At 31.8% G+C, this 65,021-nt stretch overlaps 6 protein-coding genes across 9 annotated transcripts; 5 read left to right on the top strand and 1 right to left on the bottom strand.

The window, feature by feature from the left end:
- Positions 1–14,190: 14,190 nt before the first annotated feature.
- LOC118033260 (protein STRICTOSIDINE SYNTHASE-LIKE 10) lies at positions 14,191–17,319 on the top strand. The gene is made up of 3 exons (XM_035038181.2): positions 14,191–14,639; positions 15,558–15,821; positions 16,481–17,319. Exons 1-3 carry the CDS (start codon positions 14,344–14,346, stop codon positions 17,046–17,048), a joined length of 1,128 nt encoding a protein of 375 aa, XP_034894072.1. The 5' UTR covers positions 14,191–14,343; the 3' UTR covers positions 17,049–17,319.
- Positions 17,320–22,003: 4,684 nt separating this feature from the next.
- LOC118033309 (protein STRICTOSIDINE SYNTHASE-LIKE 2) lies at positions 22,004–25,835 on the top strand. Of its 2 annotated transcripts, none has more exons than XM_035038245.2 (3): positions 22,004–22,432; positions 24,222–24,488; positions 25,131–25,835. In XM_035038245.2, the coding sequence occupies exons 1-3, from the start codon at positions 22,152–22,154 to the stop codon at positions 25,696–25,698; spliced, it is 1,116 nt and encodes a 371-aa protein (XP_034894136.1). In that variant the 5' UTR covers positions 22,004–22,151; the 3' UTR covers positions 25,699–25,835. The 2 variants fall into 2 exon arrangements, with proteins under 2 accessions (XP_034894136.1, XP_034894135.1); XM_035038244.2 differs by lacking the exon at positions 22,004–22,432 and adding an exon at positions 23,143–23,694.
- A 4,640-nt stretch (positions 25,836–30,475) lies between these two features.
- LOC118033304 (uncharacterized) lies at positions 30,476–34,484 on the top strand. Its single transcript, XM_035038235.2, has 6 exons — positions 30,476–30,900; positions 31,461–31,567; positions 32,559–32,667; positions 32,762–32,923; positions 33,516–33,689; positions 34,173–34,484. The coding sequence occupies exons 1-6, from the start codon at positions 30,649–30,651 to the stop codon at positions 34,200–34,202; spliced, it is 834 nt and encodes a 277-aa protein (XP_034894126.1). The 5' UTR covers positions 30,476–30,648; the 3' UTR covers positions 34,203–34,484.
- A 1,014-nt stretch (positions 34,485–35,498) lies between these two features.
- Positions 35,499–37,996, bottom strand: LOC118033308 (uncharacterized). 2 transcript variants are annotated; one of them, XM_035038241.2, is made up of 8 exons: positions 37,840–37,996; positions 37,401–37,711; positions 37,083–37,175; positions 36,691–36,835; positions 36,470–36,580; positions 36,311–36,393; positions 36,163–36,220; positions 35,499–35,706 (listed from the first exon to the last, which is right to left on the bottom strand). In XM_035038241.2, the coding sequence occupies exons 2-8, from the start codon at positions 37,677–37,679 to the stop codon at positions 35,627–35,629; spliced, it is 849 nt and encodes a 282-aa protein (XP_034894132.1). In that variant the 5' UTR covers positions 37,680–37,711; positions 37,840–37,996; the 3' UTR covers positions 35,499–35,626. The 2 variants fall into 2 exon arrangements, with proteins under 2 accessions (XP_034894132.1, XP_034894133.1); XM_035038242.2 differs by lacking the exon at positions 37,840–37,996 and adding an exon at positions 37,786–37,829.
- Positions 37,997–39,929: 1,933 nt separating this feature from the next.
- LOC118033301 (uncharacterized) lies at positions 39,930–49,959 on the top strand. Its single transcript, XM_035038231.2, has 16 exons — positions 39,930–40,310; positions 40,656–40,754; positions 40,859–40,950; positions 41,144–41,244; positions 42,644–42,734; positions 43,504–43,562; positions 43,671–43,791; positions 44,336–44,404; positions 45,581–45,633; positions 45,736–45,844; positions 46,463–46,633; positions 46,714–46,872; positions 47,363–47,455; positions 48,264–48,443; positions 48,857–49,062; positions 49,275–49,959. Exons 1-16 carry the CDS (start codon positions 40,178–40,180, stop codon positions 49,612–49,614), a joined length of 2,076 nt encoding a protein of 691 aa, XP_034894122.1. The 5' UTR covers positions 39,930–40,177; the 3' UTR covers positions 49,615–49,959.
- Positions 49,960–51,835: 1,876 nt separating this feature from the next.
- On the top strand, positions 51,836–53,782 carry LOC118033303 (transcription factor ORG2). Of its 2 annotated transcripts, none has more exons than XM_035038234.2 (3): positions 51,836–52,246; positions 53,111–53,470; positions 53,568–53,782. In XM_035038234.2, the coding sequence occupies exons 1-3, from the start codon at positions 51,941–51,943 to the stop codon at positions 53,691–53,693; spliced, it is 792 nt and encodes a 263-aa protein (XP_034894125.1). In that variant the 5' UTR covers positions 51,836–51,940; the 3' UTR covers positions 53,694–53,782. The 2 variants fall into 2 exon arrangements, with proteins under 2 accessions (XP_034894125.1, XP_034894124.1); XM_035038233.2 differs by having other exon boundaries at positions 53,108–53,470.
- Positions 53,783–65,021: the final 11,239 nt, after the last annotated feature.

Here is a 65,021-nt window from a genome sequence, read left to right as displayed (position 1 = left end):
AACCTAACAATATCAGTCGATCAAATTCCATCACAATTCAATCATGCTAAAAATGAAAAAAGATAAATTTATTTTTTCAAATTCATCAATTTTAAAATTGTTTTAATAATCATAGTAAATTATTATATGTCCTCTTGGTTCAACCATCAAATCAACAATTTAATTATCTATATTGATGGACCATGCCTTGAACAATATCTATAATCATTGTTTTACAAAATAAAAGGGTTGAGACTTGATGATGCAGGTGGAAGCTAAGACAATAATTAAACTAAGAACATTGAACATTTTAATAGGCGAAAGAACTTGTAGATGTGAGTCTCAAATTCACAAGTTTTCTTTTTCTAAAATAATGATAATGAAGTCTCTCTTTTTAAGAGGTTTACAAAACTTTAAATAGGCCAAAAAGCTTACTTCAAATAGCAAACAAAAACAAAAATCCAAAATTATAAAGAAAAGAAGCTTAAAATCCAAAATGAGTAAGAAATCTGAAAAAGAAAAAGAAAAATCATAAAAGTTGCCAAAATTCTGGAAACTTCTATAAAAATTTAAACGCAATTCAATGATCGAATCAAAAGTTATGGTCTTTTTGAGCAGTTATTCTAGTCTAATAGATCCTTATCTAGTTGTGGCAGACCCACACCTAATTGCTCAGAACCATCTGTTATCATAAGTCCAACTACATCACTTGAGATTTGTTGTTTGTGGTTTGAATTTCATCTTCATTTCAAAAAACATTCTCAACCTAAATATTTAAGCTGATAAGTGAAGCCCAAAAATATAATTTATATTATTCTGTAACGCACAGTCTCAAATAAAAACTCTTTTAACTTGAAACTTGCACAGACTTACACTACTTTATGTTTAATTTTTATTATATAAAATCAGGTAGCAAGAATTGAACCCGTGACCAAGGTTGTCAAAATCGCGTTTTGACTCGTAAAATCGTACGATTTTACGAGTCAAAACATGTATTACGAGTTGAATCGGTTGATAAAATCGAAAATGGGTAAAATCGGGTTGAAATCAGGTAAAATCGTAAAAATCGGATGAAATCGCGCAAAATCGCGATATCAGAACCGATTGTACGATTTTAATATAATTGCTACAGTGAAAGTCGCCCCCCCCCAAATATAATTGTTGGCTTGCTGCACTGAAAGCGTCCCCCCAATGTCCACCTGTCTCCCAATTCACGTGACTTCACATTGTGAATCCCCCCACGGCCCCACCCACCAAAGAGGAATGTAATTAAATAAATGGAGTGGATTAATGATGGCGGTAAGGTCATTAATACTATTTAATAAGAATTACTTTTAAAAAAAATTAATTGAAAATATAATAAAATAATATTTTTTTATTTTTAATATTATTACATTAAAATATTTAAAAAAACCAAAAACTTTAATTTAAAACAAAATAAAAATTTAATTTTTAAAAAATATTTTTAAAACATGAAACAAACACTTTGACTAATATTGTGAAATTTGATTGGTTCAGCATTCTGATTAGAATTTAACCGACTCAAAATCTCAATTGATTTAAATTAAAAAATAATAGAAAAAAATATAATTAATTGAGTTAAAATGTAATTTTTAATCTATTAATTTTTTTTATAAATCATATTAACCAAATATTATTTTAATTTCGCTCGAGTTTTATGGTAGAAACTGGTGAAGAGTGTGTATCACACCTGACGGAATTTTAAGATGCTTGAACTATATATGAATTTTTATTTGAAGACTTAAAATATGTATGGAGTTTTATTTGAAACATGTTTTTTAATGTGCTTGAACTATGTATGAATTTTTATTTGAAATATGAATTTTTTTTAATGTATTTCAAAATTCCCTACGATTTTACGATTTTACGATCCGTTTTTACGATCCGATTTTGTGAAGGGCTTTCCGTTTCGTTCTAAAATCGTGATTTTAACAACCTTGCCCGTGACTACCTGTTCAACAAAGCTCTAATACCATGTCAAAGAACTATCTCAATCCAATAGTTTAAGATTTTAGATAATGTTTCAATAATAACTTTATATTACTCTCTAACACCTCTCTTAAGTGAAAATTTTTTGGGTTTGAAACTTATCTAAACCGATTTTACCTTGGGCAATTAATTAAATTTTTTTCTAATTCAAACTTTCTTTTTTTAAATCAAGGTCAAGATGTTTGTTAATTTTCCTCGATACACACCAATTACCAACTCAAACCCAGAAGTTACCAAATCAAACCCTAATTTTCCTCGCACTCTATAATTGCCGTGTTTGTTATGCAATCTACATTCTCCGGCATGCCATTAAAGTGGCCAAGATCCCTTTGTTCATGAATCGCTGTAGATGTTGTGGCCTTGATGGGTTGACATGTACAAGGCTAAAATGGAATGGTTGTACGCATCTAGGCCATCTATATCCCACCACTCTAGACAAGGTTTATACCTACATCATAACAGTGTGATTCTAGCTGAGCTTGTCTGCCTAAGAACCAACCTCACACGTTCACTCGTCAGATTTCATGATCGCCTTGGCCCTACCTTTGTATCAATGACATTTGGTATTTCCATGGACCAAATATACAAGTCTCAGGATCTTCTCTAATTATCATTATCTAATAATTTATTTTATTATTTTTTTAAAATGATTTTGATTTAACGCACACGCATGTTGTGTACACAAGGGAGGATTGACCTTGAACTATAAATTATTTAAATAATCGAAGAACATTTAGGGCTCGAACCCCAAAATTTTTATGTGGATGTCAGAATTTTCATGTGGATTATCAATCCATACTGTTGAAAGTCATTAAATCAAATAAAATGATGTGCATCTACAACTGCCAGATTATGTTATCCTAGAGTGTTATAAGATATGCTGAAGTTTTTTCTTTTTTAATTTATCTCCTTCAAGGCACAATTTTAAGTTGAGTTAGCTACAACTTAGTCTCTTTAGTTTAATGAAAAATTAATCCTTGTAGTTGAAAAAAATGTTCTGATTTTTTTTATAATATAGTTATTTTGTCAAATCTATGTTGTTTTTCAATTAATTTTTTAAAATGGAAAAAAGAAAACAAAAGTAGATAGATGGGATTTTTTTTATATAGAAAAAAGGCATTTAAAAAAACTATATATATATAAAAGGAATAAATAAGTTTGGCAAAATATAGGGATTACGTTATAATTTACTCTTTCGAATTTTATGTGATGCTGTCATTTTCTTTTTAATCACAAGATCTAGACTCTTACCGTACATTACCATTTGGAGCTTAAACAAAGATCAAAGCTTGAAAATATCTCTATCGATTTAATGTGCTTTTCCATTATGTTTGTGGTTTTTTATATTTTTGGGTAAAGAACTTGACAAAGTCATAGTTAATTTTGAATACATAACACGTATAATGGCCTCTGTATTTTATTTTATTTTTAGCAAGGAAGGAACCAAAAATAATTTTCAAAACCATAAACCTTAAAAACCAGATAAAATATGAGAATAATTCAATCAAAATTAAAAAAAATATATATATATACAAAAAGATCTTATTCAAAGAAAAATTCCCTTTCAGTTGGAGTATTAATAATACAAACACCGTAAATTCCAAAACCTAAAAAAAGCATAAATCTTCATTCAAACTCAAATCCTCCACTTCCTCTCAAGCCCCTCCTCCATCGTCTTTTCCGTTGTCCTCTCCTCCATCGTCTTTTCCGGTGTCCTCTCCTCCATCTTCTTCATCTAGTTCCATAAATCACTCCACTAGAGGCGTTGGAGAAGCTTAGCAGTGATTAAAAATCAACAACGAGATTGCTAGAGGTCTTAGTCGTGGCTTGGGTACATATATACTAGAGTTAGATTAGGTTGGTGATGCGCTGGTGGAAGAGGAGAGACTCTCGATGGTCCAAGATTTATGGTTGTCTTTTTAGTTGTTTGGAAGGAGGATTGAAAGGGATTGAGATATTAAGCTCGAAAATTAATGGAAATATCTCTCTCTCTGTTTTTTTTTTAATAAGTTGTCGTGATTTTTCTACTAGTTTTTCCCCTTTTTTTAGTTCATTATTTTTTAGCATTATTTGATTTCTATACTTTCCATTCTTATGATAGGTACCTTGATCTTGATGGGTTTTTTGGCGTGGCCACCTTACAGATCAGAAAGCAAGTTCAAAATCAAGAAAATCAATAAATCAAAACGTACATGGTGCGTTCGTAATCATGAGATGTAAATCATATTGTAGAGAGTATAAGGCTACAAGCTAGGGAGGCATATCTTGTCATCACATGGCTTGTTGTCACGCAAATAGAGAACTTTGATTAGAAATTAGGCTTTTCTGGGTGCCAAGCTTGTATGGTCCCCTTCCCTTTGCTTCTCTCCACATGGTTCCCTCCCTCTCCTTCATTTCTTCCATATCTGGAAGAGAAGAGATGACCTTAAAAGTTGATTTTGGGTACCACGTTATATTGGCATATAAGTGGGCACTCATCATGATCTTTTATAATCACCCTATCAAGAGAGAAAAAAAAAAAAAACATCATGTATTATAATCACTATTAATTTGGTAGCTTCCATGGTGGTTCAATTATGTTCCAATGAAATATTATTGCCTTCTCAAAAAAAAAAATTTATTTTTTTCCTTTTTTTTTTGGAGTCGTGAGGTGATTGATTAAATTTCAGGGTTAGTTTTATAATCTTTTCATTTTATTTATATGAGCTAATGCCCGGGAGTCATGAATTTAGTAAATTATGAACTTTTTTCTTCTTAGTTTTAATTTCTTATTGGATTCCACTACATGAGGAGAGATATAAGTAGTATTTTTGTACTGGTTTTTTTGCATTAAAACCATGTTCATCTCTTTTTTTAATCAGATCAAAACCATGTTATCCAAGAGAAAATCCATGTAAAGAAAAACTTGATAATCCATCCTCCTAAGAGAAAATCCATGTAAAAACTAAGCAATTCACAATAATTTTACTTCGACTAGCTCATTAGTAGGGACACTATAGAAATGTATTTTTATTATTTGACCTATACAACGAAAAATTGTTTAGGTCAATGTCAACGAAATGACAATGTTGGCATGCTGAGAAATTCTGAACAAGATATGGTGGACCTAAGCATGATACTGTTGAAGAATCATTTCATTAATGGCGAACTCCTAAGATGTGCCCCTTCAACTAAAACATCATCCATTTATGAATATTTCACCCTTCCCCCCCTTGATTATCGAACAAAGACAAACTAGGTGGATAATACAATATTAAAAACAAAATCAAACTTTTTTTTCTTAAAAAAAAGAGTCAATATTCGGCTAATGTCTCTATATTTGTCCTAATTAACCGAAAGACTTGGAGGGAGAAATTAAAAAAAGGTTTCTAATTAAAACTACATGAAACCATGATACAAATTAACAAAGAGAAAAGGGGGTGGGTGAAGGGATTAGAAGGAGGAGGCATGCAACCAAATAGGTTATTAATAGATCAGTTAAATTATAGCGTCTCAAAGCTTCGATACAATGAATCCTCCACAGAAGCTATTAGATTATAAGATATAGTTTTACTTTGCAGATATATCTTTTGGAGAACATACAAATTCAGACAAGAGATTAGTTAAAGCTCTATAATCAAGACATAAGATTAGGTCATGGGTGCATATCATGGCCAAGTCATGGGCATGCACCATGGCTTAAAAATAAAATAAGTTTCATATAAGGCCAACCCCATTTGCTCAAGTAGGAAGATTTAAGCAATATAAAATTAATACCACAGATGGATATTTGAAGCAGAAAAGCTTAATTAAACCATTGCAAGAACCAACAGGGACCTCGGGAATCATAGCTGAAGAACTACTTTTCTAATTAAAATTAAAAAATTCACTAGACAAACAAGACTGGATTAAGCCGATTGGTCTGTTGCTTTCATCAAAACTGAGCACCAAAATGTTAGTCTTTGTTTATAAATATGGATGCCAATAGTACAAGTAACTTCAATTATAAAAAAAAAAATATATAATTTTCTCTCAAAATTTAATTAGGTGGATCATTCAATCTTCTGCAAAACCCTTGGCTTGTTTGGATGAACCAAATGATGCCATATGTATTAATAATTCCTAACCAAACAAAATATAGTAATTACAAATCATTATCATCTTTATCTCCCAAACAAATCATTGGAAGGTCAGCCTTCAAATGGATGATAAAATAGATTTTCTTGGATCTTCTTGAGCACTTGAGTAGATATGGTGATGGGCGTTTTATCAAAGTCAATATTAATTATTTGATATCTATTTAGCGCAAGCATTACGTGTTATGCTTGCCTTTCTTCGAAGCAAGCCGTGCTGTACATGCATTTTGAGAAGAAATTAAGCCTAATATATTTTGATTGACTTCTTTAGTTCTTCACGCTTCGATTTCCATATCTGAGGGGAAAGAATCAACCGAATGTTGGAACAAGTAGCAGGGATATATAGGTTGAGAATTTGATTGCTTGATGTGTTGGAAAAAATTCAAAGTAAAAAATATATTTTATCTATGTAATATTCATTGGTTTTAAATATCTCAAGTTTTTACAATTGTTCTCAACTAATTATCCTTGACTTTTACTTCTTAATTTATTCATGGAAAATGTAGCGGATTTTGTTTCCTTAGATGAACATATAGGTATAGACTTCAGGTAAATATGCAATATATATGTATCAAAACTAAGTTATATGTAAAACATGTCGTGGATGTGATTATGAATTAGATAAATAAGGTAAAGTTCATGAAGAAATTCAAATGTGCAAGCTGGTAAATTCAATTGTAATTTTACATTTAATCATTGAATTGGATTTAAATTTAATCAAAAAGTTCTATAGACCCGGTTCTATAAAAGAATTAAGTTATAGAAGGCCTTCAAACTAGATCTAAAATATATTGTTTTAATTATTTTTTCTAATTGATATTAGATTTTAATTATTTTTTATTTAGCTATGGATTACTTTGGTTAAGCTAGTTTTACCTTCATTGTATTATTTTTCCATCAAATTATTAAATCACAAAATTTCCATAAAATATCACAAGTCTCTCTCTCTCTCTCTCTCTCTCTCTCTCACACACACACACACACACACACACAAACTTTCAATACTCTTGAGTCTTTACATGCTAAAATTAGGTTAATTACGCTAGATACAACACTACAGTGATTGGGACAAAGGAGGCAATCTCAAGAGATAATTGCATTCACAAAGATCCCTTTTGGGATTAATTTACATGCAAATCAAGTAGTAGTAAGAAAGGCTACAATTAATTTGTTCTTTATAGAGCAACCTAGCTCTAGTTGTTTGCCTATAAACAGACAAACCCAGCAAGCCATCGGGACACTAAATTAAACGGATTAAGTTAAACAAGGCCCTAATTCCACTTTACCATTGTTGCAAACGTGCAGAGAGTCACAGACAACACATACTATTATGAGAAAAAAGTTCACAAATTATCCTTTGTATGTTACCCTAATTAGTAATTACATTTATACATGTTCATCCAATTCTTATATAATGGATTATAAAACAGCTTACCTATCAAATTTTTTTTTACAATTTAATTTATTATTCTAGCAACTGGGCAATTTGCATCTGATAAAGCTTAGGATTCCACATGAATGATATCTTCTCTAATAGTTCAGAGCCTTGTAATATGAAAAGTGGTTAATGGTATTGATGTATCCAGTCCTCTTTCTTTCACTTATTTTTTTGTCTGGTCCTCTGCTTCTTTGTTCCTTTTTATCTTATTGTAATCCTCCCTTCTTCTTCTTAAGTTACATGTATTGTTATTGATATCAACATAAAAAAAAATCCTGACAATTAAGTGCCACATGCTCTTTAAATCTTAATCTTTATATAGTTTTAAAATCTAATATGAAATTTACCTGAAGCAAAACTCAGGTCACGAATAGTAATTTCAACTAGGATAAAAAAAATCATGCTTTTTGAAAGAATCAAAACAATATAGTTTTGATAATATATATATATATATATATATATATATATATATATATATATATGTCACTTGATATCATCTATTACAATAGTTAAAGGCTGGGTTTAACATTTATAAAACAGAGAGGAAGAAGATGGGGTTAAGAAGGGAAAAAAAAAGGAGCAAACTAAAACAAAATTGAGAACAGAGGGATCAAATGCAGCGCTAACCCTCGTGAAAAGTGAACAACTTGCAGAGGCAGATGGACATGGCGGATCCATAGACAGTGTCGGAAGCACAAGTCAAGCAAACATCTTCAACAAATTGTAGTTATAAACTGTTTCTAAAGGTGGATGGTCCCAGTCTCGCATCCCAATAAAGGTTTTGCCATTCCAAACAAAAGATCCTTTATGAACTGGGAGCTTTCAGGAATCATGATTCTTGCCGGGCATTGTGGGTCGAGTTTTCTTTTCTAAAGAACATGCAAAAGCCTATCCGTGGGGCTATGGCGTCCATGCCTTGTAGTCTTCTTTTCTCAGAAGAAGAAAATAGGTTAGCAGCGAAGAAAAGAAAAAAAAAAAGTTGAGCAAATTTCTGGGAAAGAATAAGACCGATATATACATTTAAAAAACATGTGCTTTGACCTCATGATTGTGTGTTTTCTTTTATAATAATAATAATAATAATAATAATAATAAGAAAGAGCTTTATATTTGAATTTGTATATAGTTTGACAGAACACATTAATGCAGCTGATAATTTAAGGTTTTATTGACATAAAATAATAGAGGGGAAACGAAAGAAACATATTTGGGTGCAAAATATGTATTTCCCATAAAATAAACTTGAGGGGTACAATTAAGAAAATCAAAATTCTAAGAGTAAAAAACATAAATTTCTAACAGTATAGGGTGTCATGGTCCCCTTATCATTAAACTAGGCTTAATTCTTACCACAAGAAACATTGTGCGTGTCTTTTTCATCCACGAACATTTTTAAAATTCCATTATACCCATGTCGGGCTAAAGTTAACACCTATTTTATTTAATGGTTTTAGTTTCTTGAAAGCAAACTAGTGAATTTTCTGATTTTTAACTTGTTTTTTTAGTTTTTTCTCTTTATCTGGTATTTTTGGTTATTTTTCTGGATTTCTTGGCTAATCGGTGTTTAAAAAAAAACTCATAGTTTTACTAATTAAAGAGCACATTTTATTTAATTATTATTTTTCAACAATTAAGATATGCTTAGGTCGAAGTTTATTATCAAGATTATTCTTTATGTTCGATTATTAAGCGGCATTTTCATTCAATTATATAAGAAAAATTTTCTTTCATTTTATAAAAAATTAAAATATAAAAAATGATATTATTTAATATATGAATTACATTCAGCTCATATAAAATTTATATAGTCATGCAACAAGACATGTAAAATATATATATACACACACACACACATACATACAAAATGTTTGATCGTTTTCTTTAATTAGATGATTAAAATAATTTTATGGTTGTCTTGAGTTATTGAATTCATGTATTTATTTTTATTAATTATAAAATAATTAAAAAATATTTACTTTAATTATTTTCTTAACACATGTTATTATTTTTAAATTTAGAAAAAAAATACTAACACAAAAAAATAAACTTACCTTCTCCCACCTTAAAAGTTTTCCTCAAATTAAAAGGTATAAAAATATAATAAGAGATAAATAAACCACTTATATTTTTCATAGTTTTCCGGCCCGATCCGATCCAAGACCTGAGTTTCGAGTTTCAACAGAGTCACCGGGTCATCCGGGTTAAATTTTTTTAAAATCAAAACAACGTCGTTTTAATATATATAAAAAAAAAAAATCAAAAGTCAATAGATTGCAACTGAGTTTTTAACCGGTTTTTGATAGGTCAACTTGGTCGCCGAATCAACCGGGTTATACCGGGTTTTTTTTTAATTTTTCCTTCAACTTGGCCTTAGTTTTAATTTTAAATTATCTAAGTCTCAAATTAACTTATCAAGTTAAACCGGATGTCAAAACTATAAAATCATTAGTTGAACTTTTTGATGATTGGTTTTCAGCGTGTTTGCCATTAAATCACAAAGAAATGATCCACAGTCAGACGTCCAAGACTGAGCATGTTCGTTTATAATAATATTTTTTAGTGTGGATGTGAAGATATATTTAATTGTTTTTATATCCATCTTTGCTTTAAAAAATAATAACATGCACGGTTGAATGAACATGGTGATGATCCACCCTATCTAGCCGGCCAATTATACTTGCGATTCTTTTATTTTTTTTTTCAGTAAGAAAAAAAAAAAAAAACAGATAGATTTCTATAAAACTGGATACGAAGATCTTTTTGCCAGCCTGAATTTTGCGGGATTTTATTTTTATACCGTGATAAGGCTTCACTTTAGGATTTGCAGGTCAATCATGGGAGTTGTAAAGGCATCTTTTATAGTGTTTGATATTATTGTATATGGTATATTTTTTAAAATATTTTTTATATAAAAATATATTAAAATAATTAATTTTTTTTATTTTTAATATTAATACATTAACAACATATTACAATATATAAAAAAAAACTATTTTTAAATCAAATACATTTTTAAAACGCACTTAAATGCAATTTTTACACAAAAACTATTAATAAAATTATTTTTTAGGGATAGGATTTTGTTTGTGTTTCAAAAGCTTTTTTGTAAAAATTTAAAAATTTTTTTATTTTTTTCTTTGCTTCAAAATAATAATTTTTGTATTTTTAAATCATTTTGATGCGCTGATGTTAAAAATAATTTAAAAAAATAAAAAAATATATACATATATTATTTTGATATATTTCTGAATAAAAAATAACAATCGCAATCATACTTTTAAATACACTTTATAATATAAAAATATATCATGATTAAACTTATTATAATAAACAATACATCAAATCACAGACGTTTTTTATACACAAAAGCTTCGTTGCGTGTGATTTTGAGGGTAGAATTATGCATTGCTTAACCCATTCCAATGCAAAACGGTGCCCCTAAGACGCAATATTGGGACATTTGTAAATGTCCTAAGGATATCTTGCTGGGGGCATCCAAAATCTTTCTCAAAATCATTTCTTGCTTTGGATGCCACATGAATGGATTATTAGAAAGTGCCTTGAAAGAATATTAAGTACAAAAGCTTCTTTACAAGCAATATTCAACACTGGATGATGAAAAGATATAAAGCAAATAATGTAACTTCAGAAAGTGGAAAGTATCTAAGCAGATTACTTAATTAGAGCCTAATTACGCTTAACAAAGCCATGGCAATTAAAAATGAAGAACCAATCGGATTTCAAGCTCGATTATTTTCTACATGGACAGGAATTTTTTTTTTTTTTTTTTTTTTTTGGGAAAAGGGTCATGGAATTTTAGGGCAATAATTTGTGTTTGAGTGGAGCGTGGACAAACCCTAAAAAGCATGATGTGTCCTTTACTTTGAACTTGTTCTTGGGCTTGGGTTTGGACTTGGTACTCAATATTCATCCTGGATTTTTCTGATAATATGAGCTGAATCAATCAAACTTAAGAAGCTAAGAACATCAACCTTGCAATCCAGATGATAAAAATATTAATTTAAACGTTTGAAAACCATAATTCTTCAACATCAAGTCATAAAAAAAATGATTATTTTTTTTCTTTCACGAGAAAGTTTAACTCAACAAGAGCAGCCAATTAAGACGTTTATATGTGAACTTTTGGACTCAATAGTGAGAAGCTCGAAGGAGTTTTCAAGCTTAAGTTCTCCAAGAAAATGACTACTTTGACATTGATGGAGCTAAAGTGATCAAATTATACTTGATAATGCTCGGAGAAAAAATTCGATTTGCTTGCTTTAGGTTCTCTTAATATCACTCTCTTCTTTATGGTCAAGCAATGGGTGGACCATCTCATAAAACAACCATGCATTTAGCACTTGGTTTTAGATCAGACATTTAGACTATGCATAACAATAAGTTTTTCATTTAAAAAAAAATCAATTTTTTTCAATTTATCCCTTCAACTAAAATAACTGCTGTTATGATTATTATTAAAGTAATACTCTATATCTGCTTAAGATTATAATAACTTTTATTTTTAAAATTATAATTATTAAACTTAATATGAGAATTAACCTAGCTAAAAAATCAAGTTGCAATTCACCTTAACCTGAGAAAATAAAAAAGAAAAAGAAAAACTTCCACTACAAATCATTCTAATATTCTCTTATGTCTAGGTCAGAAAGAATAAATAATACAAATTTCTTCCACAAATCCACTTTATTAAAAAGTTTAACAAAAAAAAGAAGAACAGCATATTAATAAAAGCAACTAATTGATGAGCATTTTGGCATATTTTGACAAAAGCAACAAGCTACAAGTCAAGAGAGGCAAAGCAATTAATTGATTACAATTCCAAATTTTATAATTCACAAAATTCAATTTTATAAACATCACACATTATATTAGCATTATTCTTTCACATAGCTACGATTTTTGCATAAATTCTAACCATGGCTTGCATCATTAAGTGTACCATTATACGGCAACTTGCAAATAAAAGTCTATCCAACTTGCCAAGGATGATAAGTTCTTACTTTTTTTCCTCATCACATGGTATCCAAGGGGGTTTTGTTAGTTTATGAATAATTGGAAAGTTACAAAACATGTTGGAGACATGTTTTTGCAATAAATTAAAGAGAATAACAAGACACCCGGAAATAGTTTCAATAACAAAATATGGTATTTCAGGATTATTAAAGATTTATATAATTATTAATCTTAAGATATGTGAAATTAATCAAAATATATGTAAGTTGACCGAACACTCACATTAATAAATAAATAAATAACATAATTTGGCTAGCATACCACAATTTATAAATTTTAAACATGATAACCAAACCTCAGCTGCAATTGTTTATTGTTAGACTTTTCCTTGAGGGTATGGGAAATTGAGCTTGTGAGCTTGTTCCCAACACTCCAATATTTGGAAAAACTTTTTATGATAAATACTGTAGCATGTTAATTTCAATTATAATAAGATTTGGCAACAGTGAAAAAGAATACATTACCTGTAGACGATGAACTTTTGAAGCAGTAATGTCGAAATGAAATGAAGAACAAAGGGAGCAAGAGTGTAGGTCTTGACTGAATTTTTCAAAAATCAATTATAGATGTAAACAACTCAAAAACAAACATGGGGAAGAAGAATAGGGGAGGTCGAGGTTTCTAAACAAAACAGCATCGTTCGGTTAATGAAAAATAATTATAGATGTCGGGTTTCACCGGAGTTATGCTAGGTCACCCAGACCAATTCCAACTTTGGTTTTAATCAATGTAAAACCTGGTTAAGATCTCCGGCGATCAGATTTTATATAAACTTAACAGGTCGGGTGGGTTTTGCAGCCATGTTTAAAATGCCTTTTAAAGTTCTGCAGTGTCTAAGATAAAAGGGTTGATTCATTTACCATCGATACATTTTTATTTCAGAATTGGATTAAATCTCTCGATAATCTAGAGAAGTTAAATTGAAGGTGCAGCTTGATTAGGGTAAGAGTGATTTGGGTTCGACTCAGCAGAAAAATATAGAAAAGAAGATGTAAACCTAAAGCAAGAAAATGCTTGGGCTGGCATGGTTTGCCCCAAGCTCCAACCGTGACCTAGTGATTGGCCTTCTACGACAGGTGCCTTGACATTTTTCTAAGCTTCAAAACCCTAAAACTGGACCCAGTCAGTCTTTTTGCTTAGAGCTTCCAGCCCAATTCCGAGACTGTTTCTATATCTATGGTTAAAAGGAATTTATTATGGTAGAATTTGATTAAAAGCAAGAATGGTTATTATCTTTTTTTTTTTATTGGGTACATGGGATGGAAAAAATCAGAAAATAATAATTCAATGTTTTTTCTAATATTTAGAGATACTGGATCATAATCTTGGATTTTATTTGACATGATTTATGGAAAATAAGTTTTTATTTTATCATAATTTTTTTTTTGGTAATTGAGCTTCAGATTTCTTTTATTTTTTTTGAAAAGTTATTTTATTCTCAATAAATTTTTACTTTGTGACATTTTAATAATATCTCAAGAATATCATTTTATAATATAAAAAATATTTATTTTTTATATATAATAGCCATTTTTTAGATTTTTTTATCATTATTTTTTGTAAATTATATTATTAAATTAATCAACATCATCATATAAGCGCAGAACACCTTATCACTGAACGAGAGATTAGAAAGCCTCTCTCTCTTCGTATCGCAATAACCATCTCAAATTCCAATGGTACTGTGTTAACAAAAAGGGTAACCTAACAAAAAGCTTTTTTGTTTTTTGTTTTTTTTATAAGGAACCTACGAAAATCCAAAAAGCCATGAACAAGAATCTGTTGTTAGTTGTAACAACAACAACGTTAGTGGCCATCGTCTCAATTCTCCTAACAAGTCCAACTAATCTCCTTGGACCACCTACCATCCCAACATCTCATGACCATCTTCACTCTGCAAAGATCCTTCATGTCAGTGGAGCTGTAGGGCCAGAAAGCTTGGTTTTTGATCCCAATGGGGAAGGACCCTATACTGGTGTTGCTGACGGTAGAGTTCTCAAGTGGATTGCAGGAGATGATGGCAGTGGAAGCTGGACTGATTTTGCCACCACCAGCTCTAATCGGTACAACCCATGAAGCAAAGTTTGTGTCTTTTATTGTTTATTGGATTATTTTTACTTGGGTTATCAAAACTAGTGTTTGTTTTGATTGTTTGGTGTTAAATTGTGCTCCTTAATCATTGTTGGCCAGCAAAGGTCTTCCTCTTTGAACAGCGGAGGAATGGAAAAGAGAGTATTTTTAGTGAAAAAAATTGACTCTGTGCATGATTGCTTTTGCAAATTTATATTTTCATGAAGGGTTGAAGTCGTTTTAGATCAAATCTGGAATTTTTCTTGTTCTAGAGTTGTTGCGTAGATTGTGCTGATAGGGATTGCAGTAAGCACCTTTTTTCTTGTTATTACATCGCATCTTGTCAAATACTGTTAATTGGATATCTGAGCATCCGTTGCAATTGACTCTGATTGTATTTCTTTTCACGTAGCTTTTATCAAAAAATAAAAGATTCAGCTTTTCACAAGTAGAGAGCGAATTTGAATTCATAAGCAAAAAGAAATCACATGAATGTGTAGTTTTTGAATGGAACGAAATTGTTCCATGGGTAGGATTGCTAGGGGGCTGTATTTGATTCTAGACAACAGTAGTTGATGCCGATAATTGTTGGTTTAGATTACAGTTTGTTCAACCATCCAAGTGCATAGAGCTCGTTAGTTCCCTCTGCCTTTCCCCTGTCAAGGAAGTGAATTGGTGGTAGCTTTGTCTAGTTAACTGGCTGCTTGAAATGTAGTTGCTGGATTTGTTGACTACTTTAAATGATTTGATACAGTGGTGGTATTCAATTGTGTGGAAAGTGTAAACTCCCTGTTTTATAGACCGAGAGGACTCACCATCAGGAATACACATGGATTTTTTATTTATTTTTTTCTATCGTACATTATAAAGTTTCACATTCTTTTGACTGACCGCAACTCTCAATTTGCAAGGAACGAGTGTGTTCGCCCATTTGCTCCTGAAATGGAACATGTCTGTGGAAGGCCATTAGGACTAAGATTTGATAAGAAAACGGGAAATCTCTACATCGCTGATGCTTACTTGGGTCTTCAAGTTGTTGGTCCAACTGGAGGTTTAGCCACGCCAGTTGTCACAGAATTAGAAGGCCAGCCCATGCGCTTCACCAATGATTTGGACATTGATGAGCAGGAAGATGTGATTTACTTCACAGATACGAGCATGGTCTTCCAAAGAAGGTAATTTAAGCATAGAAGAACATGCATTTGCTTTTATTCTCAAGGCATGAATATTGTGATATTTAATAGTTTTCTCCTGTGTGCAGGGTGGGGGTGAATTTATCAGGATATTTGGCTTAAACCTTGAATTCTGTTTGTAGACTTGAGAAACCTGTGCCATGAAGAACCAATTAAAAGAAAATTCAGTGAGAATAATACATTTTGAAATGCAAATATTTTAAAATTGAAGCGTTAAATGGCTTATGAGTTTGAGCATTTTAGATGTCAAACTTATTGCATAGCTGTGGAAGTTTAAGACTATTGTAGAGAACCTAAGCGGATTTTCATAGTTAACAGTGTCTAAGTTTCCTTTAAAGATATCTTAAAGGAGGAGATACCACTTGCTATTTCAAAAGGTCAGAAGAATGCCAGATTGAAGGGTAACAGGAGACCAGGCCATTTATTTCCTTTATGCCTTTATTTGCAGAGAGGTGTGGTTGCATTCAGATTAACCTTTTGATTTTAATTACCCCTACTTATTGCATTTAGAAGTTTCTTGGCGGGATAGAAGCATAACAAATTTCATTCTTCTAATTGTATCCTGAGTTTTTTTTTCTCCAAAAACACACGCGGTCTGTTCATTAATTCTTTTTATTTGTTTATATATTTTTTATTGGCAGAGAATTTATGTTATCACTCTTGACCAAAGACAAGACGGGTAGGCTACTGAAATATGATAAATCAAGCAAAGAAGTAACAGTCTTAGCACGAGGCCTCGCTTTTGCCAATGGTGTTGCATTGAGCAAGGACTCTACCTTTCTGCTAGTAGCTGAAACCACAACTTGTCGGATTTTAAGGTTTTGGCTTCATGGCCCTAATGCTGGAAAGTCTGATGTTTTCACGGAGCTTCCGGGATTCCCAGACAATATCAGAAGAAATACAAATGGGGAGTTCTGGGTGGCTTTGCATTCCAAAAAGGGACTTTTTGCGAAGGTGGTGCTTTCAAATTCATGGATTGGGAAAACATTGTTAAAATTTCCACTCAGCTTCAAGCAACTGCACTCACTGTTAGTAGGAGGAAAGGCACATGCAACTGCCATAAAACTGAGCGAGGAAGGGAAAATTCTGGATGTCTTAGAAGACTGCAATGGAAAAACATTAAGGTTTATTAGTGAAGTAGAGGAGAAGGATGGCAAGCTCTGGATTGGTTCAGTACTAATGCCTTTTCTTGGCACTTACAACTTGTAATCGAAATGTTTCGCAGAAAGCTCCTGGGTAAGAATTTTACCCCTACTTTCCTTTTCATTTCCTTGTGGTTAGAAAACAACTAGAGTAATAAAGAAAGAGAAGGGTGAGCAAGCAGCCTGTATGTCATTTTTCTTGTGTAGCCCCCAACTTCAATGGTGTTGATATGAAGGATATTGAGGAGATGGGGATTTTCTGATTCTCCGAGTTATATTTTTCTAATTATATTTTAAGAAAATAAAAAATTCCGAGTTTTCTGGAATAATTTTGAGTATCTTCTTGGTTCATCGTAATTTATTTCTTTTCCAACCAAGTAACAAATTACTTGTATATTTATGAAAAAAAAATTTATTTAGAATAATTTGGATTTTCCAAATTCTTGAACCCTTGCCAATTTTCTCCAAAATAATTTCGGAGAATTACCTGAATTTTCCATTTTCAAAAACTTTCAACCAAATTAGTTCAGAAAATTTAAGTAATTTCATTTTTTTTTTTACTAGTGTTCACCCTTAAATTCAGGTTGCTGCGATTCCTATATACCAGCTTGAATAGGATGTATAAGTTTATTTGTGTTTAAAAGATGTGATTGAAATTGAAATTTATTTATTTATTTTAAAATAAATTTTTGGCTATTTTTAATTGTTTTGATGTGCTCTATCAAAAATTAATTTTAAAAATTAAATAAAAATATTATTTTTTATATATTTTTAAATAAAAATACGAGCTATGTTTCGGGTTCAATTCTAAAATCTAATGCATTAATGGCCATTCAAATTTTCTAATGTAGAGATGTAATTATTAACCGGTCATAAGAGTATATTTGTTTTTATGTTTAAAAAGTTCTTTAAAAAAATTAAAATTTATTTATTTATTTTTACTTCAAATTAAATTTTTTAAAACAAATCTGTTATAATAAAAATATAAAAAAAATCATTCAAGACTATGAAATGAACGACGATTAGTCTAATCAAATCACGCAAAAAAATATAATTTTTATAATCTCTAATCTTTTGAAAATATATTAAAAACATGGCAAAAAAACGAGTTACGGTGTGAATATTAGAGAAATGTTGTGTAGGCCTAATTTAACTCATGCCTTATGATTGGGCCCAAATATGGAGCATGAATTTATTGAATGGGGTACTTTAGCCATTAATTTGACTTAAAGGCCCATAGAGGGTTCGATCTCTTTGCAAGAAAGTATTTACTATTGATATCATTTAGAGTCATCATTATACAATTTTAGGTTTTTTATTCTTGGCCGATAATATGTCTTTCCAAACTAATATTCTTACAAAATATACGAAAATACAAGCCCAAGATTAGGGCACGATCAAAGGAATTACAATCTCATAATATCTGCAACTAACACCAATTAATATACAACCAGAAAGTGATTAAAATAAAACTAAAAAGTTAGAGTATGTGCGAGACTATAGCTATTTGTCTTTTACATTTTAAAGTATTTTTTTTAAAAAAATTATATTTATTTATTTTTTTATTTATTATAAATTAATATTTTTTTAGTGTTTTCAAATTATATTGATATATTGATATTAAAAATAATTTTTATAAATTAAAAAAATATTATTTTAATATATTTTTAAATAAAAAATATTTTAAAAAATAATTAGATTTTTAAACATTCACATTGATATGTTAACTTGAGGCTGGAACATACAAGGATATCGAAGCACGCCTTCTTTAAAACTAAACTTTACATTAAAAAAAAAAAAAGAAGAAGAAAGTCTACATTGACTTCGCAAGCATCATCCCCAGACTGCAGGGATCAAAATCAATTTTTTGAATTTAGCCTACCAAACTCTTATTTTGAGATAAAAAAAAACTATCAACGTTTAACTTTATGAGTTTTCTTGAATTGCTTACGTGTATCTTTTTCGTCCTTGTTTTTATTAGATTTTGAATTTTTTTATTTCAAATTAACTTTTTTTTATCATTTCAATATGCTAATATTAAAAATTAATTTTAAAAAATTAAAAAAAAATAATATATTTCAAATAAAATCTATATCTTTTTAACATTCACGTTGTGGTCGATGTTGAACGGGACTCAAAGTTGACACTGAATTACATTAATTAAAGACCATTTTGACGAATGTATTATAAATATGGAGCCACCTCGTCTATCTACTATACGGGAGTAACATGAGCTGCAACATGGGCTGAAGGGCTGAGCAGCCGAATCAAGGGTGTTCATGTTAATGACATTTATTTTTGAACATTAAATTTAATTTCCTCCACATTTAGATATTAACTAAATCATTCACACACACAAAATAATTTTTTTTCTAACAATCGGGCCTTGGATTTGAATCATAAAAGATAACATCATAGATTCATTCATATACGAGCTAAAGGTTCAAGAATTTTATAGATAATTTTTAATTTGATGCTACAATATAATTTTATATCACATGATTCTCTTATATATTAACATCTTATTAAAAAATATTTTAAAAAATAATATCTATAAGAATCTCCAACAAATCTTATTAAATAGACAAGACATACCTATCATTGATCCATTAATAGGTAATAGATTGTAACTAGATCATTGGCTCGTTTTGTATTGTGAATTGGATCATTTTTTCTATGTAAAAAAAATATATCCAAGCATTCCTAACATGTTTTCTAATAAAAAAAATCTTTAACTCAAAAGTTGAAATATATTGGATGAAATCTTTTTTAAATAGTAATACAATGAACATATTATATTATATTTTTTTAATATTAAAATAATAAGATATTGGATTAACTCAAGTTAATCTATCAAATTTATGATCCAAGTTATGAGATCATGATAACCTTATATATCTTCATATAAAGAAAAATGAAAAAAAATTCTAAAGATCAATATTTGAAGGATGGTGAAAAAAACCTAAATAAAAAAAAGATTGAATTACTAAGGGTGAAATTAAAAAATATATATATTTAATTAAAAAATAATAATCCAAGTTGACCTTAGTCTTTTGCAACTTGAGTTAAGAGATGAGCATAACCTTATATAAAATAAATCAAAAAAAAATACGAAGCTAGATTAAAGAAATATTTCATTAAAAAAGAAGTAAAAAAAAAAAAAAGAATCAACTTGAATCGATGTATTAAACCCGTGATAAAGGTCTCATATATCAGCTCCAACCTGGTTGGATGATTCCTCTACCCACATATTTGACAAGGACCCTGTTGAACTTATGACCTTGCTCATTGCTACTGTCAGTATGATTCTTGTTGTTGTTGGCAGTGGATTAAGCAGTAGGAGCAGGTAAATTAATAGAACTTTTTAGAAAAGTCTCATAAGCAATTAATTAACCTGATAATTCATGAAATGTTGAATGATCCTTTCAGACATAAATGGCTACAATAATAATATGGTAAGAGTTTGAAAATATTGACATTGAATTCTGTATTGGACATTGGTAAGCCTGCAGATGTAAGAGTTTCAACAATTAACTTTTCTTCCTTTAATAATCATGTCATAGTTTTGTCAGCTAAGGTCAACTCCTTCAAGGATAAATGAAGTTGAAGCTGTTTGTTGCTTGAGATAGGATCAAAAGCTTGTTATAGTGCTTGCCAAGCATCATGAGTTGTTGTCATTCCAATGACATATCAAAAAACTTCTTCTGTCAAAGAAGAAGAAATCCAACTTAACAACATCTGATCCATTTGAAACCAGGTTTGAGGCTCTAGATCAGTTTCTACTTTATTGGTTTCAGCATTAAAAACACATGGAGAAGGAGCTGGCTCAAAATTGATCTGAATTGAATACTTAGCTTGTTTATTTTTGCGTTTTAAAAATATTTTTAAAAAAATTTAATTTTTTTTTATTTTTTTTATTAATTTCAAATTAATATGTTTTTAGTGTTTTTAAATCATTTTGATGTGCTGATATCAAAAATAATTTTTAAAAAATAAAAAAAATATCATTGGCATGTATTTTAACATGAAAAGTTATTTGAAAAACAATCACAACCACACTACAAAACAAACTATAAATTGAGATAGGTGAATGGAGTTAGTTTGATAGAGAAAAATTGATTAGAGTTGGGCACAAAAAGCATAGTTTTGAAATTTGGTTCAGTCCAGTGGGTTAACTTAGGACCCAATTGATCCAAGGCTGAAACTGGGCTGGATTGAAAAAAAAATAAAGAAAGAAAAAACTCAGTGTGACCTGGCTGACCTGTCGGGTTGACACGGCAAGACCCGGTTAAAAACCTGATTACAACTCGCCGACTTTTTTTTATTATTAAAATGACATTTTAATTTTTTTTTAAAAAAATATTAGTCAAATCACTCAATTACCTAATGAAAACCTGAAATTTGAATTTTAAATCAAGTCAGTTCTCAAATCGAGTCTAAAAATTATGATTACAAGGGATAACAAGGTAGAATGAGAAAGAATAGAAGGTTGAGAAGTCGTTGAAATGAAAAGAGATGAGACTGCCACGTGTATCTGCTCTAATAGCATGTTTAAATAGAAAAAAAAGCTGCTATATTCATTGAATGCGTTGTGTATAAATACAAATTACAAAGTAAGCTTCTGAATTATTAGGTAAGATAATGCTAATGTGTCATAATCTGAATCTACCTAACCCAATCCTTTTGAATTTAAACAATGCTATCTGTATATCTAAATATCTCTAACATCCAAAAACATCAGTTACTATTTAGATCGAAGAAACGTGGCTTGCTAGTGCTCCTAATTGCCTATGTGGCGTATATTTAATGAGTTTTTGGGGGAAAATTAATTTTTTTTATTTTAAATTGTTTTAATGTGTTGATTTCAAAAATAATTTTTAAAAAATAAAACAAGAACTTGTACTTGAACAATTCGTCAACATAAAAAAGTAAACCTATCACATGGATTTTGAGATTTAGCTTGCACAATTAATGGGGGATATTCAAGGTATCCCACGTTAATTATTTTAAAATATGAATAACGAATAAAAGTTTAATGTAGTTATTTCACATACGGACGAAGCCTTGTCTAATTGGTGTTTCCAACACAAAAACTTGTCTCATCGTGTAAATTTGGTTCTTGGCCTCTTGATTATCTAAATCTCCTTCCCGGATCCTCTTCGCCGTAGCCATGGCTGCAAAGCTATTCTTAACAGCAACAACTGCAGTTCTAATATCAGCCTTGATTGCAATTAATCATGAGTTTGTGTATCAACCATCTGTTATAGAAAAAGGCCACGGCCAGCTTTGGGAATGGGAAACTCTTTCACTCGATGGTGCAACCGGACCTGAAAGTTTTGCTCTCGACCCCCTTCGCCAGGGACCCTACGCCGGAATATCCGACGGCCGAATCATCAAATGGGAAGAACACGAAAGGCGTTGGATCAATTTTGCAATTACTTCTCAGAAGAGGTACTTAATTTACATACAATGCACCTGCACTTTTTTCCAATTTATATACAAGGCACCTGCACTTCTCGAAAGAAGGAAATGTACATGAAAAAGGAAATTAGTAAAGGAGATGATAGATACCATTGCATGCCTGGCTTGGATCGATACTAGCTATATATGTTTAATTTTTGACAAAAAAATTAAATAGATATCACATCGATGATGGAATATTAAGAGCACAATATCTTAAATAAAATAAAATAAAAATTACGGGGTCGCCTATAAAAATGCAATCCATGTGAGTTCTAACCATTAATTTCCTCAACGGATTAAATTCTAGTGATAAGAACGCCAGCTTCACTTGCATAATTAAGGGAGAACACATGTATGGTTTGTAAACGCCTATGGTGTGTTCTTGTTTGCTCAAAATCAATGAAGAAAATTAGGAAATACCATGTTCTTTTCAAAAACACAAAAGAAATGTTCAGATCCAAATGCGTGTTTAATTTCATCTAATCTAATTATTAAATTCAAAATTAATATTGATAAAGTTTGGAATCCCATTACTTGTGTTCTTTGAGGACAAAAACAAATAATTAAAATCCATTAACTACATTTCAAGTGAGAATATAATACCTTTAAATAAATTAAGAAATAGTGATAGTAGTTTGAATGTCTGCTAGAGAAGCTAGTAAAATACATAAATATTCCATATTTTTTAAGTAATTAGCAAAGAAATTCGAGTATAAGACCTAGAGTGAAAATTTAATTTGGTCCGAATATATTGAGATTCTTCTTAATTTCCCAACCAATCATAAATGAGAGGGAGAAATTGTTATTATATATATATATATATATATATATATATATATATCTAACCCTATATATACCAATAAATAATAAAGCAAAAACGCACCCTTTTACTCTTGCGTACAACAAGAACAACTCCAAATGCACATAAACTCTTCTTTCTTGAACCACCAAAAACACTTTTCTTTTTCCATAACTATGGCCACGAAATTCTTGTTCGTGGCCATACCTCTTCTTCTCTCCACCTTAGTCATTGTTATGTTTTCCTCTGAAACATCCAATTTGGAACCTCTCTCCGACGCCAAAGTTCGTCAACTTGATGAGATTCCGATTGGGGGTGCCATCGGGCCTGAAAGTTTTGCATTTGATTCTCTTGGAGAGGGTCCCTATACCAGTTTGTCGGACGGCAGGATAATCAAATGGCAAGGAGATAAAAAAAGATGGATAGATTTTGCTATAACTTCTCCGAACAGGTATGTATCTGAACAACAACCTTAAAACAGGACTATTTTAACGTTAGTATAAGATTAAAAAGTTGGTGGCTAGTAGACAAGAGGCGGAGCCATGATGCTAGGTTTGGAGGGCCAAATTAAAAAAGATCTTTAAGAAGGGTTAAAAGTTAAAATTTATAATTATTCAAGGGAGAGACAGGGGGGATTTTGCAGGCCAGCCACTCCCTGCCTCCGCTCCTGCACCATTTAAAAAAAATAAAATTGCCAATGAAGCATTGATTTAGTTGTTAATCATTGAAAACTAAATTAAGTCATGGGATAGTTGAAGTAATTAACAAGTATCAAATCTAATATTATTGAAATATAAAATACTTAATTCACCAAACAAAATTATTGCACTTGTGACAATTCCTATATCGAATCAAACAATTGCTTCATCTTTTTTTTGTGGGATTTTTTTATAGAATTGAATAGTTTAATTCCTTAATTTTAAAAGGATTTTTGTATTGAATAGCTATAACAAGTTGAGAGTCACGATTTTAAACCAGGGACGGCTGTGGAGGGCCACATGATCACCATCAGATGGAGCACGTTTGCGGGCGTCCATTAGGTTCATGCTTCGACGAAACACACGGTGATCTATATATTGCCGATGCTTACATGGGATTACTTAGAGTGGGGCCTGAAGGTGGCTTGGCCACTACGATCGCGACACATGCGCAAGGAATCCCCTTCAGATTCACTAACAGTTTGGACATAGACCAATCAAGTGGTGCCATTTATTTTACTGATAGTAGCACACAATACCATAGAAGGTATGTGAAGTGAAAGACTCTATTCTTCTTTCCTTTTTAATTAATTAATTTATTAAATGATCATATTAGGAGAACTTTCTGTTTATACTCATAAAGTCCCCATCTATACACAAATTCTCTATTGGGACTATAAACTATTTTGTTCCCCAATTAAACCCCTAATCTAATTATAGATCCCTAAATTTTTTTTTTATCAAAGTGCATCAATTATGAAATGGAAATACATAATTTCGAATATAACTTGGCCTTTAATACTACTCTTTTTTTTATATGATGATTTGTAGACGAGAAAACCCAGCTAAAAAACATTGTGATTTTTTGAGACGTCATTGAAAAAAAAAATAGATTTGTGATCCTATCGAAAATTGGTTGACGAGCTGGGGACAAATTCGAAGCTATCCCAATTTTATAGTTTATACCGCGAGGATGTGAACTTTCTTTCGCATGATAATCACTTTAGATAATTGTTCACAAATTTCTTATAAACGTTAAAGAAAAATATGTAAAAATTTATGAAGTACGTATGAATACATAACATAGGGTTTCTCAAGAAAAATACAATGTCCAGCCTTAGCATACATGCACACATGTTTTTATATATCTTAATTTATCATAACCTGGATGATAAATGCAATATTACAGGGATTATCTCTCTGTGGTATTGAGCGGGGATAAATCAGGAAGACTGATGAAATATGATACAGCAAGCAAACAAGTGACAGTTCTTCTCGAGAACCTCACGTTTCCAAACGGCGTAGCATTAAGCGAGGATGGCAGTTTCGTTCTATTAGCAGAGACCACCAGCTGTAGGATCTTAAGGTATTGGATAAAAACATCAAAAGCTGGAGCTCTTGAAGTCTTTGCTCAGCTACAAGGTTTCCCAGATAACATAAAAAGGAGCCCTAGAGGAGGATACTGGGTTGGTATAAACTCGAAAAGAGAGAAGCTTTCTGAGTTGCTATTTTCATATCCATGGATCGGGAAAGTTCTGCTTAAACTTCCACTGGACATGACGAAAGTTCAAGCAGCTTTGGCCAAGTACAGGGGCGGCGGCCTGGCAGTGAGGTTGAGTGAGAATGGTGACATAGTGGAGGTGCTTGAAGACAGAGATGGAAATAGATTGAGATCAGTAAGTGAAGTGATGGAGAAAGATGGGAAATTATGGATAGGGTCGATAGATTTACCCTTTGCTGGCAGGTTTAAGATATGAACTTGCAATTATATATTGGTGTGAATAATTTTTTGAGAAAAATTAAGAATTGCATGCAAACGAATATTTTGTATTAGTCTATTTAAAATTCTTTTGATATAATATGTTTATGAATAATAATAAACTTAAATTTTGTATTTTCTAATTATAACATTAATAAATTATACTATTTTATCAATTTTTTAATAAAAAACTTTCTAATTTAAAAAAAAATAATCAAAAGGATACATTCTTTGTAACTAATAAAACTATCGTACAATGACGTATAGTTTTCAGATCTTACCTAAAAATTAATAAATAAAAAAAAGAAGATAAATCAGTAGGTCAGTTGTAAACATTTAATTCTCTTTTTTAAGTGTTAATTTAATTAATTTTATACCGTGTCAATTAAATTATTAAAAACATGATTGCTTAAGTAAGATTTAATAAAAATTAATATTTGAATCTTGATTTCTTAGATCTAACTCTTTAGCAAGATTATGCTGGATTTAAGAAGTTTAATGAGATAATTTGTTATAAAACAAAATATAATTATTTTTATGTATGATTTTCTTTTTGCACAAACAGAAAGTACAATTCGGTTTTTTTATTTTGTTTACAACAACAAAAAATGAAATTCATGATTAATCATTTGTCTTCATGCGGGCCAAGAAAGGGCTATATGTCATTATGTTGTGCTAGTTTACAAAACCTGAGAGATAAATAGATAACGTACGCGGCACCAATGGACTTGCAGGACTTCCATTTGGAAATATACCTTTTTTCTTTTACACAATTATTTTATGATCGCAAGTTAAACAATTTTTTATGACTAACCTTACTATGAATAATTTATTAAAGTCTCGATAGAAAAGATAATTGATCTCAAGTTCAAAATATATTTTTTCTCAAAACCAGAAAGAAAAATAACTACATGAAAAAACTGCGTTACAATAATTTCTAGCCCAATTCTTCTCCGCTGTACATGCATGTAAGATAGAAAGTAAATCAACCATTTAGTAGTTGGCTTGGTGACAAAAATTTGGAATTAAAGGATTTGTTTTCTTCTATGATTTCAGGTTCAAGTTCTATAATTGTTAATATTAATGGTTATTGAAGACTTACTCAATCATTAATTTTAGAACACGTGGAGATTAGTCGAGATATGTGTAAACTAGTATAGACACTCCTTGTGAATAATAAAATAAAAAAAGGTAAATCATGTAGAACATTACCAGGATAAATAAACAAGAGTGGGAATTAATACAGAAATTTTATGGTATTCAAATTACAACTACTTAATATTCAAGGTTTATTTGTTAATACAGTGAACCTTATGATTGATTGTGTTAACACACAAACTTTTACTATAAAAAAATAAATATAAAAGGATAATTTTTTTAATAAAAAATAATTCTAACCATTTTTTTACGTGATATTATTTCTCCTTTTCTTTTTATATTTATCTCTTTTCCGTCCGTGAGTAATATAAATGTTTTTTGGCTTGATGCTGCCATCACCCTTATTTACCCTATCAAATTTTGAGTACTAATACTTTTTTTTTTTTTTAAATCAACTTACATAAAGAAATTATTATATTTGAAAGTGTGATTGTGATTGCTTTTCATGCTTAAATACATTAAATTGATGCTTTTTTAATTTTTAAAAATTATTTTTAAATTTAACACATCAAAACGATCCAAAATATATCTAAAAAATTAATTTTTAGTAAAAAAATTAAATTTTCATGGAACATATTACGTTCCCAAACGGTGCCCAGCACATTTTGATCCGGTTTTAGGTGATTGTAGGTAATCGAATTGATATGTTTCTGTAAGATTATCTTTTTTAGATTTTGTTTTTGTAAATACTCAAATCCAAATTAGCAATTGAGGCCAGCTCAAGGCTTCAACAAGTCAACAACCACCATTTCTGTTCTGCATTGCTGGATGTGTTGTACTATCGTCTATGGGGCAATGGATTCAAGAACCTTTTTATGGAGTTTTCAATATATTAGTTGCTATACATGTTGGTCTAGAATCCAATATATGTCTTTGGGAGTTTATGTGTGAGTTTCAATTTTATTTTATTTTTGTTAAAATTTGATTTTTTTATTTTAAATTAAAATGTTTTAATCCTTTTAAATTATTTTGATATATTAATATAGAATTTCAAAAAATAAAAAAAATATTTTTTAAAACATCATTTTAAAAATAAATTACTATTACACTTGCACGCAATTTAAAAGTCAAGTTAGGGCCACTTATCACTGAATTGAAGGAAGCATCAGTGTCAAAGTTGAGGACGTGTGGGCTCTTGGCTTTTGGTATTGTCATGTCAAAGTGTTCATTTTTATGTCAAAAACTAATTTAGAATGTGACTTTCTATAAGATTCTGGCTTTTCCTTCGACAATTCTAACCACAGACATAGATCCAGTGGTCTGTGCTTGGAGTTGCTTCGTGTGGCCAACAATGTTTTGCTTGAACGGTCGCTTGGAAGGATATCGGCCGGTTAGCATCAAATAAATGGTGAAATGACATCTAAACAAGAAATTTCAGTGAAATCGTAAATTTTGGGATGTCGCTGTCGGAACCGTGACAAAATTTCAATTAATTTCATGTTTCACAACTATATATTTGTTTAATTTTAGAATTAATTGTTGGATGATTCGTAAGAAAATTCATAAAATTATCAGAATTAGAGCTTCAAATAAAGATTTTTAAAATTTAAAGTGGTGATTTCATGTAATTTTTAAAAAATAACTTTTAAAAACTCCCATAAAACATTGAAGTGAAATTCATCAGTTATATTAAAAGTTATATTAATAATTTTGACAGAATAATAAATTTTTCTAAAGATTAGGTAAAATAATATATTTTTATATTATTAGCTTTTAGAAATACAGTAAAATAATTATTATGTTTTAAAATAGTAATTTTTAATAAATGTTATATTTTTGAAGTGTGACAAATTGAAATTTTAATTATTTGGCCTAACTAGTTAATGATTAGATCTAATATATGGACTGATTGCTTGTTTTACACAAAAATCATAACTTAATAAACCTTTTCTTTTTAAATATGTTTTAGGAGTCAAGATATACTTCTTTATCTAGCTTGTATACTAAAAAATATGCTCCAATTAAAATTTTAAAAAATTATTATTTACATGGTAGTTATTCTCTGTTTTTCAATGTCAATAATGTAGTCGAGCTTGTAATAATAGATGATTCTGAGCAATTGGGTATGGGACAACCACAACTAAATAAGGATTTGTCAAAAACAGATCATATGGATAGCCTAACAGAAGCATTCATGGACTAGTGAGACAAGTCTAGACTTAAGAGAAGGTCTAGTTGCACCAAACTAAAATAATAGCTCAAAATAACCATAACTTTTTAATTCGACTAGTGGATCACGTTCAAATTTTTATACTCAAAATATCTCGCTATGAGAAACCATCAGATTTTTAGATATAAAAAATCTTGCTGAGGTCCCTATTTTTTGTAAAAAAAAACCATCTCAACCTAAAAGTTTAAGCTGTTAGATGAGGTTCAGGATATAATTTATATTATTTTATAACACACCCCCTTAAATGAAAGTCTTTTGAGCTTAAAACTTGTAAAAGACCCACATTACCTTGTGCTCAATTTTTATCAAATAAATGGGGATGGTAAAATTCAAATTCATGACCGCTTGGTCATTAAGGCTATGATATTATGTTAAAAAGCCAATTCAATCTAAAAACTTAAGCTGTTAGGTGAGGTTTAAGGCATGATTTATATTATTTTCTAACAATTTTAACAATTTTAAAATTTTTATTATTATTTTCAGAACTGATTAATTGATTTCACTACCATTTTAAACCAATTAACTGGTTCAATCAAAGAATTGAAATTTTATTTTATTGCCCTTAAAAAGCATAATATTTACTAAATATTACTATTTTACAAAAACAATAACTATTTTATAATGTTTAAAAATAAAAATATTTAATAAATATTATGCTTATAAAGAATGATAAAATAAAAATAGATGCTACATTAATTAGCCAGTTGTATTCATTTTGTGTACTAATTTCTCAATTTGTCAAATAAGATAGACCATGGATTGGGGCCTCCTTTGATATAAGGGCAATGCTGGGAATTGATGACATGGTATTTAACTACCTTCATTGGATGCCACCTCATCTCTTATGCAGGGTTGCTTCACGCTTCAATACACGTAAAACTGGCAAATAATATGGGGAAGTTATCTGTTTAATTACCAAATTGCCCTCATCTTTTCCGGGTTCCTTGTCTATTCATCTAACCGCTGACAAAAGAGATACATGTAGAAAAAAATATAAAAACTAATTTGGTTGAATAATATAAAATAAATACATGTCTTAACAATTTTGAATTGAGTTCTTGTGTTTTTAAAAATAACAAGTATAAAAAAATATATCTTATTTATTTTTATTATCCAATTACTTTTCTTTTAAAATAGTAAGTAATTAATTCGGTACAATGTTTTTAGGTGGCCAATTTATATAAAAAATAATTAATCAAATAAAGAATTCCCAAATGAAGCATCACATAATCCTACAAGTATACTGTACTTTATTATACAAACTTGATAATAATCATCATTAAAAATACTTTCCAAATAACTCTAAAAATAATAATTGGAATCTTCCTTTTATCTTATCTTGTGTGCTGATTAATAGTCATTGTTCAAAAGCCAAAAAAGATAAGCCCGACACACAAAATCAAATGACAACGTTATCATCAGATGAATGGTAAGAACGTAATAAACCATTCCTCCAAGACCATTATTATAAGCTCCCACGTTAGCAGATTCTGTCCTCCTTCAAGTTCTTTAACAGTTCCTGCTTTCAAGCCCTGCTTGCCACTTGAACAAATACCAGAACTCAAGGACACACATAAAAGGAACCCCAAGCCAACATTGAATGTAGCTAAAAAGGTAGTGATGGAAGCAGCAAGAACAAAATTAACAAGGGTTCTTTCAAGAACCTTCATTAATAATGTTAAAGGCAAAGCTCAGAGGGTAATGGGATCTGGGTCTTCTTTGAAGGGGCTGGCTAAGTATTCAACATCTGCAGCTGCAGCAATGAAGGATTATGAGGATTATAGGAAGTCTTTGTATGGTGATATTACACATAAAGCTTTGCTTGTTGATGCTGTTGGTACTCTTGTGGTTCCCTCACAGCCTATGGCTCAGGTGCTAATGTGCAGAGCTGTCTTCTTTTTTCTTCTTTTTGTGATTTTTATCTCTGGTTTTGGAGTTTTTGTGTTGCGTGGATTGTGTTTTGCTGTGGGTTTTTCAAGTGGTGGTGCTTGTGTTAAAGTTTTGTTTTTTTATTAGTGGTTTGGTTGATATGTTGGGTTTTGAATTTTGTAGTTGATTAGTTAATTTATTCTCTTGACTTTCTCAGAAAGATTCTGGGTGGTGTTTTGAGAGCTTGTTGATAATCAGTGAAATCAGCTTCTAGCTTAATTTCAATGCTGCCATCTTTCTCTATCTCTAATAGAGTAGAAAGATTAGCTGTTAGATAAGGGGAAAGCCTGAATTTTTATGTCATTAATGGATTCTGTATGTAACTTTGCTCTATATAGTATATATGGCGAATAACTCGTGCCTTTCCCTTTGTGTAGTTTGTCAATATTTTTGGATGAATTATTCTGGGTGGTATTAACAGTTTCTCTTTTATGGTTCTCTTGTATACATGTGAACGGATTTTCGTATGAATACAGTGATAAATTGTTGTTTTGTTATTGTAGATATATAGACAGATGGGGGAGAAGTACGGAGTGGAGTACTCCGAGGATGAGATACTAAGAAGATACAGATGGGCTTATGGGCAGCCTTGGGGCAGATCTCGTCTCAGGTCTGTTCCCTTTTCTATTTTCCCATTTACAAGGAATTTGTTATGATATACTGCTGAATTGCTGTAGCAAAATAATGATAGCGAAGAGATTCATGAGTCTTTTTTATTACGTTGTGTTTGTTATACTGATTCATTCAGTGTCTTCATTACATTTCCGTATAATAAGCCAAATAATGCAGTTAACAAGTTAGGTTCTTTGGTAACCTTCTTTCCATTTGGCAGATATATTATACAGATTCAACATGCGTAATAAAATCTAGAATTATTATATGCAAGTGGCTCGTAAATTCAACTGCATATCATGTCCTTGCAAATGATTCGAATAGACAAATAATAGTAATTGTGCTAAGATCTCATGCAAATTTGCTTTGATGTATTGTTGGCAATGTTATTGTACTAGGTAAGGGCTTGGCCTGTTTTCATTTTTTAAAAAACTTTTTTAGGCATGATCCCTGGAGATTATTATGGAAATAATGTCAGTTTGGCTTAAAGCATTTCATTTTTTTAGTGTGCAGGGCCTGGTTCATAAGAGTATTTGATGTTATATGGACAGACTGGACTGTTAAACAATTATAAATATCCTTAAATTGATTATGGAATAAATTCCAAGAATGTGTTCCAGAATGTGATCCATGGAATCTCACTTTTTTTTTCTTTTCTTTTAAAGGTCTAATAAAGCCAACTGTTTTCCAGTCAGTATCTTCCTAGGATGTCCCTACCTAGGTGCCATGTTCAAAGTCATATTGTCTACATGAGAATAGACAATGGTTGCACATGGATGTGTATGTCTGTCAAATATTATCTTGGACTCCAAAATGAATACATATAGGACCACTGGCCATATCACAGAGTTGTTTTTTTTATTTCAGGGGTCCTCTGCTGCCAATTAATTCATCTGTAAAAACTCCCAACAACTTGCGTGCTATGTTTGGAAACAATTTGTTTTTCTTGCGGACTACAGCTTGATATTTTTTTTTACATTCTATTGCAGATATGTAAATGATGGGAGGCCCTTCTGGCAGTATATAGTCAGTTCTTCCACCGGCTGCTCAGATACTCAGTACTTTGAAGAGCTTTATAACTACTATACCACTGAAAAGGTATGGCAGGTTGTTTGAGAATAGAAATTTTTTTGCCTTTGTAAAGCATTTGTTATATTTGTGTTGTAACTTTTCATGTGCTGTTTATCTCAAGGCCTGGCACCTCTGTGATCCTGATGCTGAGAAAGTGTTTGAGGCCATTAAAAAGGCAGGTGTAAAATTGGCTGTTGTGTCAAACTTTGACACCCGACTTAGACCTCTCCTGCGGGCTTTAAACTGTGATCACTGGTTTGATGCTGTGGCAGTTTCAGCTGAAGTAAGAAAATCATGCCCCCCCCCCCCCCCAACCAAACATGCACCCTTTCATGACACGCATAGAGACATGCATTAAGATCTTTTCTCTTACTTTCTGACAGAAGTATATCTAAAACGAGAAAAAAATGCATAGAACGATATACAATCTTTTTTCTTACAAGACCATGTTTGTAGATTTTTTCTGCACAGGCTGCTCACCAATAGTCTGTTACTCATGGTTTTAAGAAACTCGGAAACAGAGAAACTAAGTTGGTCCATGTTTGTAGATTTGGTTTCTTATCTCATAGTTCATTTATGAATAATTTCAAAGGGGTCAAAGGTCTGTTGTCGGCATAAGACTCTTTCCATATTATTATGTAAACTAAACTAGAATGAAACTGATTTGTTGGAAGATAAACTTAACATCCGATCTTCAAATAATTGAATTTTGTTTCGTTTTTGTCGCATTTATAATTGATCATATGCATGAAGTGTTTTGCATTTGGTGATATTCCAACGATTATATTTAGAATCTTTTGACGTAGCTAAGCAAATTAGATGAAGAATAAATCTCCTTGATATTGGCAATCATTCTGCTCTCTTTTACCAAACAGGTTGCAGCGGAGAAGCCAAATCCAACAATATTTCTAAAAGCTTGTGAGTTGTTGGAAGTAAAACCAGAAGATGCTGTGCATGTAGGGGATGATCGTAGGAATGATATATGGGGTGCAAGAGATGCAGGATGTGATGCTTGGCTTTGGGGAAGTGATGTCCATTCCTTCAAGGAGGTAAGCTTCAGTAATAAACAAAGAACTAGGAGAAAATCGACAATAAGGAAGAGAGTATTATTTTTCTTGGAATTTAGTGTTTCAAATCTCATGACAGGATTCGATTACTAGAACCTCTCATAATGAGATGGAGACAGGAATGCAGTATTTGCATGGGAATTGGAAATCAACCCCATTTATCCTCATAGTAATATAGCTAATATTTGGCATAATGACTGAAATTTTTTACGAGGATAGTGATCTGACATGCAACGTATATGTTTGTTTCTAGAGTATCTATTTTGTGGCTCTAGATAGTGTTTGGGCTCAGTTTACTGCAAACATGACTCAGGTTGCAATTTGCCGTCGTTTATGCATAATACAGTCGGTATCCATTTTGAACATCAACGTTGTCATTGTTTGTGATTATTATTAATTCATCATCATCAACATTAGCTGTTTTACAGAAAGTCTGAATTCTCTCTTTGGATTTTGCTGATGCAGGTCGCACAGAGGATAGGCGTGCACGTTTGAGTTTTTCTTACATGACAATCCTTAAGAGGCTTCCCTTCTGTACAGGTTTTACCTAAACTTTTAGGAAGAGGTTGTGCATAGTGTTCTCAACTGTAGTCTGTATTTAAGAAAAAGCTGTGGCTATAATAACTAGTGTAAGATGAGAACAGATAAAAATGATGGTAGTGAGGGATAGAACAGCCTTTTCTTTGTCAAATACCTGATAATTTCTCTTGTAAATCTCGCCTGTCTATTCCAACGTTTCTTTCTCATGCATACAACCGCTTTCTTATTCTTTTTTAAGGCATGCAGCAATGCTTTAGTAGTTCCTTTGAATCAAGGAAAGGGTATCCCTGATTTGTGCTTCAATCCAGACAAAATCATTTTCTCAGACAGTTTTACCATGTTCTTAACAACAAAAAACATTAAAATTATTTTCTTTTATATTTGCATATCTGGTTAATGTCATAAATTTATTTATCTTTATTCTAATAAAATACTATTTTTTTATGGAGTTATTAGGCACAGCCTTTTTTATGATAAATTTTATTTTAAATAAAATAAAAATAATATTGTTATAGTTAAATTGTTATGTTAACATGACTATTATATTATAAATAATGGTTTTGATTCTTTTATAGTAGTTATTGATCTTGATGGTTTATTTTAGTGGAACAATTCTTCAAATTTTTTGAAAAATAAACACATTTTTCAATTTTTGATTAGAAAATAAAAATTGAAAACGGAGAAGAAAACTGAAAATAAATGGAATGGAATTCCTGACCAGAAAGTACGAGGAAGCTTCAAAGAAGCTAAAGAACCAGTTACCGTCCTGTGGAATTGAGATCCTCAACCTCAAGAAGCAAATCGTTTCGTTGACGGAAAAAGAAACTGATCATCAAACAACCAAACGAAACAATGGTTGTCTATGATTTTTGCATGTTAGCAAATTATTGACCTAGGTAGGATACAGCACAGCACAGCAGAATGTACATTGACATATGATTTGTCTGGTGTATAGCAGAAAATTTACGAAAAGTTACAAAATTTCATCAGGAAATCAACTGTTAACTTGAAGAATTGCTTCACAACGCCAACTGCTTTAGGCAGGCTTAAAAAATAGATTATTTTACATGCTTTTACAACGCAAGCAGTTGGAATGCTGGGTTTGTCCCGGGCTTGATCAACTGAGTTACGGGTTAATCCGCTAGGTTTAGCGGAAGCCAATCCTAGTTAAGCTCTGGGTCACAGGTGTTTTCCACGTCAAAGTAAGATAAATTTGAGGTGCTTTACTCGGTAAAGCACAAGAATAAGATGTAACATCTAAAGAAATGAAAATTACCAAACAAATTGTTTTTGGACTGCGGTTTGGTTTACATGTACTTCAAGACTGGTTTTACAGTACAAACAATGATATCGTTGACGAAATCCAGAAACATGAAAGTTTACAGTACACGCCACTTCTTTGACACAGCCTCACATATCCTTGCAATACACCAGGCAGCACTAAGCGGATATTCTGAAACTGAAAGGGACAAAAAAGAAAGAATAAACGATAAGGATTTCCGTTTCAAAAACCCTAGATGTCAAATATAGACAGGATATCCAGTAGGACAATGTCTCAGCTTCACAACAATTAAAATGCAAATACGTTTACAGGACATTCGGAGGTTCTAAAGTGATGCCAGAAAACATTATACATGTAATCGATTGCATTTATACCCTATCAATAGATTTAACCTATTTGCTACGACTTGCGCATTAATTTGCATGGAGTCTTGATCAAAGACTCTTCGCAGAATGCTTCAAGCTAAGAAATATGTTTAGGTCTGATGCCGTCAGCAACAATTTTGCTCCTCTTTGTTACATGAACTTTGGGTCCAAATTCTTTATCAGAAACTGACTCTAATCAGTATTGATTTTTACTGTGCATGATTTCTGCATAAGATGATGTAAAGAAATGAATCTAGAAAGAGCTTACCTGAGATAAAATCATCTATATAATCACATTCAATTTTACCGTGGGACATAGCACCAACCTGAAAATTATTTTGTTGAGAGAGATTAAAAAGGTTACAAATTTCTTAACAGAGAGAGTATATATTGTACTAAAGTTACTTTTCACATACCACGAAAACAAGGTCGGTGTCACCACCAACTCCGGCTACATACTTCTCCATTTCGACCAATTTGTCTGAGCTATGGGAGAAGCCTGATACAACAGCAAGCAACCTTTATCTCTCCTGTACCATACCATGACTTTGAAAACCATAAAAATCAAAGCTCACCTATTTTACGAGAGTTTAAAGGTAGGTGCTGGGTTACAGGATTCTTGATCACGCGCAAAAGCTTCTCACGCTTACCAACAGCAGCAATACTAAGCTTTTGAAGCAGCTGCACTGCAATATTGAACAGGGTGGTAAACAACAAATACAAAGCTATATACAAAAAGAAGAAGCGCTATATACCAACACTGCAGAGAAGCATCAGAGGGGATCGCTGAACTTACACATAATACCAGCAAAACGCTTATAAGTCCTTGGAATACGAACATATGGCTTAACTTCAAAAAGAACACCTTTATCTGTTTTCACATATACAGCTCGCAAACACCCAGCCTTGTTCAATGGGCTATCTAAGATGGATAGGAGAGCCTGGAATTAGCAACAATGATATTAATATAAGTGTGACATATGCCATGCAAAGTAACAATACTCTGACTGGTTTTGATACTGTTGGACCTGCTTATGAAAGATGGTCATGGGTTTGGTCTAACAGGCAACATGACTCAGGAATTTGACTTCTAGTTAGGATAGGAAAAAAAAAATGCACCTAGAGATTTCACCGGTATGGGAGAAAATCAACGAAGAATAAGTGCCTTCAATAATAAAAGACACTAACCTGATAAATGATGTCAGGCCTGTAATCAGCAGGATTTTTATTATTCCTCTTCAGGAAATTGGCATGCTCCTCAGAATTCAAAATTTGGTAATTCTGTACAAACAAAACCAGTCAGATGAAAACTTCCTTCAAAATGATAAAACCCCACTTCATGAAAATCCCAACAAAGACTTCAAAAATCACTCTCTGTAACCCTTAAACCAAATTCAAAACATTACACCAAGCCTGTATATAACTAATAAAAAATTCACACTAAGCCATACAATGAATCCAGTAAGTTAAAAACCAAGCATTGGAATGAAAAGTTACTCTTTAAACCTTTCCAACTTTTGCAACTTCCAAAGATGCCTTTTCCAGCACAAATATGACCCCAGGTTTTTTGGCAGTTTGAGTACTTGGGCCAACAGGAATGCCCTCCAACTCTGGTAGTTCTTCTCTTTCCTCTTCTGTTTTTTCTTCAGCATCATGTGCGCTTATTTCAGTCTCATCATCAGTGTTCTCTTCTTCAACTTGTTTATCTTCCACTTCATCTTCTTCTTTATCATACCTCTCCGCTTTCTTCTTTCTCTTGTGCCCTTTACCATAAGGCCTCACCATTTTCTTCACTCGCAATAAATCTAGCCTTCACACTGAAAAAATAAATAAGAAAAGAATTAAACTTTGTAAAATCAACTCACGTAACCAATAAAGAAAAAACACAAACCGGAAATTCAAGAAAACCCCCAAAGAATCCAAAAAAAGGATATTAGTTCCTTACCCAATTGAATAGGTAGCCACTGAGATAAAAGTTGAAGTGGCAGGGAGAAATACGAGGATTTGATTAGGGCTTTAGGCAGCTGAGAGGAACCAGATGGATAGATATTTTTAGGGTTTAGTTGTGGGCCTGGCTTACTGTTCAGGCTCACAAATTGTTATTTGAAAATGGGTTGAAGTGGGTTTGGGCTACATTATTAAACCTAGGGCAGCAATATGATTCGAACAATTTTCTGGACCTGTTCTGCTGAACAGAGCTGGTGGTAGACATCCGCCTGATAAGTCTCCCGGATTACCTTCGAAGGCGAGTCCATGGCCATCTAGTTGTGGTACTGGGGCACGATTGCAAAAACGAAAGTAGTTGAGAAGGAGAAGACACTACCGTCCGAGGAGTTTTTGAAGTGAAGGGGGGAGCTGTAGAAGGTGGATATGAGACCATTGGAATTCTTCTTTACGCTGGCTGGCATTCGATGCAAAATAATCATAGAAAATGAAATCACATAGGGAGCCATGCGATGGAGCCAGCTTCAAGAAGAAAACTAGGACAACAACCGAGCTCGAGTACTTGGCCAAAATACAGATGTTCTTGATCATTTTGGTTACGCACGAGAGATCAGCTCGGACCTCTGGCTTTATATAGCTAGCCAATGTATTCATTTTTTTTTCAAGTTAATGAAGCCTTTGCAGGTTATCTGTAAAAATTCTGACAACATGTTATTTATCATTGTTATTATTTATCCCCTTTTAAAAGGCTAATTTTAAAACCTTTCAACTCCATTTATTTTTTAATTAAGCTTAAAATTAAATTACAAGGGAGTTACCTTGATGTAATACAAATAATTTAATAGGTATAAAAAATATAATTTAATTTTTTTAAAAAAATTCAAGATAATTTTTTTTAAAATATTAAGACGTTGAACTATTGAATCAAAATGAGTTTCACAACTTAATTAACCAAACAAATTTGTAATTAGGTTCATGGACTCCACCGAGTTCAAAAATTTTAAATTTTTGTTAAAAAAACTAAGTTTTACTTAATTATACGATAGTAAAAAAAATAATAATTGTAAAACCAAGTATAAATACAAATACAATATTATAATATTTGTTTGAGATAATTATCATTTCATAGAAAACAATACAAAATGATTTATAAATATAAATTCAAAATCAAACAAATATTAAATAATAAAATTTAAAAAATGTGAAAATGAAAAAAAGAAGAAGATAATAATAAGAAAAAAAGAGGTAACCCTAATTCTTATTTAATTTGGATGTATTAAGTAATTGCTGTTTGGAGTGATAATAGTATCAATACTTAACAAAATATTGCCTTTTCTTTTACCTTCTCACCTATGAATCTGAAACCCTAATAAGTAATAACCAATCTATATAATCAATACTTATTTAGTTATAAAATGATCTATACACTCTTTTTTTGCACCAAAGATATATCATGCCAATAAGAGTATAGCTGTGTCAGTAGTTCTCAGCTAATTTAATTATTTAACGTAAGAAAAAAAATGAAAAAAAAATCCTGTCCAAAATCACATAAAGGAGCTCATCTCAAAAAGATAATAAGAAGAATATGTAATACTGGAAGAGAAGCCTAAAACACTAATAAGATAAAGACAGTATATATATATATTATCATTTTTATTTTTTAAAATTATAAGTTTATTTTAAAACTTTATGATAAATCGACTTATTTTTAGAATTTTTTTTTTTAAAATCTTTAACCAAACTCGACCTAGGGCTACTTTGTACTTTACAATTTACCCAGCCTAAAACTATAGTTTTAAAAATCGATTTAGCTTTAAAGGTTGATTTAGAGTTGAAACCAGAATCTTGATCCAGGATTGGAACATGCTGAGTTTTTTTTTTTTTAAAAGTAAAGAAAATAAAAAATCTAGGCAATTAAGTTAAAATAATGGGCTAGCCTGATATAATTTATTAATTTTTTTTAAATAATATTTTTTTAATAAAAACTAGAATCAATTAGATGATTTAGTAACTCGATCAAAATCTAAAATTTAGGTTCTGAACCGGGTCGACCACAGGCGAGTTTATAAACTATTGCCAAAACACCCACGTCAACAAAACCAAACATCCCTTATTTTAAAAACCGACTATCACCACGGCAAGAACCTAAAAAACCTGCAAGCCACCAGCAGCAGCAACCTCCATCTTCATTCAAGAAAGCAGTGCTTGCTAGCCGCCGTCACCGCCTCAAAAAGTTGCTTAAAACTAAAGCTAAAGTAGAAAAACACATAATTAAGCAAAAACTGTTTGATTGCGCAGTACTGGTTTAGCCCCAAAAGCAAAAGCTAAGAGGAGCAAAAATGGCAACGAAAGGTAGCGGATTGAAATCAACGTCGATAAATGGAGTCAAGATGTACATGGTTTCTTCACAGCAACGTAATCCTGCTTCTTGGGTTGGCTCCAAAAAGCAACGTCCTTCTCGCAAAGATAAAAGTACTCTCTTTTTTTTCTTTTTCTTTTTTGCTTTGAATTGTTGTTATTTATTAGCTTTCAAGTATATGTTTTGCATTGTATCTGTTAAACCCTAGCTTAAACCCTAAGTTTTATTATTGATTTACAATGAAGATTAAGGGTTTATGCAGCAGAGTGAATAATTTTTTTAAATTAGTTTACAATTTATGGAGTTTCAGATTCGAATACAAAAGAGGACATTGATTTTGTTCTGCTAACTGCTTGAAAAGTGAATAAACTGGGGCAGTGAGATTATTTTTAATTGATATTGGCACATTATTGATGACAAGTGTTTTTCGATGCTGAGTTTTTTGTTTTGTTTGTAAGATTATCAGCAAAAGATAGAGTTGGTTCAGGATTTAACATTTCCAACCGCTACGAGTAGAATTAAGGTGACCCCAGATGGAGAATTTCTTATTGCATCAGGTAAATGATCTTTTAGCCTTTTAGTTTTGTTTGTATGAGAATTTTTTTGAGGGGTAGTGGTTGTATCTGCAACATGGTTTGCTAATTATTCAACTAAAATGCAGGAATATACCCACCACAAATCAAAGTGTACGAGTTAAGAGAGTTCGCATTGAAGTTTGAAAGACACTTTGATTCTGAGATAATTGATTTTCAGGTTTTCTGAAGTTTTATTATACTGTTTTAATGAAAATATTTTTATGTATTTTACTCTTGATTGCATCGGCAACTGTCATGATCTTCACTTTGTGGCCATTTTGCAAGATTTAAGAGGAGGGGAGGGGGCATCAGAGTCTTACCATGATTTCTAGTGCACTAGTGAGGCAATAATTTTTTCATTTTTTGTGCAGATATTGGATGATGACTATTCAAAGCTTGCATTTTTATGTGCTGATCGTTCTGTTTGCCTGCATGCGAAATATGGGAAACACTACACTTTGCGAATTCCAAGGTTTAGATCAATGCTTTATCAGTATTTGTGCTTATGTTTCATGTTGTGCTTATTTAATGGTTGGTCCAATATGATGCCTAGAGGTAGAGGGGGTTCGAGGTCAGGAGGCAAGTAGTTGATTTAGCCTTTATTGGCATCTATTCTGATTTGTGTATTGCTTAGTTGATTTCTATGAACCATGATGAGAAGTGCGGAACAATCTTATCATTGTTGCTGACAGCATACCGAGGACTTCTGTTTGATGTGAAACTGAAAGAGGAAAGAGTTTTCTAAGCTCTGCCAAAAGTTGGAGTCTTTTTAGGTGATTCACAATCAATTAAAAGTACCGAACATTTTTGCTCATTGCATGGTGATGAAATAATCTTGAAGAATTTGAAACACACTGAAGCTTTCGAGAACTTAGAAAGCTTGTTTTGATGAAAGAACTAACCTGAAATTCTCGACTGAGACTAGATTGAAGGTAATGTGATTCTTGGGTAGTGCCCAATGTTTTAGTGAATAAGTTATTCATGGTTTGTACATGAGTGCCTTGGGAGATCATAGAGGGAAATACAGGTGAATATCCAACTAGGATAATGTTGAATTCATTGTTTGACTCTTACCCCCAAACCTTGTGGATTAATTTTACTACGCCTCGGTTGCAGTATGTAACTTTAGGTTGGAGTAATTTATGCTTTTAGATGAGAAGAGTTCACTCAAGAAACAAGAGGCTGGCTCTGTTTGCAGGAAGTGAAAGAAACAACAAGGCAAATAAGGGCAAGTTTGGTGTCGGCATGAGTCCCCTGCAGTGCTTAAGTCTCTTCCTTTTTAAATAAAAGATGTATCAATTGTGAAAAGAAAAGAAGTAAGATCACAAAAAGGAGAGTCAGTCAACCATCAATCTATCGGTGCAACATTTGCTAACTGAAAACAGTGGATAAGTCGGCGTTAAGCCTCCCTTAGCTAATTCATGTGCTTTCTCAATGGGTTCTTTGATATGACAGTTGAACATTTATTTAGGAATCATAATGCCAGGTCTAGGAAAACCACTTTTATTCAATTGATTACAGATTAGTAAGTCTACTTTTCAGTCATTTTTTTGAGCCTTAATTTGATATCCAGTTGCTCTTCTTGAGTTCTTTCCTTGGAATGGGTCACTTCTTTTCTAAGTGTCATCTCTTCTCAAAGGATTGGTTAAATAGTACCTGCGCCAATAATCCCTGATTAAGCATCTCTCAAATTGAACATAGCAAACTCTCTTTGCTGTAATTCTCTTCCTTTTTGTTGTTTCTTGGTATCTGATGGGTTGAGTTGCTATTGTGCTTTGAATACACAATGCACTCACTTGGCTGCATTATACAATTTCTCATTGGATCTATGTATTGTGAGTTACCTTTACACGTGTATCTGTGTTTTACAGAATGGGAAGGGATATGGCATATGATTGTTGGTCTTGTGACTTGCTCTGTGCTGCCTCATCTTCAGATTTATATCGGATTAATTTAGAAAAGGTATTCAATTGATTAATTTGCATCTTTCAATGTTAAATGAAAATTGCCACTTTTTTAAGTGATTTTCACCTTAAGCTTTTATTCTTAGTTGGAAACCTTTTTTTCTGTTCTGTTTACGCATATGAACCCTTATATTTTTTTTTGATGTGGAAACTAAGATCTTGTTATGTTGTGAGAGCATCTTATTTTTATACATGTCAATCTGAAGAAGTTTCAATCCCGAACAAGTTGGGATTAGGTTCATGTATCACCTTTTTCTCATAGTTTGCTTGTGAAGTTATTTGTTTATGCGTGTCCAAGAGATGGAGAGGATGGTCAAAGGAAATAAGAAAATTGGCTGTATCAGTCATTATCGTGTTTACTCAGCATGGAAAATAAATTAGAAAACCAAACATGGATCAATTGAGCCCCCCAAAATTAACTGATCAAGAAAATATGCGTGCGTGTTGAAAAAATGAAGAAACTTGTGGAGGATCTAATAATTACTGAAGACTCTTTTTTTCTATCAACGAATTGTTTGCATATATCTGCCATAATTTTGAAGAGAGAGGGGATGTGCGGGGTTCATCCTCCTTTCAAATTCATTCTAGATTGCATATCCTCATGTATTTCTAACCTAGTGTTAGTCCTGGAATTTTATCAACCACTTGTACCTCTTTTTGTTTGTGTATGTGGTGGCACTTATGCGAAGCATCTTGTCAACAATTTACTACTTAACTTGTTCTTCATGTTTATTGGTGCTGAAATTATTAACTTCTCTTATTCACAGGGGCAATTTCTCTCCCCCCTCAGAACACAATCACCAGGTCTAAATGTAGTTTGTCGGAGGTTGGTGGTGAATCTTATTGGAATTGTAAACAAAAGTTCTATGTGTGATATTTTTGCCTGTAAACCTTTGCTTAACCAAGACTGAGGTGGCTTTATCTTCAATTTCAGCAAGCTTCATGGGCTTGTTGCTTGTGGTGGTGATGATGGTGCTGTCGAATGTTTTGACATGAGAACAAAATCTTCAATTGGCAGAATTAATGCTGTTGAACATGGTGGGGATATTAACGAGGTAACTTTTTCTCTTTATTCATGTATTTGGAATCGATTTCTATTAATTTGGTTCTTATTGGTAAGATGGAAAGAAGATTTTCTTGCAATTGTTATGAATACATATTTGTAAAGATGTGAGAGTTAAATGTTGGCTCCAGTCTGCAGCTCATGCCTTGGTGAGACTGGATATCTGTTTCAAAACCAGGTTAGGTCTTTGGGTTTTTTTGAGTCAATAGCGGCTTAGGAGGGTTTTTGAGTCAGCTGTGGGCCTTTATTTTGTTTTTTACTTTCATTTTTTCCTCTGTCTTGATCTCTCTCCATCCTTCATTTTGTTGTCCAGGGGTGGGAAGGGAGTAAGGACATGGTAGTGGATATTTTGCAGTAGGAATTTGTTTTCATACGTTTTTCACTTTTAGATGAATAGCAAATGAGTAAACTATCTTGTAATTCTTACTTGCATTTATCATGAAGTTTACATTTCTGTGCAAATTTTGCATGGACTACATATCTCTTCTATCCTTATATTTTCATGAAAATGCTCTTAGTTTTGTCTCAATTTTTAGGAGGTCACTGCGTTAAAGTTTGATGAAGATGGGGGTTTCACCATGGCTGTTGGAAGCAGTGGTGGAAAGGTATGATGCTTTTCACAGCAAATCATGAGATTTCATCTGAATTTGTGATGAATTCATGTTTTCAACCTTATGCTGTTTTACATAGATCTCAGACATTGTATTTTTTTGGTGCTTGTTGACTTTACCTTAAGAAAGTGGGGATGTATTGGGAGGGATGGGTGGCCTGGTTATGAATATAAATAATATATATTCTATTTCTTTTTTCAAATTCTGTTTCAAAGGGATTTATGGTTTGGGCTTGGTAATCATTACAAAAGATATGGGGGCAGGATTCAGTCGGGTGAGTAGTCTCTTGAATTATACTAGGAATGTTGTATACCATTTATAGTATTAATGGAAGGTTCTCAAGGATGAACCAAGTGTCAATAATTGCAATAATATACTAGGGCAAGACCAATCACTAGTGTGTGCGTGTCTGGTGCAATATGTTACTGTGGCGCTAGAAAAACATAATGAAAATGAATTGATGCATGCTGGCAGTTTATTCACTGTGTTAAAACCCGGGCTTTCCAAACAGCACTTAAAGGGTGGAGGATGTAAAAACTTAACGCATCTTCAGCAAGATACCAAGCAGAATTCAGGTCTTCTTTTTTCTTTTGAGGGTTTGGTGGGGTGGTAATGTTTGTGGACTGATATGCTTGAAAGACCTTGCGCAGAATTACTAATGATGACTGACAATGAAGTGAGATAAGATAAACTGTAAGAAATAACCATTCTGTTAAGGACGTAGGAAATGAATTTGATACTTTAAGGTCTATGATTTGAAAGATAAACATCTTACTAAGGGAAGAAATGTAGAAATGCATTAAATAAAATATTTTCTAATATTTTACATAATTGAGTCTCCTATTGGACCAACACAAGTCAAGCAATCACCCTTTTCTTGTAAGTTGACAAAGTGGATACCTTGTATTTGTTGTGGCTCTTTTTTTTCCCTTTCCTTTTATATTTCTTTTCTAATAATATGTATGTATTTTACAGTAAAAAGATGATCTTTCAAAAAAATTTGGAAAAAATATCTTCAGGCGTTCCCTATTTCCTTTAGATGAACACTATTTCCTTTCAATGGTTGCAAATGTTTTCATGTATACATGCGTTTTTAGTCAATTTGCAGAGTCAATATGTCATTTGATATCACTATTGTACAAAGCAATCATAATCCTGTTCATTATGCAGGTGCTGCTCTATGACTTGAGATCCTCACATCCCATGCGAGTCAAGGACCATATGTAAGCCTTCCATACTCTATGGTTAATGTGTTTCTGAATATTTATTATCCTTCTTTTTTCTTTGGCCTATTGCAGCTTTGAAACTCTGTTATTATTATGCAGGTATGGCAGTGCAATATTGGACATCAAGTGGCATCGTACTCTTAATTCTGAAAGACAGAAGCTTATTACCACAGATAAACATGTTGTTAGAATATGGGACCCTGAGACGGTGAAGACTAACCCACCTTTTCTCCTAGCTTTTTTATTCACCCCATGAGAAAGTGGGCATGATTCTTTCTAGGCTTGACTTAAATTTAACTGATAACTAGGCCATCATGGTTTTATTTTCCAAGTGGATGATGTTCTGTAAGATCATCATTTGCCTCTACAAGGTTTTTCTTTTTAATTTTTCCCTTCTCACTTGTTAAAAGAAATTTTTTTTGCTGTGCTATGAGCTTGCTTGTATTCAAATCTGAACTTGACTCCTCAAAAGAACAAAAATAAAAAAGTTAGAAAGTGTCTGAGTTTGTGATACATCAATTACTGACTATACTGATGAATGATAGTGGCAAGTTGGAGATTTGAAATTTTATATATGCACCCAAGAAAAAGTAGAAACCATCTTCATGGTCTCATTGTTGTTGAGAGGTGCATGCAGCATGAAAAAAGTATGGTGTCACAACTTATGATTCTTGAAACCGTCCAAATAAAGTGCGAATATCTTCTGGAAGTCAGTTAAAATATTTCCTACCATCGTGCTGAATCCCCGTTTCCCTCAATTGACAGTGAGAAAGTGATTTCCTTGCTAATCTTTTGGCTTTTATTGATGTATTTTCATTCTGTTCAGGGAGATGGCATGACAAGCATTGAACCTACTGCTGGAACAATAAATGATATATGTGTTTTCAGTAAAAGCGGCTTAATGTTCCTGGCACTGGACTGCAGCCAGATACCATCTTACTTTATACCTTCTCTGGGACCTGCTCCAAAGTGGTTGCCTAGTATCGAAAATCTAACGGTTTGGCTTTAAGTTTTCATTGATCTTTGGTACTAGGATGTTTCTGTTACAGTGCTGATGCTGTTTTTTTGTTTCTTCAGGAAGAGATGGAGGAGGATGCGCAAACAACCATATATGATAATTTCAAATTTTTGACAAAAGAAGATCTTGAGAAATTGAACTTGACAAGTCTGATTGGCACCAATCTTCTAAGAGCCTCTATGCATGGTTTCTTTATTGATTATAAATTATATAAGAAGGTGAATATGGTCACATACATGCTCTTTTTGTGTTATATGTGGAACATTGTTTTAGGAAAGTTGATTGTTAAATGCATTAATGATTGACAAACGTTATATATCGAGAGCTGAATAACAGTTTGAGTGCCAAAACAAAGAAATACAAGGAAGCACAAGCATTAGGTCAGAGTTTCAGACATCTTTACAAATTTCAGAAAAGAGCTAGCCTCTCTCTGTTTCTTTTTCCTGCTTTGTGTTTTTATCCAAAATCAAGTGATGTCATAATTTTTTTCTCTAATGACTTCCAATTTTAAAAGTCTAGGGGATCAATTGGCAACAACATCTATCTTTTAAGGTGTCTACTTTTGTAACTAAAGGCTTTTCCAAGTTAACTCTATCTGGGCTTAGTTGAGCTATGATTGAAACATCTACTAGTGAAGCTGTAACCACTAATTTTATTATTATTATTTTTTAATGATTTTTTCGTTTACTCATGCATATTTTTATGCAGGCAAAACAATACACGGAACCGTTTGAATATGAAACTTACAGAGAGCAGCAGACGCAGAAGAAATTGGAAGAACAATTTGTGTCTCGGATTACAGTGAGAACTTAAATAACAAATAACTTCTCTCTATTGTTTACTTCTGGCATCCCATCACCCAGTTAGGAGATTTTTTTCTTACTGCACATTATTGTGTGCGCACATGTGCATGAGCTCGTGAGTGTGCTTTGTCCTCGACCTGCATGCAATATTTAGTCTGCTTTGACTGTCTCCAACCTCTAACCTCAAGAATTCTTCAAGGAAGTCACATGCTTTGTCCTAGACCTCCATGCAAATTTTCTAATTGATTTTTCTGGTTTCTCCTAAGATGGGATTGCTTGTGTTATTTAAGTGTTATGACATGGTGAAGCTGGTTTATCTTTTATTCCCTAGCATTCTCTTCTTGACACAAGGTAGATAATTTCTTGACTTAAATGTTCCATTTTTTTATGATCGACTTAAATGTATTATTGATAATACCCATTGATCATATAAAAGGAGGTACCAACATTGTAACACTGCTCCATTTAGTGATGATGCCATTTGGCATGTTGGCTTATGCAATGAGTGGCTATACTGCTAGACACCGTAGATCCTTCATTAAAGATGACTGGATAAGTGAAATGGGTTGTTTTGCTTATAAAATTTTCTTTTTGTCCATTTACAGTTTATATTGGAATGTGGATTCTCCCTCTCCCTTTCTCTCACAAACATGTGTACTTCAGAGCGATCGATAACTAAATTGTTAACCATTGAAAATGAATTTACTTGTTTAAAGCCTGGCATATTTATCAGGGTTGGTATTGGATGCAATGGGGCTGTTTCTAGTTTTACCTGATTAAATTCTCACAATATATTGTTCCTGCAGATTCCAAAAAAATTGCCAAAGGTTAACCGTAAACTTGCAGCCAGTGTCATTGAAAAAGAAGCTGAAATTGAACAGATCGAGGATGATAAAAACGAGACCAAGAAAGCATCAAGGAAAAAGAAAGGACTTGGACCTGAGATTTTTGAAGATGAGAGATTTAAAGCACTTTTTGAAGATAAGGTATTATTACAAATTTGCAGTTCTAATGGTTGGTATTTGTTCTGGTGTTCATGGTGACCTACTCATAGCATAAAAGTGGCTAATGTTTATCAAGTAATCATAGCTTCATGAAGCTCTGAAAAGGACTTACTGTCGAATACCACTAGAATTTGGTGATCTCAAGGAAAAACAATCTACTTTTTAACCACTGATTTCTCATAGCTTGAAATTGATTTGTGGCAAAAGTCTAATTTCTTTCTTCAAAGAAATGCCACCCCAATGTTGCCTGAGAATTATAACTCATTTATTTAGTCTGTCATATCTTATATAACAGCAGCCTGTTTATTTGCCACTCGTTTCATTTTGGTTTCTTGTTCTTTCGAGGCTCTTACCAGACATTGTACATCCTCCTTTCCAATATTACTTTTGTACAGGACTTTGAAATTGATGAGAATTCAAAAGAGTATTTGGCTTTACATCCCATGGCTTCCATGAAGCAACCTTCTTTGGTGGCAGAGCATTTTGAACTTCTGACGGAGGATGAAGATCAGAGCTTGAGTGATTCTGATAACTCGGCTGCATCTCAGTCATCTGGAGATGAACACAGCAATGAAAATAGAAAATTAAAAAAGAAACCAAGGTAACTTTAACCTCTGTTTTGTGTGGTTATGGTGCTTGTGATCTTCAGAGGGAATAACTGCTTTCAGCATTGTGGTTGCATGAACAGTTGTGTATGGATGCATGCACATGCATGCTTGTAGGGTAAATGAATAAGCTAGGGTTCTATAACCAAATTTTCAAAAGAATTTGTTGCTTCTATTTTACTGATTCTGTTTTTACTAAAATCTCTAGATTATATGAAGTAAAGGATGAGAGGCATGCCGAGGCATTCTGGAACCGAGAATCTCTTGCAGATGAGGACTCTCTTCCTCTGGGAGAGAGAGCTGCAGCTCTTGGAGATAATCTGATGACCTCTGCCCGAAATAACATAAAGTTTGGACCAGGAGGATCTCGTGAAATTTCCTTCAATACACGAAGCTCAGCAACGTACAAAGAGGATGGGGAGGACAAAGACATGCAGCGTGAGAAGAGGAGGGGAATCCAGTCATTAGGGCTGAAGTCAGCCAGATCAGGGTTTAGAGGTAATAGAAGAGGAGGAAGTAGGGGGAGGGGTAGAAGAGGCCGGCACTGAACATCTTGCATTCAGATAAGCGATAACTCATTGAGCTGGCGGCGTTTGTACAATGAAATTATTGTAGGGAATGTAGCTGTTGAGATTTTGGAAGGTGATCTGGACTACGAGTGCAATCACGAGAGTGAGCTGCCGGCATTTTGTACAATGAAATTATTCTAGGGAATGTAGTTTGGAGATTTCGATGTTGATTTTTGTTTTCACACTTCTGTATCGAGAAAAAAAACTCCATGGAAGAATGTGTCTTCTTTTCTCCTCTCTGGAGGTGCAATTTTGTTTTGAGAGTTTTGCAACCTGAACTGTATTTTTTTTAACCTACTGAAGAAATCTGCCTTTCCTCTTTCAGTTTCAGCTTGGTAAAGATGAAGAAAACACAGATAGTAATCGGTGTAGGGGCGACATTGCCTGGAATGGGTGCTGATAAAAATAATCGTATCCATGTTTTCTTTTTCGGTTTTTGATGATTTTCATTCATCGCGGTGGGATTGGGAGTGCTTTAGCCGTCAGTCTTTAGTGACTTTCGTCGCTAAAAATCCCCACCTCGCATAAACTGTCGCCAAAGGGGCATAAATACAATGTTTTTAGTGACTTTCGTCGCTAAAAATACTATGCATCGAGGAGGTTGAACTTCAATTTCTTTGGGTCATTAATCAAAGACATTGCCTTTGCGCCACCATTAGAAAAGACCAAACGAATAGTATCTAGAATTTGCCTCTTTCTAGATGGTATGGGACTATGGGGCTTAAATTTCCACTAGCTACAGTATGATTTTATATATCAAGACGATGTTTACATGAATCTCTACTTCTAAGATCACTTATTTGGGCCTTACAAGATTTCTACAAACCTTGACTTTGCGATAGCCAGAAGTCTTGGATTGTATCATTAAAATAATGTCCTTCAAATTCTTCAGAATCCTTGTCTTGGAAATGAGAAGGCTCCCTGCCTCCATGCGACAAGCTCATGCACATGAATAATATATTGGGCAAGCTCGTGCTTTGGAGAAACAAATGTCTCAAAGGACTCATGCATGCCTTGCACAGAGCACAAGCACCTTATGGGGTCAACCCTTGGAACACAAGCTATCAGGAGGCAAGAAAAAACAATGGAAAAACTGGCATCACTGTTATACATGTGGATAGGATAGATGTTGTTTCTATAATATATTAGGTTCCTTTTGTATTAAATAACGAAGAGAGGAAGTAGAGGATATGTCATTCATGACTTCACCAATTCCCACATATATTTGTTTATTGGTTCGTGAGATCATCAATTTAACATTGATTTGTTCTTCCATTTAGGTTTGGTAATTACCTTTTACCTTTATCCTATTATATGTAATGTAAGTATAAACTATATATAGTTCGAGAACAGCACCTTTCTTCCCCCCATCAACCTGTTCAAATTTTAAGTTTTTTTTACGAGATTTTCCATCCATAATTCTGTAGTAAAATAATCATATACAGAATATTAGTATAAATACTAATAAAAAATTTCATTGATAAAACTATTAAATTTAATAGTGAAATGAACCAACTAGTTATATTTATATTATCAATAAAAAAAAAACCAACTCAATCTCAAAACTTAATTATTAATTAGGTGAAACTTCAATATATAATTTATATTATTTTTTAAAATACCTCTTAAAATTTTTCGAGTTTAAAATTTACACCAACCCATCCAATTTTGTACTACCAAATAATTTTAATGAGAGAAAAGAATGATGCCGTATTAAAGCTATTATATATATAACCATCCCTTTTTTATTTGTTGGGATTATTATTGTTGGGTGGTTTTGGGCTAATTTCCCCTCAAAAGCTAACTCATGAGAGGTGAGGTTTTCGCTAACATTTATAAATTATCAGCTATAACCCAACAATCTCCCCCTCACACATTGGACATTGGATTACATCCCATTTCTCGCTCTGATTGGAGAGTCTATACTTGTAGACAGACATGGACTCTGACAAAGATGGAGGTAATAGACCCGAAAGCACCCAGCAATTATACATAATATCTTGGCGTGCTGGCCACATTGTGAAATTTTAGGTAAATAACAGAGGAGCACGCCATAAAAACAGGCTATAGAAACTAGGTAGAATGTCATTATCTTTATCTTTTTCTATAATATAAAGTATCAATTAACACAATCCAGGGCATTATTTTTTAATGATTTTTCGTCCATATATATAGCAACAAATGATGGGTTATCTGTGTGTGTGTATGTGCGTTTGTGGTGTGAGTTTTTTGACAAGTAAAGTCATCATCTACCATCTCACTTGCTTAGCAAACAAAGTTTTAAAAACCCTCAAACTAATCCACAATGTTGGAAGAATTATCTCCTGTCAGTTTGTTCTCAACATTTGGATGGCCCTTGGAGGAAACCATAAGCCATGAACAGTACAGCTTTAGAGATGGTGAAACTCAAGAGTCATTCACTCACTTCCCTCCATCTCAGCCAGATGTAAGACAGCTTGATCGCTCCACCTCATTCACGGCCCACAGTGGAAGCGGTGACCCTACCATGGCTAAGAAGCTTAACCACAACGCTAGCGAACGTGACCGTCGCAAGAAGATCAACAGTTTGTATTCTTCACTCCGTTCACTACTTCCTTCAGCCGATCAAAGGGTATAGTTCTCGGTTAACCCTCAATATTCTTGCTCTTTAATTCTCTTTACTAGCTTTTACCCCGGGATCGCGCCATTGATCCTGCACAATATTGTAGCTCAATCGGAATCCATAACACTCTTATTGTAAGAGGTTTCGGATTCAAACCTTCTTAATTATAACTATCAAAATCATCTCAATTTGAGAGACTAAATTATTATAAGTTGAATTTGAAACTTACATATTTTCACTATCAAATTATATTTAATTTTTTTATTAGATAAAATAGAAGTCGGAAGATTTAAACTTTTAATCTCTTAATCATTAAAGTTCTAGTACCATATTAAAAAAAAATCATTTTAATTTAAGAACTTAAATAATTAAATAAGGTTATAAGAATAATTTATATTACTTTTTAAAGGTAAGTAGCTCAGTTGATAATAATCAAGTGGTAAGAAGTGAAAGAGAGTATATTTCTAATTCAAATTCTACTACTTGTATTTTTCAATCAACATAGAAGTATTTAATCGATTAAAAATCTCAAGTTGACAAGTTTTTCCTCGTAGTTTGGCTCTTGAAAGTAATTGTTTACCTGTAAATTATGCTTGTCTAATAGTGTGTTCATGATATGAAAAAACAAGAAAAAAAACTAGCTAGCCCAAATTAGATTTTTTCTTAGTGTATGCAAACATGATTTGAATTTTTTTCCCGAGATATCTTAAATTTGTAACTTCTTGAGAGGCTAATTAGTTAATGAAAATACTTGGTAAAGTTTAGTTCAAAGAGGAGGGTTTTAATAAAACAAAGTCACAAGTTTTTCTCTAAGAGGAGGACATCATATTCTAAGGTCTTAATTTTGATTTTTGTGATGATACTCTCCAGAAGAAATTAAGCATACCGTATACAGTTTCACGTGTGCTTGAATACATACCAGAACTTCAACAACAAGTGGAGAGACGGATTCAAAGGAAGGAGGAGCTTCTATCGAAGTTATCCAGGCAAGCTGACGATTTAACTCATCAAGAAAATCAAAGAAAAGGCACCATGCATAGCTCTTTATCATCGGTATCGGCGAGCCGGCTCAGTGACAGGGAAGTTGTCATTCAAATCTCAACTAAAAAGCTCCATAGACGTCCATTAATGTCAGAAATCTTGGTTAATTTAGAGGAGGCTGGGCTTCTTCTAATAAATTCTTCTTCCTTCGAGTCCTTTGGAGGCAGAGTCTTCTATAATTTACACCTTCAGGTATCATAAATTTTGCTTTTTTATTATCATATGTGTTCGTTTGTTATTGTCCTTCCCAGAGTTTAGGTTTTAATGTTTATTTTGTGGGACTCTACAGGCCATGGAAGGAACTTACACAGTAGAGTGCGAGGCCTTGAATGAGAGGCTCGTGTCCTTATGCGAGAAGAGGGAGTCATTGTTTCCATTAAATTCAAGTTCTCCATATTCTAGCTGTATATTCTAGTTACATATGTACAAGAGTTTAAGATAATTTGTTTAGATACTGTCGCAAAAACCTTCTTAAGTATTTTATCTAAGACAATTTCGAAGATATAACCCTTAACGCATGATGTATTAATTTTTAACCAAAAAAAACTCTTCAGAATACTCGCTCAAAGTTTATATTAAAAAAATTAATATAGAGAATTAACGTTTTAACCACTATATAAACCCTTAATCTTGGTATAATTTGTTTTAGAATGATATTATTCTTATTTTATGGTAGGGGTAATCATTTTCGGTTCGATTTGGTTTTTATATAAAAAAACTAAACTGAAATTTTTTTTATTTTAAAAAAACCGAAACCGCTTCAAACCAATTGATTTCGGTTTGGTTTGGTTTTTTAGGAAAAAAACCGGTTCAAGCCGGCTAAACTCGATTTTTTTAATTTAGCTCGGTTTTTTTCGGTCTGACTTGGTTTTGGTTAAAAAAACAAAATCAAACTGGTCAGTTTTTTTCAAAATTTTAATCGATTTAATCGGTTTTTTTTCATGGTTCGGTTTTTTCAATTTTTTTTTATTTTCTCGGTTTAATCAGTTTTTTTTGCTCATCTCTACTCCATAGTTTGTTAATCTCACTCCATAATATACTATCATAGCTTAAATATATGAAAATGCCTTAATTATACTTTCCATAAATGATGGTAGCTAGAGTATTCATAAATAATGACATTTAATGTTAGCATTACATTTATATCTAGAAATAGAAATATAGTTAATAAAAAGTCTTGTTTTGTAATTAGGAAATTCAAATTTTTATCTCTCTTTTTTTTTTCTAATCATAACCTATCACCAAATTTAGTTTTATGTTATTTTCTCATTAAAATTTTTATTTTTAATTCAAGATATTATCTAGTAATAAAACAATTATTTTTAAAAATATAATACTGTAATTAAAATTATAAAAGCTTCAATTTATATAATATTTTTTTTATTTGAATTAATTTTGAATTTTAATAACAAAAAACCAATACTGTAATAATCTTGTTTATCTAAAAATAACATATTTCTTAATTACTAAGGGATAATGAAATCTACAAAGTGGGATTAACATTTTATGTTCAAGTCTATCGGCCTTGGTACTTGTACCAAACCCATCGTGCAGTGGGTTGAAGCTGACTCTTGGGCCGAGAAGAAATAGACTCCATTTTATATGTTGGCCCAAGGAGGCTTGAACAAATAATCTATTTTGGGCCTTTATGGGCTTAAAAGTGTGATAAAATTTGTTAGACAATAGCATAAATAAATAAACGAATAATTTGATGCTGGTGACGAATTAAGCTTGTCCTACTTTCTCCACGATAACACCGAAAGCTGTTTCACATTGCATTTTTATATGTGTATTTAAAAATTATTTTAATATATATTTTTTTTAAAAATTATTTTGAAAAGCATTCTACGTCAAGAATTCAAAAACACATTATGCATTGTCGTTGAATTTGAGGAGAAAAGCTACGGGTAATGGTGATTAAATTCCAATGATGTGATATTTGATAATACATATGATTTTCGAGGAGAAATATAAATATGATTTTCGATTTACAGCATTATTAATTTCCGAAGGTGATGGCAATTTCGGTGGTGTGATAAGTGATTCGAAAACAATTATATCATCATAGATGTAATACTTGAATATTCTGAAATTGACTTGAAAAAAAATCCAAGAATTTCTCATCTAAAAATACCTGTCAGCCCTAGCAAAAAAAATAAAAATAAAATAAAATCATCATGATTTACCTTATATAGTTGTTGAGATGTTTAATTCAGGTAATTCGCCCTTAAAAAGAAATAAAAGAAATGGGGATGCTATTACACTAGCAAATCCATGCACAGCTCAATCTATACTAAAATGCTACGGCTTAGGAAAGCTCCAATTTGCCGAATCAATGGATGATCTTGTATTGTCTAAAAGTAGCTACGATAAGTCTAGGTCACGACTTGGATTGAACTTCGGACAAGGCACTCAAAAGTTCTGTCTAAATGTCGCATGACTGCACAGAAGAAGTGAATCTATATTTCTAAAGGCGGTTTCAGCTTCGAATCATACAATTAAAACAGTAAAAGTAGACTTCCACAAAAATCAATTCAAACTAATAATTTAAATTTTTAAATAAAATTTCAAGATATTATTTATATTATTTTTTAATATATATTCTTAAATAAAAGCTCTGTATAAACTTGTACTATTTTGTACTTAATTTTTATCAAATAAATGAGAATATTAAAATTCAAATTCATAACCGCTTGATCATAAAGATTTTAATACCATATCAAAAATACTAATTTAATCTAATAACTTAAAATTTTAAGTAAGATTATAAAATATAATTTATATTATTTTATAATATATTTTAACTTATTTAATATTTAATTAAAACCACGATCTTCAAGCTCATTGTTTCAAGCTTGAACAAGTTGTAGCATGTAAAAAGAATTCATTTGATTTTCATCTTTCACTTTCTCTGTTGTTTTTCTTATTCTCTTTGTATTCTGTTCCCTCGGTTAATCATGAAAGGCATCCACAGGAGATGCATATAAATTCAATGATTTATCTTGATTGTGATTTGCTTAAAGAAAGAGATTTGTAACTTGCTTTGAAGATTAACTTTGGAAACCTCCAAGTAAGAACAAGATAATTAGGTGAGGCTACAAAAAAAACCTATGAAAACATTAAATACCCTGTTTAATTCATATCTTTTCACCCCTTTTAAAAAGTCTTAAAACCAGGAGTACATGTTGGTTTTTCTCCTCCATGCAAAAGCATATATACATATCCCTTCAAATCAGCCTGGTTGATTTGGAAAGCAATATCTTAATCTTATTTCAGAATAATATCTTTTAACATCATTTAATAACACTTTAAAAGTTTTGAATTGAAATAGGTTTTTTGATATAATATTAAATTTTTAATAGTTAAATAATTATAAATTTAAATTTCATTATTCACATTCTAATTAATAAAATTAAATATAAAATACTATGAGTTTGTGTAAGTTTTAAGTTCAAAAGGTTTTAAATTAAAAGTGTGCATCAGAGAATAATATAAATTATATTCTAAAACCTCATTTAATAATTTAAATTTTTAAATTAAAATAATTTTTTAATTAAATATAAATATACAAATAAATACAAAAGAGTTTTAACTTATCAGTGCGGTGCATGATCAAAAAGTCCGATTGAGTTGGCTAATTAATTAAGAAGGTCCATGTGATCTTTTCTTCCTTGCTATCGTGAGCGAAAACGAATCGAAGGCTAGTCAAAACCTTCCTCTATCTTAATTTCCTCGATCTAGGTTGGTGCAATTTTGCTTTTAGGTGGAGAGAGAGAAGAAGCATGTAATTGCACAGGTGCAAAAATATTATATAAATAATCAAATTGCAATATGATTTCAAATAAAGGGTCCTAGCTAGGCAGGAGATCAAGATTCATCGATAATCAATGTCTACTATTTTAATTGGGTTAAATATGCACACAAGCACAACACCCACCCACCCACCTGGCTAGCTAGAGGACTATGGATGTCATGGATCTTATGGCAACCCGAGCCATCCCTGTCCAATTTACATTATTTTTAAACAAGTCCAATGAAATTGATAACTACACTGAGTTGTGGCTCAACCTATCCTTAACATTTTTAAACTATTTTCGGTTGGCCAAACCTTTCCCTTGTTATTACAAGTATTTATTTTTAATTTTGTTGTTTTTATAACGATAATGTTTTTGGTATGAAAAACAATAGAAATTGAGGTACAACAAGATAATCATAAGGATTCTGGTAATGTAAAATAAAATGATTTTTTAAAGTATTTTTCAATTAAAAATATATTTTTTAACACCAACACATTAAAATATATAAAAACAAATACCAATTTAACAATTTCTCATAGAAAAATAATTTTAAAAATATTAACCACTGCCCAAGCAAGCACTGACTTCAATATCAACTAATTATTGGGGTGAGGTCAAAAGATCGAATTGCTTGAAAGATTGAAAAAAAAGAGGAAAGAGGACAGTGAATGAATTATACCACAATCATGACCAATAGCCACACATTAGTTCCTTCTTCAGGACATAAGAGTGGGGGTAATTAATTAGTGATGCTAATTAACTAACACGATCCATAGCCTCCTTGTTTCCCATCAAGTCCGTAAATAGTAAAACATTCCCAGTTTCTTCGTAAATATTAAATTTCTTGTATTTTTACCAAAAACAAATCTCCATTTGATCATATTCTTCTTGCTTCAAATCCTCTGCATGTATTAATTATAGCTAGGCTTCCGCCACTACCCAATTTACAATCTCCTAGAAAATATTTTTAAAGGTGGAGAAAATTAATGTGGATACTCGCTTGATCATCGACATCCAGTACCTGATATTCTTGGAGATAATCACCTGATTTTCAAATATTTTAGGCTAAAGGAATGGCCATGGTACTTGACTGTTTTCCTCTTGGTGCTGCCACTTGTTTTGCCGTCACCTCCACCTTTTCTTCCTTTTGTTCCAGTCTTGATCATGACCGTGCTTGTTTTCTAAGCTTTTTCTCGAGTAAAAGCACCCTATTATATGTGATAATACAAAAGCAGTACCAATAAAAGCAACCATCCAGATGTGGTCCAGTGGTAATACAAAAGCATGTTCTCTTCACATCAATAAAGGATGGTCGACTAAAGAGTAGAGCCTATACATGGAAGAAAAAGAACATCAAATTAATTTCTTGTATGAAGACTTTGTATTATATTTCGACTACGGTTCTCTCTTTGTTGCTTTAGTACTTTATTTTTAATTCTTTATTCTTAAGTAAACTGTAACTTAGTTCGAGAATTCAACCTTCAGGTTGTTGTAGTAATGAAAATCAGATCAATGCAGAAATGATCGATATTTTCTAAATTAAATACATTTTATATTATGTAATTTCCTGTAATAACATGGAAAACAAAGTCCCAAATGTGAGAATAACTATTGGGAAACTATTGGAGATTCACTTGTCGATGATATCTCTGTGTTGAATTGAGAGATCATCATATTTCAACCAAAAGAGGATCAACATGTTAAGCCTTTTAAGATAAGTGGTCGGGTTTATATGAATTAAATACTGATGAAGTGACTATGAATAGCTCACTCTTGCACATATTCTTTGATGATCAGTCGCATTGCTCTTTCTCAGCATTTCATAAATCGAACGGATGCGTATTAGTTAATTAGGATCTTAATTTCTTGATTGCTTTTGAGTTAGGCATTCATTACTTCTTCTTTTTTCCTTATATTTTAAAAAGCATGGTATTCTGCAGACTATGTCCTTTCCAGCCCCCTATCTAGTCTTAGGCAAAGCTTTCATATCAAGACCCGGTTGAAAATTAAAAGAATGAGAATAAAATTTAAAATAAATAAAAAATTTTAAAAAAATAAGTAACAGTCAAAAGAGAAAAGTAAATAACAATCATAAAAATAAGAACCAAAATTAATATAAAAAATTAAATCAAATTTTAAGGGATGAATTTGAAAAAAAAAAAGATTCAAACAAAATATATAGCAATCAAAAGTTTGAGGACCAAATTTGACATTAATTAACAAATAATATGATTTTTTTTAATTTTTTTTACAAATTTCTTAAAAGTGTTTTCTGCCTAAAATAAAAAAAAAAAAACATTTTTCTTGAAATTAAGCCAAATTTTTCTTTAGCAGAAAAGTATTTTTCATTGACCAATTTTTAATGAAACAAACGCAAAAAAAATTTTAAAAAATAATTTCTTGAAAATCACTTTCTAAACAAACTCACCCTTAATATCAATTTGAAGTACACATGATGAAAGATTTAGATCTTTAAATCCTAGTAAATGTCAAGGTCGTCATCTCCTATACATAAAAGCTTTTGTTTATGTAGTCTATTTGATTAATTTTTTTGATCAGATCAAAAGTGGCCCGGAATATGAAAAAAAATAAAATAAAAAAAATTCTAACTCTTAATTCCTCCATTGCCTCTTTGTAGTCGATAAAATCCAAAATTTGAAGCCTCGTTTCCAAAGTCGGTGACGACAATGTGGCTTTGCCACAGCACTATATATTGATGGAAAAGCAAAGGCGACATTAACCATATTTTTTTCACGCCCCTACCCATACTTTGATGGTGCAAAGTCAACCCGTGAGTCCCATTGTAGTTTGGTTGTTTTCTACAAGAAAGAAATTCTTTTTCAATTTACCTTTTTTTACCATCCCATCTCAATTAAAAAATTAGCAATGTTATTATATATATTGATTCACTTACACCAGGGATGATAATTAATTATATGTGATTTCTATGAAGATCTATCTTTCTTTATATTGATGGAGGTATATACAAAGAGATTTTTGCCTCCAGAGAGGAGGAGAAATTAAGAAATGAGTACAAATAGTAGACTAAAGGTAAAAATAGGTATCCAAACTCTATATTTGAATTTTTTATATATAAATACCTTATTGTATTTATAATAATTACAAGCGGGGTCAATAGTGGATTCAATATTGCAATGCGTACACATTCATGCATGCTTTAATTCTGTGGAGATAAAGAGACAAGATTGACACTATTTGGAAGTGGAACAAACGTAGAAATGGTAATGGAAAGGAAAAAAAAAAAAAAAAAAATCCCAACTATTTCTACCTGTCAATTTTCTGGTTTTCTAGCCAAGATTGACACTATTGCGTGAAAACACAAGGACGTTGAAATAATCTAATTGGTCAGGAAATAATAACATAAACCAAGAGAATGAAAAAAAAAATATATATATATATATATATATATATATTTTTTTTTTCATATATAGAGTCTTGGACGAAAAGCTGTTTGGCAGTGTGTGGTAGCGGTTGCTTTTCAAATAGCTTTTCGTGCCGAAATACATGCCAATGATATTTTTTTATTTTTTAAAAATTATTTTTGATATCAACACATCAAAACGATTCAAAAAATACAAACCGCAAATTTAATTTTAATAAAAAAAAAATTTAAAATTTTACAAAACACAGGTAAAAACGCAGCCCCAGACACTAAGATGGTCCTTGTCCAAGCTAAATCCCGCCACCACAAAGCATGCTCCACTGTTGTGGTTCGCTGCTGCTTCTCCAAAATCTGTGTCACCATCTTTGCTTTTAGTGACTCCTACCACCATAGAACATTTTTATTTTTTTTTAACCAAAGAATATTATATGTGGCTGCGGGTGCCACGTTAGCAAAGGGGCACTTAATAAACTGGGACCGATCGAGCCCTTTTGGAGGCAAGAACGGGAAGAATATGAAAACGAGAAGCATCGTAAACGTCCATATTACAAACCTGACTAGCTAGTGACTGAAAACGAAAGGACGTAAAGGTTGAAATCATTGATTCCCTTTCCTTGCTTAGAACCTCTGGCCAGGTGGCGCCCTTCCCTTGCAGGGAGGAAGATGCATTGTATTGGCATAAGAAACCTGTAATTCATGAACTTGGATTGTCAACATGGGTCCTGGTTTGGAACTGCCCTGACGTGTACATATCCACGTTTGCAACAGCACCAGCCTGAGAAACCAGTGCTCGTGCGTACGTGGCACGGATTTTGTGGGAATCTTATCGGCATTATTGCAAACACTGTGTTGTACAGACCTTCACCATACAGTCCATGCATGGATACCAGTTAATCGTTATTGTCCATCAAGTATAATCCAACCATATTTGATTTATGAAATCTATTTTGAGAAATTAGTTAATCACACCATAATCTATTCATACTATCCTTGCACGTACCTGTGGGTCGGATTCTTTTTTTTTTTTAATTAATTTTTTTTTATATATATAATAGTTGAGTTTTATTTATCATTACTAAACTCCATTAAATATATGAAATCCTGCCCAAATCAAATTAAAGAGAGACATATAAAAAAAAAAAAGATATACACTTTGTATATTTTCACTCCATATATAACATCTGATGGATCCAAATATAATAAACCTAAAAACCTACCAAAAAAATTCCTTTAAAATAGACCTAATAATAACATCTTTTTGGGTCGAGCTTGGTATCTCGAGCCCAAAGTACAACAGGGGCCCAAAAATAATGGGCGTTGTAGTCCTAGCCCAACACCTAAGAAGATTGGGCTCAAGCTATTGCCGAGCACAACTCCCAAGAGGGCATTGGCTCGAAAAAGAATCCCAAGCCTATGTAGGGCGCATGCCATGCTGGGCGTGCATCCCAGCACCATTGTGGGCTTGAGCTTCCATGCCTGAACCCCACATGCTCGGGCTCGAGAGCACACCCAAAGCCCAACACTCTAATAAACTCAAGCCCAACACTCGTCAGGGATTTTTCCAGGACATTACATGGATCTCTCAATATTTTATACTGAGCCAATACATATTATCTTGAGTAGAATATAGTTCAAAATATCACAAAGGTAAAATTACTACAGTCTCTCATCTCTACAAAAAGATGAGATTCATAAGTTATAGATACACCATGAATCATTCAAGTAAAAGGTTCACAATCTCTTCATTCTTTACTGTATATATATTTTCAAAGCATCTCTCTTTAGAATATTATTATATTTTTTCTTTATATAAAGTTATTGACTTCACCATCAAAGAGTACTCCATCAAAGGAGACCAGGCACCAGTTATTGGTCATCTGGCTTACCAAACATCACTTGCTACTAGTTATCAACACTCTAGACTTTTCATATCAAGTCTCCAGATTCCTTGACAATAGAAAATGGATTATATTGTTTGAACTAAAAGATCAGCTAATTATCCAATTTATCAACCTTATTCATAAGCATTTTAGATTTTAGAACTCATTAACTTTGAAATCATAGTCAAGTTTTCATATCTTAATTAGACCTCATATTTCAACTATTTTTAACCTAAGAATATTTAAAAAAAACATCATATGAACATTTAAAACTCCAATTTGCAATAATAAAACACATTTTAATCAATTTAAAAATTTAAAATCAAATCAAAATTTAATTTGAAGGCTCTATCTATTTTTCTAGTACTATTAAAGATGAAGTTTAGTGACCAAATTAATTGTAAATTGTGCAAAACTACAAGGACTAAATATTTAAAAAAAATTCACCAGTAAAATATGAATGCATACACATTTTTTTTTTAATAGTGATAAGATAATTTGTTTTAGTTTTTTTTTTTAATTATTAATGGTTAATGCTTATTCGGTTAACATGAATATATATAAAAAATAGTGATGAAATTGAAACTAGTGGGTGGACGTGAGTTGGAGCCCATCCCATAGCTAGCCTCGATTACCAATACACACACATATATGGAGCTTCAATTTTATTTATGCATGATTATTTTCAAAGTCAGAAAAATAGAGTATTTTAATGTTATTTCTCGTTTTTATGTCAATCCATATAGAAATGGGTTGTTACTTCTATTTTTTTTCAAATCTTTTAATGAAGTTTACACATAGAGCTTTATTTTAATGTGATGTGTTGACTAATATATCCAAGTTTTTTTTTTTTTTTTGTTAAAATCTCAACCCAGCACTAGCAAGAATGCGTTTTGAGAAGGTTATAGAAGTTAATATTTTAAAATATTTTTTATTTAAAAATATATTAAAATAATTTATGTTTTATTTTTTAAAATTTATTTTTGATAATAACATATCAAAATATTGTAAACATATAAAAAAAAAATTTGACCATAAAAATAACAAAACAACGATTCAATTACAACACCAAAAAAAAAAAAGTGTTTGATAGTATGGACTATGGTGTATGGTAATTTTTAAAAATATTTTTTAAAAAAATATATTAAAACAATATTTTTTTTAAAAAAAATTTTTTATTTTTAATATTAACATATTAAAATTATAAAAAATAAAAAAATATCAATATAATATTTTTTAAATCAAATGTAATTTTAAAAAACGTACTTAAATGGAGGTTGAAAAAGAATGTAAAACAACTTGTCAAAATCATAAACTCATGTAATTACAAATAATAATTCTAATAATTTGTATCGCTGAGGTAAATGGTTTTCACGTCATACACAATTTTTATAAATCAACTTAATAGGGAAATATTTTTTATTTATATGAATGTTTGAACCAGTTTATACATACCGTGATTAATTCTACGGGCCTTGAAGTTAATGATTATCTAAGCTTTTAATAGCTAAAATTTAAGGGATTTAAATTGATAATCTCTAAAATATATTATATATATATATATATATATATTATTGACTTTGATTTTTACCCGTGAATCAAGCATCACAAAATTAATTTAATTTTTGCGAATTTTCCTAATCATTTCAAAAAAAAATAAAAATAGGAGGTCTCCATTTATAGCATTCATATCTACGATGATGTACTTACCAAAGCAGCTTTAATGAAAAGGAAATTAACAAGGAAAACGACACAGGCTAGATAGTCATTAGACTAGTTAATAATTCCCACCTATATATATATACACTAAACCTCCATTCTTGCTGGAGAGAAAAGATGTTACGTTTATGGGGAAAATATAAATTAAGATAGCGAGAGGTTCATAGTATTCGTGGGAAGCCAGTCATATACTCGTTAGAGACTCTGACTTGGACAATCTTATGCAAGGGGAAAAATAAAATTAATTTTTATGAATTATCTGTCTAAAGCTTATAACTTAATGGGTAAATATGTATTCCCTCCATTTTTTCAGATAATATTTACTTATTATTTTGCAATAAATAAAAGATGAAGACAATAAGAATGGAAAAGACATATCTTTTTGTACTTTCTATCTTGAATGCATAAAATATCACTTAGAATTTATCTTATAAATAAATTTATTTTATGTTTTTATTTTTGTCTCTTTAAATTATTTTTGTTTTTTTTTATTTCTACATAATAACCTGATGCTGCTCGAGAATGTTTGTTTTTTATGGATTATTTATAACACCAGTTTTCAAGTAATAATGCATAATCCACTATATTATACTGTGATATCATTTTAATAAGATCTAGTTCTCAAAATATGGCAAAAATAAGGTTTTTTTAGTAAGTTCAGGGATGAACCTGGACTTGAGACAATATCTGAAGGGCACCACGAGTCCCACTTTTCCATGGATATACGGTGCAAGGAATATGACTCCCCATAGGATCTCTATGATTGTTGTCACTAAGATTACAATATGTATAACCTTGAGGGGTAAAATTCGATTAGTTAAGTTTTAGATTTGTTTTTTAAAGGTTATCAATTCAAGCTTTATAAACATTAAGGTCACTAAAAATTTACATGATCGTTAACTTCAGGGCCTGTGTAATCAGTGGAGATGAATACAATTTGGTTC

This window comes from Populus alba, chromosome 16, assembly GCF_005239225.2.
Source record: "Populus alba chromosome 16, ASM523922v2, whole genome shotgun sequence".
In the NCBI taxonomy this organism is placed as follows: domain Eukaryota; kingdom Viridiplantae; phylum Streptophyta; class Magnoliopsida; order Malpighiales; family Salicaceae; genus Populus; species Populus alba.
The sequence above is the reverse complement of the archived record's forward strand: the minus strand, read 5'-3'. Positions and strand labels throughout refer to the sequence as shown.

Bases quoted from the DNA above. Each gene is read 5' to 3' on its own strand.
- LOC118033260 (XM_035038181.2), top strand. From the start codon at position 14,344: ATGAACAAGAATCTGTTGTTAGTTGTAACAACAACAACGTTAGTGGCC. The intron at 14,640-15,557 runs GTACAACCCATG...TCAATTTGCAAG, and splicing joins GCCACCACCAGCTCTAATCG to GAACGAGTGTGTTCGCCCAT. The intron at 15,822-16,480 runs GTAATTTAAGCA...TTTTATTGGCAG, and splicing joins AGCATGGTCTTCCAAAGAAG to AGAATTTATGTTATCACTCT.
- LOC118033309 (XM_035038244.2), top strand. From the start codon at position 23,363: ATGCACATAAACTCTTCTTTCTTGAACCACCAAAAACACTTTTCTTTT. The intron at 23,695-24,221 runs GTATGTATCTGA...ATTTTAAACCAG, and splicing joins GCTATAACTTCTCCGAACAG to GGACGGCTGTGGAGGGCCAC. The intron at 24,489-25,130 runs GTATGTGAAGTG...GCAATATTACAG, and splicing joins AGCACACAATACCATAGAAG to GGATTATCTCTCTGTGGTAT.
- LOC118033304 (XM_035038235.2), top strand. From the start codon at position 30,649: ATGGAAGCAGCAAGAACAAAATTAACAAGGGTTCTTTCAAGAACCTTC. The intron at 31,568-32,558 runs GTCTGTTCCCTT...ATTCTATTGCAG, and splicing joins TGGGGCAGATCTCGTCTCAG to ATATGTAAATGATGGGAGGC. The intron at 32,924-33,515 runs GTAAGAAAATCA...TTTACCAAACAG, and splicing joins CTGTGGCAGTTTCAGCTGAA to GTTGCAGCGGAGAAGCCAAA.
- LOC118033308 (XM_035038241.2), bottom strand. From the start codon at position 37,679: ATGGTGAGGCCTTATGGTAAAGGGCACAAGAGAAAGAAGAAAGCGGAG. The intron at 37,176-37,400 runs GTTTAAAGAGTA...TTGTTTGTACAG, and splicing joins AAGTTGCAAAAGTTGGAAAG to AATTACCAAATTTTGAATTC. The intron at 36,394-36,469 runs GTGAGCTTTGAT...CTGTTGTATCAG, and splicing joins TTTAAACTCTCGTAAAATAG to GCTTCTCCCATAGCTCAGAC.
- LOC118033301 (XM_035038231.2), top strand. From the start codon at position 40,178: ATGGCAACGAAAGGTAGCGGATTGAAATCAACGTCGATAAATGGAGTC. The intron at 41,245-42,643 runs GTTTAGATCAAT...TGTGTTTTACAG, and splicing joins TACACTTTGCGAATTCCAAG to AATGGGAAGGGATATGGCAT. The intron at 45,845-46,462 runs GTGAAGACTAAC...CATTCTGTTCAG, and splicing joins GAATATGGGACCCTGAGACG to GGAGATGGCATGACAAGCAT.
- LOC118033303 (XM_035038233.2), top strand. From the start codon at position 51,941: ATGTTGGAAGAATTATCTCCTGTCAGTTTGTTCTCAACATTTGGATGG. The intron at 52,247-53,107 runs GTATAGTTCTCG...GATACTCTCCAG, and splicing joins TTCCTTCAGCCGATCAAAGG to AAGAAATTAAGCATACCGTA. The intron at 53,471-53,567 runs GTATCATAAATT...GGGACTCTACAG, and splicing joins TCTATAATTTACACCTTCAG to GCCATGGAAGGAACTTACAC.